The sequence below is a fragment of the Diplotaxodon limnothrissa genome, linkage group LG14 (genome assembly GCF_057381915.1).
Source record: "Diplotaxodon limnothrissa isolate DT_005_m linkage group LG14, D_limnothrissa_male_GT1.1, whole genome shotgun sequence".
Taxonomy (NCBI): domain Eukaryota; kingdom Metazoa; phylum Chordata; class Actinopteri; order Cichliformes; family Cichlidae; genus Diplotaxodon; species Diplotaxodon limnothrissa.
The window spans coordinates 9,435,395-9,506,586 of NC_140609.1; the positions used below are offsets into that span (position 1 = coordinate 9,435,395).

The 71,192-nt window shown below is 41.2% G+C and overlaps 5 protein-coding genes across 6 annotated transcripts in view; 2 read left to right on the forward strand and 3 right to left on the reverse strand.

Annotated features, from left to right (window-relative positions):
* Nucleotides 1-422: 422 nt before the first annotated feature.
* prss16 (serine protease 16) lies at nt 423-13,058 on the forward strand. The gene is made up of 13 exons (XM_085371498.1): nt 423-483; nt 1,114-1,289; nt 2,997-3,096; nt 5,325-5,454; nt 5,785-5,908; nt 7,540-7,617; nt 7,916-7,963; nt 8,060-8,179; nt 10,700-10,864; nt 11,101-11,242; nt 11,624-11,803; nt 11,963-12,117; nt 12,987-13,058. Exons 1-13 carry the CDS (start codon nt 423-425, stop codon nt 13,056-13,058), a joined length of 1,551 nt encoding a protein of 516 aa, XP_085227624.1.
* Nucleotides 13,059-22,196: 9,138 nt separating this feature from the next.
* Nucleotides 22,197-31,647, forward strand: meis3 (myeloid ecotropic viral integration site 3). Of its 2 annotated transcripts, none has more exons than XM_085370322.1 (12): nt 22,197-22,208; nt 25,480-25,619; nt 25,911-26,085; nt 26,172-26,222; nt 26,311-26,361; nt 26,618-26,767; nt 26,928-27,036; nt 28,061-28,206; nt 28,829-28,905; nt 30,229-30,287; nt 30,384-30,470; nt 31,448-31,647. In XM_085370322.1, exons 1-12 carry the CDS (start codon nt 22,197-22,199, stop codon nt 31,645-31,647), a joined length of 1,257 nt encoding a protein of 418 aa, XP_085226448.1. The 2 variants fall into 2 exon arrangements, with proteins under 2 accessions (XP_085226448.1, XP_085226447.1); XM_085370321.1 differs by lacking the exon at nt 22,197-22,208 and adding an exon at nt 22,704-22,721.
* Nucleotides 31,648-40,578: 8,931 nt separating this feature from the next.
* Nucleotides 40,579-52,891, reverse strand: rinl (Ras and Rab interactor-like). The gene is made up of 11 exons (XM_085371499.1): nt 52,836-52,891; nt 49,934-50,099; nt 45,893-46,004; nt 45,204-45,276; nt 44,969-45,057; nt 44,778-44,860; nt 44,274-44,484; nt 42,851-43,531; nt 42,382-42,699; nt 42,160-42,294; nt 40,579-41,030 (listed from the first exon to the last, which is right to left on the reverse strand). Exons 1-11 carry the CDS (start codon nt 52,889-52,891, stop codon nt 40,579-40,581), a joined length of 2,376 nt encoding a protein of 791 aa, XP_085227625.1.
* A 4,146-nt stretch (nt 52,892-57,037) lies between these two features.
* On the reverse strand, nt 57,038-64,376 carry sirt2 (sirtuin 2 (silent mating type information regulation 2, homolog) 2 (S. cerevisiae)). Its single transcript, XM_085370329.1, has 16 exons — nt 64,244-64,376; nt 64,042-64,088; nt 63,794-63,842; nt 63,345-63,455; nt 63,182-63,223; nt 62,944-63,050; nt 62,365-62,421; nt 62,187-62,255; nt 61,984-62,113; nt 61,834-61,893; nt 61,686-61,741; nt 61,489-61,565; nt 61,259-61,310; nt 61,114-61,181; nt 59,882-59,948; nt 57,038-57,980 (listed from the first exon to the last, which is right to left on the reverse strand). The coding sequence occupies exons 1-16, from the start codon at nt 64,257-64,259 to the stop codon at nt 57,840-57,842; spliced, it is 1,149 nt and encodes a 382-aa protein (XP_085226455.1). The 5' UTR covers nt 64,260-64,376; the 3' UTR covers nt 57,038-57,839.
* Nucleotides 64,377-67,310: 2,934 nt separating this feature from the next.
* The window catches only part of dmac2 (distal membrane arm assembly component 2), a 4,925-nt gene continuing 1,043 nt past the window's right edge, over nt 67,311-71,192 (reverse strand). Inside the window, exons 4-6 of the mRNA XM_085371219.1 lie at nt 69,464-69,603; nt 69,203-69,365; nt 67,311-67,818 (exon numbers count right to left, since the gene is read on the reverse strand). Coding sequence (XP_085227345.1) covers nt 67,647-67,818; nt 69,203-69,365; nt 69,464-69,603 — 475 coding nt within the window. The 3' untranslated portion in view covers nt 67,311-67,646. The remainder of the gene's footprint in view (nt 67,819-69,202; nt 69,366-69,463; nt 69,604-71,192) is intronic.

The window sequence follows — 71,192 nt, forward strand, 5'->3', positions numbered from 1 at the left end:
GATAGATAGATAGATAGATAGATAGATAGATAGATAGATAGATAGATAGATAGATAGATAGATAGATAGCTAGATAGATAGATAGATATGAACTTAGCCTCTGTGTGGACATAGGATAGTCTCTCTCACTACTCCCAATTAGGAAGCCGCAAAAAGTTGAAAACTGCCCTCTGTAACTCAACCATTCAGAAAAAAGCTGTTACAAAGCAGAGAGGTCTAATTACAGGACGAGGCTGATGCTCATTTCTGCTGAGCAGTTTTTATTAGTGCGCACGCACGCACGCACGCACGCACGCACGCACGCACACACACACACACACACACACACACACACACACACACACACAGGAGCCCTTCAGGGACTATATATGGGACCCATAGAGTGACGTCTTGTGTGTTACAGAGTGGATATAGCATTTAAGATGAATTTCTTAACATTGCGCTGTCTCCTTCCTCTGCTACTTTTAAACTTTGTTTATTCTGGTGAGTTAATGAAAATTCCACTAAATGTGATACTTTAGATCTTGATATAAAGTACTGTGCACAGGCCTTGACCAATTCCTTATTGCTTCATAATTTCCTAGGGAATTAAGAAATAACTGCTTATTAAAATGTTTAAAATGTATACAATATAGTATATAAGGCAAAAACAGGGTTTTTTACAATTCTATGAATTTATTCTTCAACACAGCTTGAACCCTCTTGGTCAAACTTTTTTGTAATTTCTTTAAATAGTCTTCAGGAATATTTCTCTAGACTTCTTGAATGTCATTCAAAGCTCTTTTTTGGATGTTTCTGCCTTTTGCTCTGTTCTCTGTCAAGATGATCCCACGCTGGGCAGTCCATGACAGACAAATTTGGATTCATTCATCATCTTCAGTCACATGAGGATCAATCAGTTGTTTAGATAAAACAAAATATGGTTCACCTGTTCATATCACTAATCTGGCCAACAGAGCTAAGACGGTGCCAAGTTCTCCATTATTTTGCATAAATTATGTTTAGCTTATGATTTAGATTACAAACTATTCAAGTTTCGATTCATTAATTTAAGCAGTTTCACAGTTGTTTTTCTGTCCTATGTTTTTTTTGTTTGTTGTTTTTTGCTAACAGGACAGATTCTGAGGATGATCAAGAGGCGTGCACGTGACAACCAGCTTCAGAAAAACAAGCAGCTTCTCCTGAAGCTCACAGTCAGTCTTCATCAGCCTCTCCACCACGTGAAGGAGGGTTGGATTGTCCAGCCCCTGAACCATTTCAACCAACAAAATAGCAACACCTTCCCTCAGGTAGAGGAACGCTGAGCAATGCTTTAATGCTTCACACCCCTGCCTGCACGTAAAGGTTATTCACTTAAAGGCAGTTAAAAGAAAAAGACTTAATGAGGTTTTTTTTTAAAAAAACAACAAAACTTTTATGTAACTGAAAAATATATAAAATAATCATATGTGGGAAAAGGAAATTTTGCTATTGCTCTAGCAAAAATAACTTCTTACAGGTGTTTTGTAATGACTTTTTTGACATCTTTGATTCCCACTTGGATTCACATCTGAGTTTTTCACTGAATTTGGCAGCGTGTTTAGAATTTTTATCATTACAAAAGGTTCAGCTCAAACCTTCAGATAAACAATCTTATTATTTTCAAGCACTTGTTGACTTGATGCAGAAGAACATTTCCACCACAGTGCTTCATAGTTGGTTCTTCTCCCAACATGCTATTTTTAGTATGCAGCAAACACATTTCCCTTCAGAGCACATCATTTCATAACGCCTGCTTTGTATGTGTAAAATTTGCATTTTTAGGTATCACCATTTGCAAGAGTTATTTGCAGGTTCTCTGATAATATTTTGTGGTTCTTGAGAATTTCTATTTCAGGTTGTCTTTTCTCGCGCTGAATTTGCTGAAGTAGCCAGTCCAAGTCCAGACCAACTTCAAGTTTTGTTTCCTTTGTTTGAAATTTAGAAATCATTTTTTATTCTCTGTTAGACTAATAAGCTCGAGCTTGTCTTTGAAGGCCTCAGAGAGCTTCTTCCAACTTTGGCATGACATTTAAACAGACAAAATAATAGAGCATGCCAGAGGTTTGATCAAAGATAGAGTCTGCCTGTCACTCCCTTAGGAGCATCTCGTCCCCTTTTTTAATATTTTGGATTTGAAATGGTGTGGTTATGTTATTAGGGATTTTTTTTTTAAAGATAATGAAGAATATTACGAAATGTTAGTTTTTGATGTTATTTCCGTATATCGTCTTATCTTATCTGTAGGCATCGCATCAAAGAGAATCAAATGTCGGCTTGGCTAAATATGGACGATATCCATTTTCTACTTTTTAAATATGACTCTAAATTTACATTTCACTTCTGGGCACAGACCTCTCCAGTGCGAGTGCATGGTGCTGATAATTAAAGGCTTGATGTTTGAGAGGTCTTTGAAAATCTATGTTAACGATAAGAGAACTCTTCCATCAGTCAGATCCTGTGAACCAAAAGGAGGCCATAATTTATTTAAAGCACTGGAGAAGATGCCATCGTGTGATATTTCTGAAGACTGCTTGGATTGCAGTGATGCTGATAAAACAGATGCCCTGTCAGCTCAAATCGCAAAATAGGCTGCGTGCAGCAGAGCAAGTGTCCCGTCCCACTGAACCCTGCTGCTTTCACTTTGTTGTGGAGATAAGAGCTAAACTGAGTTGCTGTGGTTCTTAAGAAGCAGAGAGTGAGCGGTCCATTCAGAGAAATGTAGACTAGATGAACTTTTTTCATCACTCCTGATTCAGCAGGGAGTGACAGGGTGGCGTTTCCTGACAGCATGAACTGAAATGTTCGGCCTCATTTAGCTCTTGCAGCCATTTGAGGCTGCCAATGTGCAAATTTGCCCACTCCAGCATCAAGTAAAGGATTACTCAGAGCAAGTCCTTGAATGTGCACTGCTGCCGGTTTGGGCGAGCATAAATAAAGCATGTCTTTCTTCTTGTACTTTTCTCAATGTCCTCCAGAGGTTCTTTGTGAATGAGGCATACTGGCAGCATCCTGATGGCCCGGTGTTTCTCTACATTGGGGGAGAAGGGCCCCTCGTTGAGTATGATGTTCTGACAGGTAGTGTAAAATACAGCACATATCGTCACCTGTTTGTGCCTTTCACAGATCAGACACGCATATGAAATCAGTGTTCAAAACACTCAAAGAACTGGCAACATAATGAATTAATAATCAAACTTTGGAGGTAAAGTGATGCTCATCTGCGAGTATATCTGTGTTTTGTCTTTTTTGTACCCTAAAACTTGTTTTGTAAGTACCCGTAATCCCCCAGAGAAGCGTGTATAGGAGACCTAGGAAAAAGTAGATGTTGGTACTGGGTTACAATTTTAAAACACACAGACACAGTGCTTCTATACTAAATTCACCTGTTATCATACTTTACTGCTAAAAATATACTGTGGAACAATTTTGTAATATACAGTAGATCACTAATCATTAATATTACGTAGATTGTTGTTTAACAACGACAAAACTTTAAAGAAGACCTATTATATATTAATAGAGTCATTTTGCAAGATCTTTGAACTCCTCCTCCCTTCCCCTTTTCGTCCATTTTTCCTATAAGCAACCTTTCTTCTGATTGGCTTCCCCACATAAACAGAATACTTGAAAAGCTGGTAAGCAGAGCTTCAGTACTCATATAGCCAGAAAGTGTGTTGCAGAGATCGTCATATTAATGATATCCCATGTCACTAATACTCTGCACATTGCCACTCCCTCACGTTCTCTAACATCTTCCTGATCTGCTCGCCTCACCACCATGGGCTTTCAGCCGATTGGCCCCTTGTCTTTGTAACTCTCTCCACATTTGCGACACTGGTTCTCTCCCTATCTTTAAAGCAAGCCTTAAAACAGACTTTTTTTAAACTTGCTTTTTCTGTTTAATTTTAATTTTATGAACCTCTGATGTTTAATTCAGTCAGTTTGTCAGTTTGTCCATACTGTGATTTTGTTATTTAATTGCTTTTACCACTGAGTGTCTTGAAAGGTGTATATAAATAAAATGCATACTTTTTATTATAGTTATCCCTTTTCTATGACATCATACAGATCCAATCACAGAAAAAAAAAAGTCTAATACTGAGGATTTAGATCAGTCTGAAGCCTGTGAGCTTTATCCTCACAGCGATTACTACAACTCATACACTGACCTAATTTTTATAAACACCGGCCATGTTTAATATGAGCACAGACAGCAGTCACAGTGCATTTATGACAGAAAATAAGGAAAGTGATTAATAGGTCCAGCAAGGTCAGGGAGGAGGCTGTATTTGAATGGCTATAGCTATTAGCTACATGTAGATGTTGGTTTTTATAAATCATTAGTTCATTATTTTGATAATAGTTTAGATCATTTAGGATTTTTCTAAGCACAATGCCAAAATGATGGTTGACAAGAAATTATACTTATTTTCACAGCTAATTCAACGCTATCATTTTGATATTTTCTTGTTTTTCACATTGTATGGCAGTACAGGCTCAATCATCACCGTCACCATTCATATATCAAGAAGATTATAGATGAAAAGCCTTTCTGATGGCACCACTGTCATATTTTAATGAAAAAAATATATATATCGAGAGTTCATTCATTCGTGTTTTCTGAAATTTGTCTTCAAATGTGCAAACAGTCTAGCCCCAGAGCCTCTTTCAAGAAATGACCAAAGAGAAGAAGAATCGTTAGGAGAATAGTGAACAGGAAGTGTAAAATGTCACAGCAATATGGAGAAGATCAGCATTCTCTGTAAAAGCCTGTTATCTATAAATACACTTCCACCCGAAATCAAATTAATTACAGAGCTTAAATCTTTCACGGTAAAGGTCAAAGTTTGTAAAAAAGCACAGAGCTGCAGCTATTTCAATTAATTAGAATTTCATAATTATTCATATTTTCTAGGAATCATGTTATAATCAATGCGTCTCTGTATGTCTTTTGTTAGATTTCTACATTTTGTGTCCAGTTAGTGTATATTTAACATAGTTTTGTATCTACAGTACATCGTGGTTCTATGTGATTGAATATTATAAACTTTTATTTATTAAACTGCATCATCTTGTTTGTATAAAATTGATCAATAGTGCAAATAGTCATTAGTTACCACTTAATAGTTTCCATATTTTTTGCTCAGACTGTAGCAGGACAGTGTAGCTGGACACATGACACTTTGTAACTTTTTAAAGTTACACTCACTTTTAAGCCTCTCGTGTACCGTACCTGCATCTCTAAAAAAATATTAGGGCTTGCTTCAAAATGAATCTTATCTGCTTCGAACATGTTTTCCCAGGTCACCATAGTGACATGGCTGAAGAGCACGGTGCTCTACTTCTGGCTCTGGAGCATCGTTTCTATGGTGACAGCATTAACCCTGATGGCCTCAAAACAGAGAACCTGGCAGACCTAAGCAGCCAGCAGGCGTTAGTGCTGACTCTCTACCAGTGTGTGTGTGTGTGTGTGTGTGTGTGCGTGGGTGTGTGTGTGGGTGTTCATCATGCAAATGTGTATCTTTCCCATCGCATTTCTCCTGCATATGAATGCACACCTGTCTATCTTAGGATTCATTAGGACATAGACTATCAGTAATTTTATTTGTAAGTCAGGCAAATCTAATGTAATTTTGTACATTTGATTCCAAGTATCTCTCTGTCGTTTCATCTATCTGATTACATTTGTCTTCGTGACTTTTGTGCAGACCTCTTTAGATGCATGTGCACTTTATTTTTTGTAATTTGTTTCTTTTCATTCAGACTTACTGACCTGGCTGCATTCCACCAGTACATCAGCCAAAACTTCAATCTGACGCACAGAAACACATGGATCAGCTTCGGAGGCTCATACTCTGGAGCTCTATCAGCCTGGTTCAGAGGAAAGGTACAGGACATGGTTTACATATGGAAGCATTCAAAGATGCATAAGGCTTCAAACTTTAAAATACAGCACCTCACAATCTTTAAAAACTAATCCTATAAAAGACAGAGAAAGATTTTAGAGCTTATTGACTGTTCTTCTGGAACAACACTTCTTATTCCTGATACTGTGACTGAGATATTTGTTCTATATCATTTTACAAAAACAGATCAGAGCAACATATTTGTATTTCATACTGACAGGAAAGATCTAGTTTAGGGAAAAACACAGCGTGAGTCATTTGTTTCCGAAGAACTGTAGACAGGCAATAATTCATAGATGCTCTTCTGTTTATACCCTGAGGAGATAAGAAAGTACTGAATCTCATCTTACTATATGAATGTATCACTTGCTTTTTTTTTTACTTACATTTTCAAGTCCACAAACTAAAAGAAGATGATTCTTTAAGTGAATATTTGTGGTTACTCTTGTGCAATGATTTTCTAGACAAAGAGTTAATCAGTACCCTTTCTGAGGTCATGACGTTACTATGCTACCTCTATGGTTTTGTTAGTAAATCCCATAAAAAGACTAAAATCAGCTACATTATGAAGAAGTGTTCCCCACTTTCAGATTTTTTAACATATCTTTCACATGTTGAATTGCATATTTTAGATAATCAAACTAATTTTAATATTAGCCAAATATAAGCAGAGTACATACAAAATGCAGTATTTTAAATAGTGATTTCAGGTAATAAGGGGGGGGGGGGGCACCAAAGCTTTTCTGCACTTTACCAGAAAATCCTGAAGGAGAATGTCTGGCCGTCAGGGTTTGGAGTGGCCTAGTCAAAGTCCAGAATCATGATGTTTGGCATGACCTTAAAGAGGCCGTTCATGCTCAAAAATCCTCCAGTTCCTCCAAAGTGATGTGAAAGACTCATATTATTAGTTATCAAAAACATTTGATTGCAGTTCTTGCTGCCAAAGGTGGCACAACCAGTTATTAGTTTTAGTGGGCAATTACCTTTTAAAAAGAGGATCATGTAGGTCTGGATAGCTTTTAATACACTAAAAAAACTACTTCTTAAAAGCACTTAACCAATAAATAAATATTCAAAACTGCAATTTTGTATTTACTCTGGTTATCTTTGTTTAATATTAGAATTTCTTTGATGATCTGACACTTGCAAATGTGAGAAATATGCAAAAGAAATCAGGAAGGAGCATATATTCATATATATAAAAGTACATCGATTGCTGCTTCCACTCTTCATAGCCTGCATGCAGCTCTCCATGAATTCATTCCCAAAGAAAGATGAAGTCTTTAAGTGGTGTTTGGTAAAGAAGATTTTAGGAAATACTTTTAGAACATCTGAGGATGAAGCCACTTTCAAGTATGGATTTGACTGCTGCATTAGTCCCTGTATAGCAAAAGCAAGGAGCTAAACCAAGCTCAGTCACCATATTAAGCGGAGTCATGTGTTAGGTAGTGTAACAGTGTGGAGAGGAATGTTACATGTTAAGTTTTGGATATAAAGACATGTATAGATTATCGGGTTGTTAACATTGATCCTCATGTTTTACAAAAATCATGTAAACTCAACAGAAATATATTAATTGTTTTTGTGTGTCTTCTCTCGCTCTGTACTGCAGTTTCCCAATCTGGTGTATGGAGCTGTGGCCTCCTCTGCTCCAGTCAAGGCAAAGCTGGACTTTTCTGAGTATAACAACGTAATACGACACAAACCATGGTCACAGGATTTAATATCACCATTCATTTAATTATTATTGATTTCTTTGTGTTTTCATCGCTGACTCTTATGGGCTGAATGTGTTTTTCACCATCAAAGAAGTAACTGTGATCAAGTCCAGTTTTTCCCTTCTGATGTCAGTACACCACAAAGGTTCCTCCATAACCAGAACTTGACCTTAGGTTCCTCTGTTGTACCTACATCCCTCCAAACAACTAAGGTGTCTACTGAAGTTCATTTCCTTTTGAATCACATATCTGCCCTTTCCTCTATTTCAGGTTGTTGGCTTGAGCCTGTTGAATGAGGCAGTTGGTGGCTCAGAGAAGGTGAGAAGTCTGCCACCATCTGTGCATCATGTGTCAGGGATTAGATTTTAGTCTGTTACTTTTGTCTGTTAACTTCACACCATCCACTTCCTGCAGTGTCTGTCTAAAGTGCGTGAAGCGTTTGCTGCAGTGAAAGAAGCTCTGATGAGTGGAAATATCAACCAGGTAGCCTCAGACTTTGGATGCTGTCAAATCCCCAAGGATCCTTATGATCAGGTGATGACATGCTTTGATGGACACCAAGCTCTTGTTCACGCAGTTCTGTTCATTTTTTGCTTTTTAAAAAAATTAAATATATACTTTTTTGTGATAACTTTCTTTTCCCACTGTATGCTGGTAATAAGCTGTTTGAACCTTTGCAATCATGTGAAAAAGAAAGCGCAGCTTTATTTTAAACCTGTCTACAGTCTTTCTGTGATAAACATAGGACAACTGTCAGGTATACTATTGCATTTTATTGCAAAGTTCAACTTGATGGTAAAATGCCAAAGCTGTAGTTGCGAGACCTTCACTGCAAAACATAATATGGTACTTGTCCAGAGTGTTGCTCTCTTGCTAAATATATTTAAACAAATATGGAGGTTAATTCAAAATTATTCATTTGCCTATCATGGCTGCCGGGGCGAGCCATGTGGTGAAGGAGGAAACGGACCCAAAATGCAGGCAGTGGACTGGTGATGAGAGAGACAGGTGGGCAACACACCTGGGAGAAATCGGAGCTGACGGGACAGGGGAAACGTAAATTGAACACACTCACATGAGACGGGGACCTTCAGAATAAAACAGGAAACTCAGACACAGAGAACCAGACATGACACTGAACTAAACAGACAGATTCACAAGCAGACAGTGTGACCAGGGCAGGCACAGAACAGAAACCTAACAAATCATAACAGAATACATACTCAGAATAAACAAAAGCATAAAGAAACACAAAACACTGAGTCAGCAGACTCAGGACCATGACATTGCCTGCCTAATAAAGAGCTATGGGTCACTGAGTCCAGACTTTACTGAAGAGGGTGCTCAAAATGGGAGTCATGACATGAGGTTCAAAAATGGAACTTAAAGCGTGTACTGTCAACAGTTCTTCTTGTGGACCGCCGTGTTAGCCATTAGGTGTTCTGTATGTACTAGCATGATCCTTTCTGAGGCCAGAAAACAGAAATGAAAAACAACAGCAACAACAAAAGCTAACCCCAAAAAGCAGAAGCAGTGTGTAGAGCACACGCCATGATTTATTAGCTTGTAGAACCACTTTTAGCAGCAGTAACTTGAAGTGTCTGTTTTCTGTATGTCTTTTTCAAGCTCTCACATTGTTCTGGTGGAAGTGTGGCCCACTCTTCTTTGCAATGTTGATTCAGTTGTTTGAAGTTTGCAGGCATTTATTTATGCACAGCCCGCTTAAGGTCCCACCATAGCATTTCAATTGGACCAGTGGTCCATTCCAGCACTTTGATTATTTGCTTTTTCAACTATTCTGCTGTAGATTTGCTGCTGTGCTTGGGATCACTTTCATATTTCATAACCCATTTTCAACCAAACGTTATCTGATCTGTCACACAGATAAAGAGAAAGTAGCTTTCTGAGGAAGCAGCCCTTCCAAATAATGTCCTGATAATACCCTGATGTGTAAAACCTGAACTGAAAGAGGATGCAAGCCTCCTTTACTTTTCACATTCAATATAATGTGGCCACTAAACTGCTGGCCATAGCAGTTCATGGCTTCTCCAGATCCCTGGGAAAGCTCTCTTTTTAGACCTAGCCCTGCTTTCACAGTCCAGGTCAAATGAAAGAGTTTTTTAAGTAGTAGTATACATAAAGTGGGCTTAATTATTTGCCTACTTGTATTGACTGCGTGTGGGCTGTCAAAGTGTTTAGGCTGGTTAACAAACACTGTACACAGATTCAACTTTTCATGTTAATCTCTTGTTACCATTTATTCATTACTTTTAACTTTCCATTAATATCATTCACTTTTTAGTATTTATCATCTAAAGTTAACAAGTTATTTCTGTATGTTCATTAGTTTAAGCATTAAATTTGCTCACTAAATCTATTTTGCTCTCTTATTTGAACACTGGGCTTCAAATATTAGTGTACTTTTCCACTTCTTTAAGTTACTTGAAGACGTTTCACCTCTCATCCAAGAAGCTTCTTCAGTTCTAAGGTCAAATGGTGGAGAGTCCCAGATATAAACCTAGTGGGAGTATCCCCCCACAGAGGGACAAAAGGACCCCCTGATGATCCTCTACTCGCCTGAGCCAAGGTGTGAAACTGGGTGTGGGTCCCAATCAGCCAGAGTTTCGGATGAGTTCATTGTGAAACCTGGCCCCACCTTATCATGTGAATTCCTAAGATCAGATGGCCCAGGATGTGAGTGGGCGTTAAGGCGTCTGGGAAGGGAACTCAAAACTGGATTATAGATGGCAGAGAGTTGGTGTCGTAAACCGTCTTCAAGCAATTTAAAGAAGTCCAGAAGCTTTTCTTTACAAGCTCCTTTGACTACGATGACCTGGATGACTGAGAACCTTCACAGACATACTTTTCAAATTATTTCCACGTAGTCTCCTAGTTGGCAATCGATATTTTTCCTCATTTAATCCTGTTTTCTTTCTCTTTAACTCTTTCCTTTATTTTAATCCTGTTTTCTTTCTCTTTAACTCTTTCCTTTATTTGTATCTATCTCTTTCCAGTTTTTATGCAAGTGGACAATAACATATTCCTTTACTTTAGATTGAGCTGATGGAAAGCTTGGCCGACATTTTCATGGGAGCAGTGCAGTACAATGAAGAGGGGGTACTCATGTCGATAAATGAGCTCTGTGGCATAATGGCCAACAACAGCCAGGAATATCAGGATGGGATGGAAGCCTACAACCGCCTTGTTAAACTCTCACAGGTATGGAGAACAGAGCGGGCTCCTTCTCCCCCTTTACATGTCGATATGTGGCCACCAGATGTCACTGCTGAGCCATTTTCCTGTATGTCTGCTGTCCCTCTCAGAGCTAAAAACAAGCAGTGCAAGCATTTGTGATTCCTTTATGCCTTTACCCTTATGCAACTCCCACAACATCTGTCTACTAGTTTTGTTTCTTTTCTTTTTTGTCTCTTTGCATGTGTTTCTGCACTTGACAGATTTACCGATTCACCAGTAAGGAGCCGTGTTTGGACATCTCCTATGAGAAATCAATGAAGGATCTGATGGACACGTCAGTCCATGCCGGCAGAAGAGGAGAGAGACAGTGGACCTACCAGACATGCACTGAATTTGGCTTCTGTACAACACAAACACACACAGACACTTGTTTTCATATATTAGCGTAATTAACATAATTAACATAATGCTTTCCCTAGCTGCGTACTCTAACCATCAGAAAATGAATGCCTAACCCTTAGCCTAAACCTAACCATAACCTAATTGTAACCCTGACACTAAAACAGCATTTTGAGCCTGGAAAATGCCTTCAATCTTGTGGAGATAGGCATCTTGTCCCCATAAGTGACTGTTGTCCCCCACAAGTATAGTGGCATGCCAATTTTCTGTCCTCACAAAGTCATGTAGACATGTACACACACACACACACACACACACACACACACACACACACACACTAACACTTCTTTATCATACGTGATTTTTTTCTTTTCATGTTTGTAGACCAGACTTGTGAGGACGCCACTTGTCCTTTCTCTGGGATGTTGACCCTGCAGGATCAGACTAAGCTCTGTACCACGCTGTTTGGTATTTCCCAGCATTCCCTGCCTGCTCGCATCGCCTTCACAAACACTTACTACGGAGGAGACAACCCCCACACACACAGAATCCTTTATGTTAATGGTGAGAGTGGGTTTACTACAGACAAAGTCAACACATTTACAGAGAAAATACAAAAGTAAGGCGAGACAGAGAATACCGCCTTTTCTTACATATTTAGATAACCAGCAGGGCTGCAGCACTTTCTTGACTGTTGAAGACTTTTTTTTATCACTTCCACAGGAGGAATCGACCCGTGGAAGACGCTGTCGGTGGTGCAGGACGGGACTGAGGAAGGAGAGGAGGCCCAGACAATTTTCATTAAGGACACTGCTCACTGCGCTGACATGTCGAGTAGAAGAGTCACAGACCGCAGCTCGCTCACGAAAGCCAGACAGGTACCCACGCCTCACTGAGAAGTTTTCAATCTGAAAAGCATTTTTCAGAGCAGCTTCACACACCAGTCAGTGCTGTAATCCTTTAAAGCATATTTTCCTCTCTTTCCATGTCTGTCTTAAAACAGCACAGAGGCGCGCTTGAAGAGTAAACAGATCCTATCCTGACGTTATTTCAGCCTAAGAAACAGAGGACAAAATCCACAATGCCCACATTTTAAAGTAAAATTCTAATCAGTGCATTTTACCTGAAGTTTTAGCTATTTTTGAACTTAAATTAAACTTCCAAACTTTAGAAGTAGAACATCTGATATGAGTTAACAACAAAGATGATGCACTCTCTAGTCAAATACATGCAACTGCACATTGCTGGTTAATTACATTGCAGCATTTACACCATATATTTCCAGAGCGTGCCTTGTCTCTTTTAAAGAGAAATGAGGTAATTCCAGCTTTAATAACTGTCAGAGTTGTAAAATACTGCCTCGTGATATAATAAACTATACTGTGAAAGTGTCAGTTAAATGCTGGAATGCATTTTTACACAGTATTGTGGATTTGTCCTGCATATATATAGATATATAATCTATAAATCTCAAATTAGTTGTGATTCATATATCATAGTGCACAAAACAACCACTTAAGTGCTGCTTGGTGGTGCACAATCACAAATCAAGTGCTTACTGCACTCTTGCAAATCACACATTGCAGGCTTCCCATATCAAAACCAGCCTTTTAAACCACATACTAACCCAGGAAGCACCTTTGCTTTGCGGTATAGTGTGGTAACAATCCTCAAGCAGTTGTAGCATTAGAAACATGAAAAACCTTAATGTATGTCTGCCTTTCTTTCTCATCTTTCCACCTCTCAGGAGATTGAAAAACACGTGGCTAACTGGCTAAAGACAGCTGCCCAGGAGAAGCTGGAGAAAGGAACGTCCTGATCAGATCACGTTATAACCCGATCATCCCTTATCACCCACGTCTGAAGCTGATAAGAAATAGTTAATAATCTGTCCTCCGCCTCCTCCTTCTCCTGCTCATCATCTTCCATTTCCTCCCTCCTGTTCTCTGCCCCTTTGCTGTCCATCTATAACAATCTCACAGCACAGAGGCCGATCTGTGTATTTATGTGTTGTGCTTTTCGAGATTTTCCTCTTATGTCTTTATTTTGGACTTTGTGCTGAACATTTCTGATGTTTAGGCTGATTGAGTTTTTAGAGGTTTGTGTTCTTAACAGCCATTTCTCACTGATTAATTTTTAAATGGTGCTAGTAAAATAAAATGTTTTTCGTTTTTTTTTTTTTATCTGAGTTTTGTTTTTGAAGTATTCCTCAGTTGTCATAACCATTAAGTGTCACTAGGGTGTGATATTGCTACATGATGAAACCCATTTCTTGAGGCGCTGCTATCAAAGTCCTGAGTGGCTTATTTGTTGTTTTTGATGAAATACAGTAAGCATGCGAATCTCAAGCATTTGTCTCTGATGTTTTTCTTTCTTTTTGCTTACATTTGTTAAAATCAATGAACTTCAGCGGATGTGATGAGATGGAGACTGTTTGTGACAGAAAGGTGAGGAAATTGTCCCAAGGCCATCTGTTTCCTTGTTTGTGTGTGTGTGTGTGTGTGTGTGTGTGTGTGTGTGTGTGTGCGTGTGTGTGTGTGTGTGTGTGTGTGTGTGTGTTAGTGAGAGAGAGAGAGAGAGAGAGAGAGAGAGAGAGAGAGAATATCTCAGTAGGGGGGTCAAAAGTGGGAGGTCGTGGCCTTGCTGACCCCGTGGGAGTGAAGATCATCAATCAGCTAGAGGCTGGACAGAGCAGCAGGAGGGGACAAGCGCACACACACAGACACACAAACACAGGCATACCTAGATACTGTAACAAATGCTGGGCATATAGCACAATGAAAGTGCATTTAAATGGACTAAACAAGTAATTGAATCAGACATCAAGCATTTATTTTACATTCCAGTCCCCCCTCCTCCTTCTCAGCCACACACCCACACGGCACACTGTGGCATCTATAAAGGACCGCCAGAGGTTTGCTGTTGGTAAATGTGTCTGTGTTTTCTGTATATATATATAAATATATATATATGTGTGTGTGTGTGTGTGTGTGTGTGTGTGTGTGTGTGTGTGTGTGTGTGTGTGTGTGTGTGTGTGTGTGTTTTCAGCCCAGCGCTTCTGTTTCATTCTGTTTTTAACAATCTACTTACTATAGTAAACAAACAAACACACACACATGCACGCACACTGCCACAAATTCCACTATCTGGATTATCAGCCAGCACTTGCAGGGCGACAGGGCATGCTTTTTCTATCTCCTCCTCCTCCCCCTCTTGCAGCCTGTCCTGTTGATCAATGAGGAAGTTCTTGGGCCTCAACTATTAATCAGAGCCTATCGGCTATCTGTCCGCCGGGCCAACCAATCAAAGCCCTACGACAGCTGGGCCATGAAAAATGTGGCCCAGTGGACTGAGGGGAGGCTGGAGAAGTTGGGGATGAGGGGGAGGGGTTGGTGGCAGTGGGGTCGCAGAGAAGAGGAGGGAGGTGAAGGAGCACTCTATCTGTTCCAAGTCAGATCAGGCTGCACGACTGCACTTAATGCACTTACAGTTGATTCTGTACATGCTGATGGCTGCCACACACACACACCTACACGAACATGATGAAGCACATAGCTTTCATGACACACAGAATGATTCATTTCAATCAACACACATTTTCTTCCTGATTTACATTTACTTCAGACAGAGACATTCTGCAGCCATACAGCACCCACTGTGTTACCACTTCTTGTTTTCATCTGGTGGCAGCCAGCGTGATAAAATCTGTCAAAAAGTACGACAAACACAGCGTTTTTATGGAGCCTTTGCAGCAGAAAGCTCCTCGGTGAGGCCTGTCTGTTGATCTGTTGTTTAATAACAAGGCCTCGAAGCTTCATCAACGCACTGCCATCCCTCTTCTGCATAATCACCATGCTCACACTCATCCATTCACATCTTATTGCCATGATTAGATTACATCTAATGCTATTACATCACTCCCATCTCTCTCCCTCCTCTTCACTCCACCTCTCTTCCTCATCATAGATTTCTTGCAGATCTTATTAGTGTGTGATGCGGACCAGGTCTCTACTCTTTTGGATTTATGAACCCTCAGACTTCTCTCCTTTAATCTCTCTCCTCCTCCACTCCCTTCCTGCATCTGTCCATCTATCATTCTCAGGGTTGGCTTGGGCGGAAGAGTATTAATCCCTCCATCCCATCTCTCTCTCTTCTCTGGACAGATGAGGAGGTGGAGGAGGAAGATGGGGAGAGAAGGAGGGGGAGGGGTCGAGGGAAGGAGACCTCAGATTACTTTTCATAACATTTCTGTACCATTGTGGGGGGGGGGGGGGGGAATGAAGAAGTGCTGCAGGTGATGTATGCAGATTTATTCTGTGATAGGTCATGATGTCTTCAACAGGTATGAGAAGGAGCTCAGAATGTTGGAGGGGTGAGTGTGTGTGTGGGGGGATGCTAAACAACTTAGTTTGGTACTGTGTGTGTGTATTGTGGTCACCTTTCTGCATGTTTATCACTTGAGATTTAGTGTGGATATATATGTATATGTTATGAGGTTTATGCAAAGTGTGGGTTTCGTCAAAAGGGCAATAGAATCTGCATCTCATTACCTGTTGATGCCCGCCGAACATGCACACACACTTCAAACACACACACGTGGTATGCTCAGCAGAATTGAGTGGGCTCTGGGAAATCAATTAAACTGATCGGGATATTTAATGTCCCTTTCTTGCAGGCCAAGTTCTGCAAAAAAAAAAAGAAAAAAAGAAAAAGAAATTTTGTGTTAAGAAAAAAAAAAGAAGCTTCGACCAGCTGTGGATGTAAAGCCGACTCTCTTCTTCCCTTCGGCCCCTCCTCTACCCATGCAAGCCATGCAGTGACAGGTAGATTAAGGGGTGTGATAGATGCCCCCCCTCTCTGTGGCTCCCTCCTCTCCACCACCCCCCTTTTCCCTCCCCTCCATCCATCATGGCGGCTGGTGTAATTGCGGCTGCGTGGGGCTGGCAGAGGGAGCTTCCATCCATCTCCTTAACAACAAACAGTCACGAGGACGGATGGCGCTGCTCTCCCCAGTTAATCTCCATCTATAAGGGGGTAGGGTGGGGACCAGGGGTGGGGGGGTGGAGGTGGTGGAGGAGAAGGAGGGGAAGAATGGAAGAGAAGAAAATAACTGAAGGGAATAAAGGTGGTTTTGGCCTTTAAAGACAAAAAATATGGCAAAGCAGAAGGCAGAGGGAACCAGGGAATGGAAATATGGTAAGATGGCAGCGGGGACGTGAAGGAAGATGAATGACACGGGTTGAGGGGACTGAGAGAAACTGGGGGGAAAGTTTGCAAACAGGCTGCAGGAGCAGGTCGATAAGGGCGGATTTGCTTGGCCAGCATGCCAGAAGAAAACCGGAGAGAGATGGAGGGAGGGAGGGAGGGTAAAAATTTATGTCCACACAGCCAGACAAAAAAGAAACTAGATAGGCATGGCCTCATAAAAATGCACTCTGCACCCACTAACTGCACCCCACTTTTACCTCTCTCTTGTTCCTTTCCTCATCCCCTCATTCGCAAAGCAGGCGGCAAAGGCTTACGGTTGTCTGATGTTTTGGGTGGTTCAGTGTGGTTGCCAGAGGTCATAGCAGCCATATTTTCTTAATGGTGGAGTCACTGAAGTCAACAAGGCTGGGTGGCCTTCTCAAGTCGAGTAAAACTAGAGTTTTGTTGCGAAATGGGGCAGCAGCAACAGCAGCAGTTGCTGGAGGTGGCTGATTTTCACCTTGCAGATGATGAAAAGGATGGACTGGAATTTTAAAAGTGTCAACAGCTGGCAATGTCACATTTGTTTTTGCAGCAGCAGCTGCATTTAGCTGAGAACAGGAAGAGGAAAGTGGGAGGAAATTCTGCTGGGAACTTGATGAGTTTACAGACAAACCCTCTTTCTATTTTTCCTGTGTCACACAAGAAGAACATAAAGACACATGCGCTCTCACATTCAAACAGTTCCACACACAACTCTGCCTGTTTCCTGTTTTCTAGCCCTGGGCATCACCTGCAGTGAGGCCCAGATTAGAAGAGTACCACTGACCTTCGTGTAAACCACTGAACCACTGTAAACCACTGTAAACCACCACTGACCACCTTGACAGTAACCCTCCAGCACGCAAGCAAACAAGCAAGCGAGCACACACATTTACATACACACAAACACGTATATGCATCTCTGGGTCTACTGCAAGCACGTGCACCCAACAGGCCTTGTGCAGTGGAGAGAGCGCCTGAGCCTTGACAGGGAATGACAAATAACTGCAGCAGCCCTGACATGGCGAATGGTCCCACAGTGAACCTGCCTGACTGATTTCCAGCTCTTTGGTGTAGAGAGCGAGCCCGTTCTTTACACAAGGTCCCCAACAACACAAGGCCAACACGTAAAGCTGAATTAACCTGGGAGTCAGACAAGAAGCCAATACTACGTTTTTATCAGCCACCGCGCATGCAGTCGCACTGTCTGCCAAACACGGACTGAATTACTGCACAAGTGATAGCATGTGACCTCATGTTCAGACTGGGTTTTAAATAATTATGCTGAAAATGTACACTCATCCAAACAGCATGTTATAAGAAGAACAAGGTGGGGATCCTCTAAAGGCAGCAAAAGGAAATCTAGTTTATGGCGTACGAGTAAGGCTTTTGTTTTGTTGACACGCATGTATAGAAAAACTTTTGCATAAAGATTAATATTGCTTTAATCTGATCTATGAAAAGTCTTTAATCATGTCATGATTGTCAGGAATGGAAAAACTAACAAAGTAGCGATAGTAAGTCATCTATTTTACATTAAGAAATGATTAAGCACAAACCCACAAAGACTTTTGTGCACATTTGGAAGAGGTTGTGTAAACAACCCAGTGAATCGCACATTTAGTGGGTAGAAAAAATTCAATTAAATCTTATTTATATAGAACGAAATCACAACAACAGTCACTTCAGGGCGCTTTATATTTTAAGGGAAAGACTCCACAATGTTACAGAGAAAACCCCGACAATCAGATGATCCCTTATGCACACTTGGTGACAGTGGGGAGGAAAAACTCCCTTTTAAAAGGAAGAAACCTCCAGCAGAACTAGGTTCAGGGAGGGGCGGCCACCTGCTTTGACCGGTTTGAGGTAAGGGGAGAGACACAGGACAATCTATTCTACATAGTAGAGGTGGTGCAATTTTTGTTGTTGTTTTATCAAGCTGATAAAGCAACAATATAGCAAAGATAGAATCCTAACTACAAGAGCTAATTTACTGTTTCAATGTTGTAATCTTGTTTCACGATGTGTTGTTTTAACGCACACATTTTAACTCTTTATATTAACAAACCCACGTTATAATACCTATAAGTATTTATTTATTTTTAATTATTATTAATATTATTAATTATTCCAACATGATTATCAACTGCATATTGGCTCATGGTTAGTAATTACAATGCACTTTCTAAGGCTTTTTCAGGACACACACATATTCATCAACTCAATAACACACTATAAATACAAGTGCTAAAAACTCTTGATAAATAGTGGGACATTACACTGTAGAAAACATGAATTTTACTGCTAACAAGCAAACAAGTAATCATTAATAATGCATACTTGTGAGTAGCAAGGGGGTAATTTATGTTAATGCCATCAATTTAGGGTTTATGTCTAAACTGATAGTTAATTGAATAGCTGATAATAGACAGTAAGGATAGCATTCAATTACACTTACACTACATATAATATTTATAAATACCATATTATGTATTTGTTAATGATTGAACGTTATTTCATTACTGAGCAGTGAGCCTGTCCTCACTGGTCAAAGGATGTCAGATACTGCTGCTTGCATTGTATTTCAGCCTAAATCACGATCTTTTTCTCAACCTAATCAAGACTAAACATAACCAAACAGATGGCAGCGTAAACACAAAGCAGAAATAAAAAAAATAACAGTGACTGAAGGAGGTCAATGAGCCACAGACTTCATGTTTGGAGTCTTATGATTCCACTCTACCTGCTTTCCTACACATTTTTTAACAAAAGCATTTTTAATATAACTTTACTTTACAAAATATGTTCACTCCACAGTCTTTATGAATCATTTATAGAGTTTGATAAGCAGTAGTTGGGAACTTACAATACCTATTTATATGATGTTCAATTATTAAATAATTACCAAGTATTACCAACTATTATTCCACGGTTTGGAAACAATAACTACCTGTTAGAGAGAGGTTAAATTAACATTTAATGTGCCATTTATTAATTGATATCAGAATATTTAATCTAATATTCTGTAGTTAGTAGTGTTAAATTAAGTCTGTCTGTTTCTGAAAATTCAACGAGACCTCCTTCCAATAACCAGTTTTTCACTTATTAAGCAATAACTAGGACGTTATAATGAGAAAAGTCTTACTAACTTACAATCTGGTTGTGCAGAACAAGGGAAGTGTTGTATAATGACTAATGAAGAGCTAATAAACCACTAATGAATGTTGATAAGCCACCAGCTGAAGGTGAATATAAATGCTACCCTGCAGTTTGCTCTGTGAGTTATTTTGGGGCATCTCTGTGTGCCTCCGTGAGAACATTCAGATCAGCCGTGTTACCCGTTAGCACAAACTTAATAACATATGTTGTGTTAAAACGTGTTGTTATGCTGTGAGTGAAAGGAGGTGTTACAGCTGTGATAAAAGTGATGGGTCGTTTAAGTGTTTGTGATGTAAATGGCTGTAATCTGTGTTTAGATAAACAGCCTGTTGGATAAAGTGCGAAGATTTATGGTCCAATTCAGAAAAATGCTTGAGAAAAATCCGGATCAAGATCTGATCAAGAAATCAATAACTTTTGATGGTCGTGTATGTCGTCAGCCATCCGGGTCACTGTAGTCTTAAGGGCTTGAAAAAAAAACTTTGAAAAAATTAACTTATGTTAATTCAGTAGGCTATTTGTGTTGTGGAAAGGGTTAGAGGAAAATCTAAAGCCCTGCGAAGATGAATCCATCAGATGTTACACGCTTCGGTGTTAATCCTTTCATTTAACCTGTTAAAGAGAAAACAAGCCTTGGATCGCCTTTTCCAGCCCATTGACATGGCATCGTGGCTCAGTGTAGGATGGGGCTTGAGCTCTGTGATCACCCCCGCAGGAAAGCAGCACCCTGCGGAGTTGAAAGCCCTCCCCGGCTGCAGGGACGACGCGGGGCCCTCGCAGGCGGCCCTACGGCCAAACACCGTGCCGCCCACAGAGCCGCCTGCCCCGGCCTCCTGATCCCCGCCAAGCCGCTGCTGATTGAAAAGCAGCCGCCTGTTGGCCCCTCACAGCAGGGCCCGGGGGAAAAGAACGTTTTGGATAATTATCATGTTACTTAGATGTCATTTACAACACAAGACGGCGAGTTTAGCAATGCCACTAACATCTGAAAGGTCCCCCCTCTCTCTCTCTGTTTCTCTCTTTCTGGTTAAAATGAAAGTTACGCGTAATGGTTTTATTTTCGGACGTCTTTCAATCAACAACAACAATTAAGAAAGAGGGCCAAAGGGTGGCATTTGATTTGGGTCAAAAGGCTGCCCTTGAATGGACGTCAACAAAAACAGCAAAACACTGTGAGCCTGTAAATGTCATGAGCACGCTCCAAACTTATTTATGAGGCACAGGAGGGATAGCTTCACCGAGACCAACTTTAATCCTATAATTAGTGGAGATGAACTCCGCCGAAGGCAAACCAGCGTTATTTTTCTACAGCTTTCTCTTTCTAATTCAAGTCCTAATTGTTGCACATGTGATTAAAGTGCCCATATTTCAGAAGGAGACCGTTTTGAATGAAATGTCTTTGTTGTGTGTGTGTGAAGGTGATCACACACCTTCAAAGTGTCTGGATTTTCATAGATTCTCTTAAACAGTGTGAGCTATCGCTATTCTTCTCCCCAGTTATCCTGAGATGATAACCGCGCAGCTGCAGGGGGAGGATGGAGGGGTGGAGGAGTGAAATCAGCGCGGAGATAAAAACAAAAAAGCGATCGAGGGGGTCTGCGTCTTCTTCTTCTTCTCTGGCGTTTGTGTGTGTGATAAGGATAAGGAGGAGGGGAAAAGAAGGAAAGGGAGGAGGAGGGATGAGGGGGGGCGTGGGTGGGGGGGCAAGAGACCCCGTCGTGTTTTGACCCTCCGAAACCTCCCCGCACACCGCCACCATCACCATCACCACCACTCCACCTCCTCCTTCTCTGCACCTCCTCCTCCTCCGTCTCTCCTCTGGAGGCTGAAAACACCATTGCTCATTCCCAGCCGTGACATTTTCCAGCCTGTCGCCGTATGCTGAGCGGACAGCCAAACGCGAGGAGCCAGGAAAGGAAGAAGAAGAAGAAAAAAACTGGGGGGAAAGGAGGGACGCTGTCTGTGAGTCCGTCTTCCACAGCACCGAGCATCCCGACGCTCTGCGATCCGGAGCGAGACGCGCACCAGGCGGAGGCGAGGCGCTGCAGGAAGCCGCCGCTCCCTTTCACACCGGGGGATTGTGGACTACACCGGACACGGCGTAGGACAGGATACGGCGAGCGTTTACGTCTCGGTGGGACATTTTACACCATTTATTTGAGCCTCGCATTACTCCTCCTCATCCGGCAATAGCGTTTAATGGGCTGCTGGGATTATTATAGCGTTTATTAGCTATTATCTTACTATAAAGCATTAGGTCCTCCATAGAATATCAGCCGTCCATAAAACCTCTAGTCCCGTCGTTATGTTGTTATTTAAAGCACGATGGACTCGGAGTAAACACACACACGCACACAAGGAGCAGGTCCTAAGTGTTTATATCCAATACCTCACGCTGTTGTTGAATCCCATGGGCTGTTCTTACAATTACAACTTAATTCACAATAAATATAAAAACAAATGCACTTTTATTTCCAGGACCCCGGAAGGCAGAGGAAGGGAGCAAAGCACGCTGCGCTAGCCGAGCAGCGCATCATCATCCCCGGTGTAGGACTGGCTGTCGGGTCGCATGGAGAAGAGGGTAGGGCTGCTCTTTTTTTTCTTTTTTTTAATGAGTGAGGCAGACAAGAGCCTGTCTCGGCTAACATTACAGAGAAGTAATTAGAAAACAGTCACAAAGGGAGCACATGGTAGGAAATCCTCTTGCTTGCAGGGCACATAAAAAAAAAGAAAAAATCAAGGCCCAGTGAAAGGAGAGCAGTGGATGTTTAGTAGGGGAAAGGACAGAACATTAATATCATTTCATGCTATAAAAACTCATCATAAAATATTCTGTATATAGCAGCTAAATGCTTACTTATAATCAATTTGATATTGATTCAAAGAACTTTTTGGCCCACCACTTTTAATCAACCATAATCTATTTCACGAGTTAAAATTCGGTCTAGTTTAGTTTATGCGATGCATAACTTGCAGTGTGGGAACCATAAAAGAATGTCCTTTTTTTTTTTTTTTGCGTATAGCCTAATGTCAGATAGGTTTAGAGTGGAGGTCATTAAGAGGCAGAGGAGAAGAGATGCAGCTCTGCAACTCGGTAAGTAGGTCAGTTTTTTTGCTACAGTGATTCAGAGGCTTGGTGGTGGTGGTGGTGGTGGAGGAGAAATAGGCTGACGGGCAGCAGGCGGACAGAGACCTCTGAATGGAGGAAAGCAAGTGTAGATATTCAGTGTGTATACAGAAAATCACTGCCGTGTGAAAACAGCGCAGACAGCGAGAGCAGCAGGGGCCAAACATGGACAACCACGTGTACCGGGAACTGCTTGCACACAGAGCCCATATAAAGAAACTGAAAGATTTTCAGATCGCAGAAATAAAATGGATACTTGCTGTATGGCTCATTTGTATATTGAGAGACAGAAGATTTTCACTGCTCCATTTAACGTTAAATGTTTTTATTCGGGTTCGTACAGTAATAACGCAGATTAAAAGAGAAAAGTTAAAAATTAAAATTAAACAATCAATTCAAATGGAAATCAGTGCTTTAACGTGTCTCTGCGAAAAACACGCCTATATTGTGGCGCTCCAGTCTATAACCTGCAACAGGTACGGGTATTTTACCCTCAGAAGAAATATGTAGATTTCGTTTTGGAAAGCTGTAGATAATCATTTCCATATCTTAGGCAAATTTAATAATTAATACAATTTTTAAACAGTGCATTATAGAAATATATGCTAAATCTATGTTCTTTCCTTGTGGAGGGTATCGCCCGCTGCTTGCGCTTTGCGATTTTTAAGGTTTATTGATTTTAGAAGAGCGTGGAAAATCTGAAGTTTAGCACAAAATTATCAAAAATATCCACACTTAGTTATTTTCCAGTAAAATGAAAGCAGGCTTGTACTTTTAAGCCCATAGATTAAATTGCGTGTTTCTTGTTTTAAAACACAGTTTTTAAATTTCAGTTTGAAAGAATTTATATTTACAGTTAAATTATTCTCCGCTGATAGAACATTAGCTTCTTTTGCTCAGCTTTACTTTCACATAGTGTCTGACATTTATGAAACACAGCATCTGCTCCAGGTTTCCTCTTTTAGAAAACTTTGCGTTACTGTGGCGCATATGACCATAGTCAAACAGCTCAAAGTCTCCTGTTAGGCCAGCTATAACTTCTTTTTTTAAAATATAATGAAAATGTTGTTCTGCCATCTGAATCCTGTTTACCGGCTCCGTGACTTTTCTGAAAAAAAGGGAACATTCGCGGAATTTGTCATCTCGACTTGTTCGCTTTGATCCGCCTTGACGCACGGAAACTCGATAGGGGCCGTGCGTAAAGAGAGACGCGCAATCTGATAGCGGTGATTGTGTTAATAGCCAGCCTCCATAAAAACTAGAAGGTGTCCGGGGACAGGGCCTCAGAGCAGGTGCTTTCTGTGATCCCGGTGGCCATATGTGAGGCTGAAATGCAACAATTTGATAAGGCGTTTAGGACAGTGGTTCCCAAAGTGGGGTCCGGAGACCTCCAAAGGGGTCCTAAAGAGGGGTTTTCATGGAAGGCATGTGCATGCGTGTAAAGAGGAATGATTTAATTTCTGTTTCATTCTTTTATGTAATTCCCAGAGGTTAACATTGAGGGAGAATAATTGCTTTTATACCAGGTTTCACTGTCTCACCATTTGCAGGTTATCTGCTTTTGCACTCTACAAATAAACATCACTGATGATCTGGAAGTGGACACTTCTGAGTAAAATAAATATAAAAATAATGTGGTTAATCAGAAACCTTTATTTGGAAACAGTCTGCGCAGTAAAAACCAGCCTAAGCGCATCATAACATTAATGACTGGGTTAAAATAACACTGAAGTTAAAGGTGTCCATGCTGGGGTCACTTGTCCTGTGCAGTCTGATCCCAGTGGCCCTTTGGGAGTGTAACAGGAGTCCCAGAAGCAGATCTTCTGACCTGAGCAACATCACCTTAGAGACTGAGTTTCAATAACTCAATAAAACTCACACAGAGACAGAGCAAGTTGGGGGAACCAGGGAGTCAGACATGTGGATTCATGACACGTATTTTGAGGGCTGCTGAGTGCACGATTGTCTCTGTGCATGTGTGAGTCATTGCGTCTGCAACATATGTCTGTGTATGATTCCCTCTGCAAGTGGGCCTCAGTGAGGCTGTCACACAGCAAATCATGAGAGATGTCTGCACAGCTACTGTCTTGTCTGAGCAATGCAACCAGGATACTGTATTAGCAGCTACAGGCTTGCTGTCTTTCTTCAAAGATGACATCGCCTTCTTTTGTTATCTCCTCCTCTTCTTCTTAGCTCACAGAAAGTAAACTTTTCAAGTAGTGAGGATAACTGCTTTGCAGCTCTGCTGCTGCTGCTTCTGTTTGGCTTTCATGAGTGTTTTAGGATCCTGGCATTGCTAGAATTTCCTTAAGTATCTCATCATTCTACCAAAGTGAAAAAAAAAAGCAATTTTTCATAATTAAAGTGCATCTTTCCTCCTCAGATGATCCAGGCCATTTTTCTCATGAATGTTACATCAAACTGCAGTGACACTGGTTCGACAGTTAGTTTCAGATTAGCTAGGATTACTAGTTGTAATAGCACTTACACACATACTCAAACTTACAATATCAATATGCGGTCATTTTCCATTTATATAAATGACAGCATAAACAGAAGCATACAGATATAAACCCACATCAGGTCTAGTAACTGTAACTGTATATTAGACCGTTCCACTGACAGCCCGACCACATAATAAAATCCCAGTGTGATTTGATGTCAGACAGCCACAGATGTCCAACGTGTCTCATGTTTTCTGTCTTTTCATCTAATTGTGTTTCAGTATGAAGAGCTGGTGCACTACTCAGGGTCAGAGGGCATGTCGGTGGGGGGGTACGGGGATGAAGTCCGGGGGCTTCCTCCCCCGCAGTACGGACCCACCATCCCCGACTCCCTCAAACACCACAAGGACCAGATCTACGGGTAAGCATGTGTCAAAAAATGATTTAGTAGCCTTCCAGTGGCTAGAAAAATTTTAAGTACATGCACACTCTTATGAGATTAACATAAAGTATATGTTTGTGCTGAATATGAAAATACACATGGAGTGTTTATAGCTGTGTGCAACATAAATACTGCGGTTTAAAGTTTCTCTTAACACATGAATGTCAACTGTGACTGTGTTTATGTATAGTTTGTTAACTCTGTGTGTGTGTGTGTGTGTGTGTGTGTGTGTGTGTGTGTGTGTGTGTGTGTGTGTGTGTGTGTGTACAGTCACCCACTGTTTCCACTGCTGGCCTTAGTGTTTGAGAAGTGTGAGCTGGCCACCTGCTCCCCTCGAGACTCCACCTCCCTGTCAGCAACCTCCCACCTCCCTGGCATGACCAATCACAGCGACGTCTGCTCCTCCGAATCCTTCAACGATGACATCGCCGCCTTCGCAAAGCAGGTGAGCGGTGACTGTGAGGCCCAATCAGAGAACCAGGTCTCAGCTGATGTTGTTTGCTTACAGATTTTTTTAATACCGGGTTGTAGATTCGGTCAGAGAAACCCATTTTTTCTTCCAATCCCGAGCTGGACAATTTGGTATGATGCACCAACTAACTTCACACTTAACTCAGATTTCACATTGTGGGATATGTTTTCATAACTAAAGTGCATCTTTCCTCCTCAGATGATCCAGGCCATACAGGTTCTTCGCTTTCATTTACTGGAGTTAGAGAAGGTTGGTGAGACTGCATGTTGTTGATGTTATCTTTGTTTAGCATCATATTTCTTTTTATTAAACTAAACAAGAAAGGCAATAAGTCTGTAAAATTCTTATTGTTATAGTTATAATTTCTTTAAATTTGAAATATGTGCACCTGTCCTTTAATCTGTTGGTAGGCTTAAAGCTTAAAGCTCATTATTAGGTATTATTAGTATTAATTATTAAGTAAAAATCTGTAAAAATAAATAAATAAATAAATCTTTTTCCCAAGGTGCACGACCTGTGTGATAATTTCTGCCATCGCTACATCACCTGTCTGAAGGGCAAAATGCCCACAGACCTTGTGCTGGATGAGCGAGAGGGTGGGTCCAAGTCTGACATGGAGGATTTCACCGGGTCCTGTACCAGTCTGTCGGAGCAGGTGAGACGTTGGATGTTGATCGGCATGCTTATCACACATCCATCTGTGTCCACTGAGAATCCAGAGTAGTGCCCCTAGTGTTTCTCAATTCCCTTTTATTCCGCCTGTACTAGGAATTCCTCATCTCACCTCTGTCCTCCATCTTTCCCTGTGCCTGCAGAATGCATCGTGGCTACGAGAGCCAGATGAATGTGCCACTACTCCTCTGGGAACGCCAGGAACCTGTGGCCTACCTTCACACAGCACAGCAGACACCTGTAGTGATGCAGGTACACATACGCTAGCACAGATCTTAGCTGCATAATTATAATAGCCAAAGGAAGTCGCAGCTATGATATATCTAAAACCATCAGGGAATTAAATTTAACTCTTTCCCCAATCTCTGTACCCTCAATGATGTGTTTCTCAATATATATCTATAAATACTTAGTTTGATGGCCATAAGAGCAGGCTTCAGGTTTTTCTGAGGGTAGTCCTAATAAACTGTATAGGGAGAGGTCATTCTCACTAACGTCTGATGCACAGCCAGTCCTTTTGTGCTGGAAGCATGCCTGAAACATGACAGAAACCACTCAGTTTAGAGAAGAGACATAAGGGTGTTCCCTGGCAGGTGTCCACAGGGTTAAAGAGTCAGAGTACAGAAAAGACAGGCAGATAGAGTGGAAAGTAAAAGAATCAGTCTGCGCAGAGCAGAGGACAATTTGTGCGTGAGACATGATCATATGTGTATTATTTACATGACATCAATAGTTAATGATGAACAGAGCTACTGTGTGCACCAGAAAACACTGCAGTGAGGAAGCAGACACAGGGAAAGCAGGTTACACATTCACTGTGTATAGTAAGAATATAAATAACTGTGTGTTAAAACAAGCCAGTATTATCATAACTACTGGTAGCTGCATTGATAATCAATGAATCACTTTAGGTGTTTTTAAACAAAAATGAGAAACATTCTTTGCTTTCAGCTTCTTAAAGACAAATTACTGCCTTTCTCTGTCATTCGCAATATTAAATATTTCAAGCTGGATAGAAAAAATAGTTTCAGTGCAATAACTCTAGAAAATTAACCATCTTTCAACCGTAAAATGAATGACATGCACAGCAGTTATACTAAACTGTAAAATAATAGTTATGGTGAGTTTGATTTGTGAAAGCAGAGTGTGGTTTTAAAGCTGACGCAGTTTGCCTGTCTCGGGTCAAACACATTTGCTTAGTGGGCTCGCGTGAGTTGGGACCTGATAGATGCTGGCAGTCATTTAGGATGATGATGATTCCATGGTCTCCCTGCAGGCGATGGTCTCGATGGAGGCGTGGCCTCTCCCAGCACAGGTGAGGAGGACGAGACGGACAGAGACAGGAGGAACAACAAGAAGAGGGGGATCTTCCCTAAAGTGGCCACAAATATCATGAGAGCTTGGCTCTTCCAGCACCTGTCGGTGGGTTGGCTTTTCATCTACCTTCCACATTAAAGTGAATTATTACCCTTGAAAATATTGAATTTAAACGGTAGTTAAGTCATCCTTCCACACTGGTAACCAAACAAAGGAAGTCTGCGCGCTGTAATTAGTGAAAGAGAGGATTTAGCATGGAATAAAACGTCTATGACAGGAATAGAAAGAGGGGTGAATGGAGGTATAATGGAGGTCAATTAAATTAAATGAAAAATCTGGGATTAAGTGATTATGTGAATATGCTTGCTGCTGAATAATTGTGGAAGCGACAGAAATGGAGTGAGTAATTGTTGGTGAGCTGCTTGGATTGGTAATTAGCTACTAAATGAGGCAGGTCAAATGTTGCTTCACTTCAATTATTAAAACGTGTGTGTGAGTTAGAGAGAGATACTGAGATGGAAAGCGAGAGGGGCTGATGAGGGTGAAAATGGGAGTGCAGATGTTCGCTCAGACGGAAGGTCATCGATGTTCGAGCTGAGAGCTCACACACGTCGCTTTATTCTAGATTCAGGCCTCGAGATGATTCTCAACAAAAGCTGAAAAGATCACAGCGCAGAGTCTGGAATGTTTGATTTCTCTAACCTGAGCCTCGTGTGTCCTCCTGCAGCATCCGTACCCATCTGAGGAGCAGAAGAAGCAGCTGTCACAGGATACAGGACTGACCATCTTACAGGTCAACAACTGGTAAGTGTGCTCAACATCAGTTACATTTTTAGATGTGAAGCATAACCTTTACATTTTATGTTTCTTATGCCAAGATTTATTTTTATTGTGCATGTTACTAGTTTTGTGATTTGGTGCTATATGAACAGAACTGCGTTCCAGGGTTTAAACTTTGTCCAATAGTTACGCTCCTTTAGGCTCCGCCCCTCTGACGTTCATTGTTCCTTTAATGTGTGGCAGGGAAAGGTTTTTTTTCCTTTTTCTGTAGGTTAAACCAGAAGTTAGCATCACCTTTGTTTTCTCCGCACAAAGCAGATTCTTGTTCTTTAATTATCGTGTAAAATAAAAGCTCATGGCATGTCAGCAAATTAATCTGAATGAATGCACATCTCTTTTCTGATCTTTGCAGCATAAGTGCAATTGGAAAAACTAAAATGCAGGCATTATGGTATAAACAAAACCACCTGGGTTCAGCGTAATGACGTTAATTGGCCCATTGTTAGTCAGTAGTGCTATTTTTTGTCATTATGCAAATGTGTGGGTGATTGAGCATGCATCCAGATTTCTAAAGCTTAAAGCTAGACCTTATTTCATCTTTCTAACCAAAGAGACCTGAATCCAAACGAGGGAACCAGAGGTGTAGAACTGCTATATCTCTTCTGGGTTTTAGGACTCGTTTCTCTGGTGCTCTATTGATGGAGATTTAAGATCCTCCCTGCCAGCATGCCCTGTTTTTAATGTTGTGTTGAAATTATGTTGCTGCTACTTTGCTTTGTGAACTTTTTTTGCAAGTTTTTATTCTACAAAGCCCAAAGTATTTTTTTTTAATCCAGTTAAAAAGTGCACACAAAAAAAATTGATTTGAAAATAGACATTTAATGTACTTTACTGGAGTGTGCCGTGTAACAGGAAGCATTTTTCCCAAGCTGCAGTGCCATGTAATTCACAAGCTCTGTGTTCGGAATAGTAAACCAATAATCAAATAATCAAATTATTTAGTGCTCGCATCTTTCCTATACACTCTCTGAGCACACACACACACACGCACACACACACACACACACACACACACACACACACACACACACACACACACACACACACACACACACACACACACAAATCCAATCAATGCAGATCAATCAATTATCACAGGGCTGATCGATACGTCCTTTGCCCTAACGCTGATTTACTCTGTCCTCTGAAAGGGTTAAGTGGTTGTAAAATGGAAAAGGTTAATAGTCTCCCGGTCAGCCTTTTTCTCCATTAACGGGTGTCTCTCTCTCTCTCTCTCTCTCTCTCTCTCTCTCTCTATCTATCTATCTATGTGAATGCTTCATACAGGTTCATCAATGCCAGGAGGAGAATAGTCCAGCCAATGATTGATCAGTCAAATCGCTCAGGTCAGTGTTTAGTCAGTCATTCAGTAAATCTAAATGTGTGCATATGAGTGTGTGTCTGTTGTGTATTTGTGTAAGAAGGCGTGTGTTGTCTCACAGGTCAGGGTGGTCCCTACAGCCCGGAGGGCGCGGCTCTCGGGGGCTACGGGCTTGACGGCCAGGCCCACCTCGGGCTTCGAACAGCAGGTACGGCAGAATTAAATACAGCTGAACTGCATTCGTCACTAGGAGCACAAACACTATAGTTTATTTTGACAGACACACACTGTTTGTGCTGCTGAAAATACTCATTAGCACACCAAATGTGGAGTTATCCATCTCTGAAAACACCCCCCAACAACTGCAGCACCAAGCTGAATCTGGAAATCATTATGTTATTATATTATGATATATTATATCTTCAATAGGAGCCTTTGGTTTTGGAACTAAATTAAGGAGGGAAGTTGAAATTATTAAGAAATGTTTGTTTTGGTCTTTTCAGTTTGCTGTAGAAGTTAGTATGAAGTATGAATCTATAGAAAATTACCAGCAACGCTGATTATGAAACGAAAATAAATGAAAATAAATAACATGGATTAGGTAAAATATCTATAAATATTAAATAAAATATAACTACCTGCGTGGCTACAGTTAATTAACGACCCACCAGTTTCTTTTTCATTTTCATTTCTAGTTGAAGTAGAAGTTTTAAAGTTTGTGATTTTAATATTAACAAAAAACTTTGCCCAGCACTAAACACCACTCTGAAATACCAAACCCCGTGTCCTAAAATAAAGTTGTTAAAAAACCTCTTAAAAGTCAGCAGCAGTGTTCAAGGGACTGAAATACATGCTGTACAGCAGGGCAGTGTTTAAAACCTGCATACGTTTGTTTTTAAGTCTGACAGGGATGTTTCCTGATTTATAGAATATTGCAATGAATTATAACAATTATTTGTAGCTTTAATTGAAAGCTGTTACAAATTTCAAAGGATTCAGGTGCTTAAGAGGAACTAAACAGGTGAACCTGCACTGAATACCTGTGTCAGGTTCACATAGTTTCCAGTGCAAACCTATAATCCATTAATAATGTGAAAAGACTGATTTAAGACAGAAGGGAAGGGTCTTCTGTACTTCTGCATCTTGGAGGATCCTCGTAAATATTCCACTTTCTTCTCGCACCAGGTCTCCAGGGAATGTCCTCCCTGCAGGGTGACTACCCCGGCGCTCTCCTGTCCCAACCAGGCTATCCTCCCCACCCAGGACCGTCCCTCCATTCTTATCCTGGCCCGCACCCTCACGCGGCCATGCTGCTCCACCCGCCGCCTCATGCACACCCCGCAGAGCCGCTGCTCACCCAAGGACTGGACATACACGCACATTAGTTGTGGGAGGATCTGGGGTGTATATGTGGTGTGTGTGTGTGTGTGAGAGAGAGAGAGGGGTAATTGCCGTTTGAATGTGTGTATATGTTTGGAGGGATATGTATGCGTGTGTGTGTGTGAGTGCGTGCGGCTGATTATGTGTAATGAAGGTACACTATTTAAAGAAAAAAAGACACATTTCTCCAAAAGTTTACATTCCCCACTGAAAGACACTGACCTCAATGTAGCTGTTCCACCCTAACACACATGCACACAAACACACACTCACACAAGTGGATGTGACCCTTACACACATGCGTTAGTCTGGACCCACAGGTTTAAGCCATACCTCTTTCAGAGTAGAAGTGCTTCCTCTTCTTTAAATGACTCCACTGTGTCCTGTGGGTGAGACATATGCTTTAAACTACACTTCCCATCATGCCTGCTGAACCACAGGAAGACCCAGGGATTGGATCAGACACACCGATGAATACTCATCCCGGACTTTTTGCCACAGCACGGGGCTCGGGTCCTGTGAGCACGCCTTCTTCACTCCTCCCTGTCTTCCTACACATGTTTGACTGTCAGAGACTGAGACACACACACACACACACACACTCCCCTTCACACACAAACTTTATTTAAAGCTTTGTTCTTTTGTTTTTTTGTGTTGTTATTTTTTTTGTTAGTTTTTTCTTATTCTATTTTTATATTTATGCACGCCACTCCAGGCGGCTGCAGCTTCACGTGAGTTTATTGAAATATTAGTGCTCTTCCTCAGCATGAAGCTAAACACTATGAATGACTTCCAGTCTGCCTCGCTATCGTACCACTGACCTCCTTAAGACGCCTGCAGGCGTCCGTTACCTTAGGATCTTTCCTATACACACGCACATACACACACATTGCAGTAAACACTACATTGAAAGCCATTGCAGCACGCACACGCACGCACACACAAAGTCCTCTGTAAGCATTTCTATTACAGTGTTGTCTGTCACAGCGGTGCGTGAGGGGAGCTGCAGCCAAAGGACTCTTTAAACATTCGGCTCCCTCTCCACTCTGCTTGGACTGCTGAAGTATTTCTGAATGATTATGATGATGAAGATGTTGATGGGAATACAGTTAAAGTATTAAAATCTTTTTATAAAACTTGAGGGTTTTTTGTCTTAAACCAGTAATATTATCACATGACATTTATTAGCAGGTTAAAATTAACTTTTGCAAGTGTTCCTTTATTTAAAAGCTTATCGTAACATGGTCGTAATGTCTGCATAAGCAAATTGTACGAATCATGATCAGAAAATTCATATTTGTCGTGAAGCAATGTGTTTCCCAGAAAAATTAGAAGACATCGGTTCAGTCAAGGCCACTGTAGTCAAAAGAAGACGGTTATTTCCATCTGCAGTGATTCATATTCTGGCATGGATCTGTTCTGGGATCTCTCCACTCTTGAGGAGGGGAGAGCAACACATCGCTGAGCAATAACAACAGGCCTAACACTGATTAAGTCATGCAGCATGAAAGGAGAAGCAGGTATCGGGGAGTGGATTGCAAAGCATTGCATTGCATTGGTTGAAAAGCAAATACATAAGCAAATGGTCACAACCACAGTACCATAAATGAAGCAGAAAGCACCCTAAAGATCTGCCAGCTGGACACATTGAAAGGTATCGATGATATGACATGATACTGATATAAGCTGATTTTCACCTCATTGTCTGTGAGTGTTCTCAACCTGGTCACCCCTTTAAAAATGATCTGGCACTCAAATGTGTTGTAAACTGCTTGTGTTTCTTAGATTTAAACGAGACAGTGGTTAAATCAAATGACCTTAAAATGAAATTCTTCAACTGTAAATAAAATAGTGTTGTTAAACTCCTTAAATTAAAGCTGGAAGCTCAAACTTCTAATGCTTTATGAATGCTCCATTTCACATCTACTGAGGTGATGTGAATAAAAAACGGAGAAATGTGTGCATCTGGTTTTATTTGGCACATACACAAGCCTGTGCAAAAGCTGAGTGATAATACGTCTGATGTACATAAAGGATAACCCAGACAAATGTCAAATTATGAACTCAGCTTTGCATTGCATTTCTATCGTATGCTGTAAAGAGCCATACATTCAGAGTGCAGGCTTTTTGATGAAAACACAGCCACTTATGAGTAAACACACGGCTCATTTTGCAGAAACAGTCATTTAAAAGTTTGGAGTTCCTTAAATGCATCTATTCTCCTCAACTATAAACCTTTTCTCTTATTGGTAGATATATACACATATGGCAATGGGACAGCAAAGCTAATGCAAAACAGCACCGAGAAATAAAAACAGCTCGTGAGATTTACAACAATCCGTTCCACTTAGAAAATGTGGAACTCCAGAGACATTCAAACATTCATAACAAACATCGCAGCCGCTGGCTTTTCTAAGAACCATTTTTTGAAAAATGGTGCGATCTTTCTCTATTTTCCACTCATAAGTCACGTCGGTGTCCTCTGACTATCTGTTTATCTGATGGAGGCCTCAGGCTGCAGCTGCAGTGATCTGTCACGCAGGCTGGATTATCACAGGGAGGAAAAAAGAGTCCGAATTCTTAAATGTTTTATAGCGCAGACAAGAGCTCACATTCTTCTTTCCTGTCTGTTTATGCCATATTTAGAAGCACAAACACTTAAAACTTGAGCAGCCTGTCGCCTCACTTTCCCCCCTTAAAGCCTGGTAGACACCAATCCTATTCATAACCTTCACCTCTCTTCTACTTTAGGCCCCAAACATCCACACATAATTACACCGTTTGCTGCCTTACATCCACTCACAGCACCCAAAGGACACAACAAACACGTAATACCCCATCCTCGCCCTACCCCCATTTGGCCTGCAGGAGGATGGGGACTTGCAGGGGAGGTCAGAGGCCAGAGTTCAGACAGGGGTCAACAGGAAATGGTCGTTCTCCCTTAGCACGCAGGTCCTGACCTCAGCACTCCTCCACTTTTCGTTTCTCTTTGTCCCTTCACGCACTCGCTCCTCCATGCTGGTCAGGACGGGCCCCTCACTTTTACTCTCTAATCCCCCCCACCCCCCCATGCAGCCCTGTATGCCTGGTAATCCCTTTTTTTTTTTCACAACACTGTCATGCAAATAGTTCAGCAACTTTTGTTTCAGTATGATCTGTGAAAATGTACCATTATTTTTTATACTGGTTTTGAAACTGAGCTCTGCACCAAAGTAGATACTAAAGCCTACAGCAAACACACTGTCCATCACACTGTCACTGTTTAGTCAGACCAAAAGAAGGAGGGCACAAAAGTCAAAAAGGGATAACAGGAAGTTTTTCAGTGAGACATTTTATATAATTTTATATAAATGTCTCTCCCTGGTGAAGCACAGAGTCTCTCCAGGGGATGTGGATAACCAGGGGAATGAATGAATATGGTTTGTCTATGAAAAATAACATCTTGATGGTGCCGTATCTGACATTTAGCATATCACGGAGTGAAGGGCATGGTTTTAAATATTTGAGAACCTCCAGCATCAACATGGGAAAAGATGAAGAAATGCAAAGAAATGTCTCCTTACCACTGAAGTTTAAGCCTGAGGCCTTTACATTCTCAATCCATATAACCTAAGTGTGTAAACATGTATGTTTAAACAAGAAAAAGGCTGTAATATCAATATTCACTCCTCTGACCTTTGAAACAGATGATTGGTTTTCAAATGACACGCTGTTTTTATAATCTGTACAAAAAAACACACACACATTATCATTAATTTTCCCCCTCAGCATCAGAAAATAATATTAATAATAATAACCAGAAATAATCACACCTGTCAGTGCACGGGACTTATTGACAGAAAATCTGCTGTAGCCCGTAGAGGTGTGTAGTTTGGCATTACAGTAGATTTGAGCCATACAGCGTCACAAATCAGATTTTTACTTTTATTTTCTTAATGCATTAAAGCTCACTTTGTGGGAAACATTTATTATTTATTTATTAAATTCACATAAGATCAAGCTATTCCGATTTTTATTGCAGCACTGGTGCAGTGTTGGCCCTTCATATACATATCACTACACTCCTTACATCTCCATCGTTTCAAGACTCATCTTCTTGAATTTGACGATTCAGGTTATTGAAGCAAAATGAACACGTGTGGAAATGTGCACACCTGTGTGCATAAATGTGCGTGTGTGTGTGCATAAACATTGCACAGTTCCATTTTAATATAAAGTCTGCGTGGTTGAGCAGGAGAGAGAGAAAGAGAGAGAGAGGAGGAGGGTTACTGTGGTGGTCATTAATCATTCAATTACACACCTGTCAGAGTTCAGACAAGTAGGAGAGATGGGGAGGGGGAGGGAGTAACAGAGAGAGGGGTAGAGAAAGAGAAAGGAATGGAGGAATGCGGGGGGGGGGACTGAATGACAAGGGAGAATGTAAAATCTCCACGAGGGTTAAAAAGAGAAAAGGAGAAAGTTTTATTGTGGGCGTGTGAATGAGCTGTGACAGAGGAAAGCTGTTGTACGGTGATGGTTAGTCAGAGGCTGCAGTAAAGACAAAGGACCCTCACGCGCATCATAGAGGGACAAGAGACATGTGAGGACAAGGAAGAGCACGGCAGTAAAGATGCTCTGCTGTTCAACGGGATTGCTTTGGTCAAAGTGAGACATTACAAGGTGCACTGTGGGAGTTATGAAAAGCAAAGGAGGGGGAAAGAAGTATATCGTTATTAATAATTCAATTCAATTTTATTTATACAGCACCAAATCGCAGCAACAGTCACCTCAAGGCGCTTTATACTGCAAGGTAGACAGAGCAAATCCCAACAATCATATGACCCCCTATGAGCGAGCACTTTGGCGACAGTGGGAAGGAAAAACTCCCCTTTTGACAGGAAGAAACCTCCAGCAGAACCAGACTCAGGGAGGGGCGGCCATCTGCTGCAACCAGCTGGGGTAAGACGGTGAATTATTTTTATTTACTGTCTGCACTCCCTGTCTATGTAATGTATCACATTAAATCAACTTACTGTACTACTATCGTGTTAATATAGTGAAGAAAAACTACAATATTTAACTGAGTAACTGAGTTACTAAGTAGTTGTGTGAAGTAATATATAATGCAGATATTTGAGGGAACATTAATAAATCAAACTTTGTTTTCCCGTCCTTGTTTCTTTATATGTGAGCATGTGTGTGTGTGTGTGTGTGTGTGTGTGTGTGTGTGTGTGTGTGTGTGTGTGTGTGTGTGTGTGTGTGTGTGTGTGTTGCAGTTTCCGTGTTTAGCTGCAGTATCTCAAACGCCTCAGGCCACAGCCATCTGTGCCCCCTCCCACATCCCTGCCTTACGCTCTTTATTTCACACACACACACACACACACACACACACACACACACACACACACACACACACACACACACACACACACAAACACACCACCACCACCACCACCTCTGCCACTGCCATATATCTAATTTATGGCAGTGGTGAGTGAGTTACACACACTCATGTATGCATAATATATCACATATGTGAAAGGACTATGTGTGGGAGAATGACACGTACTGGCCATGTATGGTTTGGACCACAACTCTATCTTCAGCACTTCTTAAAATATTGCCCATGTGTGTACGTGTATGTATGCATGTGTGTGTGATATAGAGAATCACTACAAATGTGATTCAGTGTGTATCGCAGCATTTCTTGCTCTGTCCACCAACTATCACATACTGATAGTATGTGTAAAGAAAAAGTGTGTGTGTGTGTGTGTGTGTGTGTGTGTGTGTGTGTGTGTGTGTGTGTGTGTGTGTGTGTGTGTGTGTGTGTGTGTGTGTGTGTAAAGGCCCAGCTGTTTCTGGGCTTGCCATCCACATGCAGGCAGAATGCCAGATGTCTCATTAGGCAAATTTGATTGGCTCGGTCATTTAGAATGCAGCAATGAGAGGGTTCCATATGTGCATGTACATGGAGCTGTGTGTGTACATTTACATGAGAGGCCCTCTGCATAACTATTCACATGTGTACACGCTCAATGTATGTGCATTTATTAAGTATTGTGGTAACATTTGAATTTACAAGCTGTTAATTATATTATAACAACAAAAATAGCAATGTAATAGCATAAATGTATCATGAATCATAGGAAAATGTACAAGAACAATAGCTACAGACTGTAGATTAAATTACAATAATGAATTTAAATTCTACTTCAGTTCTTACAAGAATTCAACTGTCTTTTCCACCTTTTTTTTTTTGATTTAGCATTTTTATTAAGTTTTATTTATACAGCATCAATTCAAAGCACTTTATATTGTAAAGTTCCTACAATAACTGAAAGAAACCACAACCATCACATGACCCCCTATAAGCAAGCACTTGGCAACAGTGGGAAAGAAAAACTTCCTTTTAACAGGAACAAACCTGCAGGAGACTCGGGCTCAGGGAGGTGCAGCCATTAGCCGCAACCAGTTCGTGGTAAGGGGAACAAGAAGAGAGCAGAGGAAGACAGGATGAAAGGTAAACTATGGGAGAAAAAGCCAGAGTTTAATAATAACTAATGATTAAATACAGAGTGGTGTATAAACATAGAAAGCAAAAAAAGATGAGCGAAGAAGAAATCATGGGAAACCCCTAGGAGCCGAGGCCTCCTGAGCCGATGACTCCTTTTATTTTAATTTTTAACTGTGCTATTTTTCCACTAAGTCTACTTTAAGTGAGATGCTTCAGCCTTAATTTTTAGTTTATTAATAGCCACTTCTTAAAGTCTTAACCAATTGACAACCCCGAAGACTAAAAAATAGCTGATGTACCAAAAACTAGATTTTTGAATGACCACTTGAGGGTGGCTCCAAAAGTGAACCACAAACTGCCATGTGAAATGCCAAACTTTATACAGCAGATTTAATGTGTTTTCAGCTGTATGGGTTTCAGAAGCTGCATTTTAGAAGTAGACTGTAGAGGCTCTAACTTACTTACTTACTTACTTTAAATTGTGCGATATTAGGCCTGTGGCCACTTCCTGACTGGGCTCACCTCAACTTATTTAAGTCAATAAAGTCTTTGCACTTTTCAGTGCAACAGTTTAACAAATGAATTGACTTTAACAGCAGTGACGCAAATTTGGTAAATTTGGTTCTAGTATCTTATGTGTATACGTCTTAGCACTCACGAGCAGTTTCTGTGTAATGCATTAATCCTGTCTATGGATGCACCTTACAAACCAAGTTAGCATTAGCTGACAGCTTACCCCCAACCCCCCATGCCCAGTGCTGAACCGTCACCTGTCACTCTGTTTTTACAGGTGCTTTAACTTGACTTACACATTTAATGTCAATGACTAGCCTAACGTACCTCCTTTTGCAAGTATCTTTTCATTATCACTTCAACTGCAACTTTTACAGACATGCCATCTCCCTTACATATATGCAAATTTGGTTTTGACTCCTTCCTTTCAGTCTTGTAATTTCAGTTGTCATTTTCAGCTTTGTCTCATGACCAATGATTTATTCCTTACTTACCTGTTTGGTGCTATAGCTTCTGCTTCTGCTAAAGATTATACTGTGCCAAAAGAGGCACACTATCACTAGTACTAGTAGTGGTAGCACAGTGATTTTAACTTATGTAACTTAGTTTAGTTTCAGCTTCCTCTTCAAGAAAGCTCCAAAGCCACCCACCAATCAAGGGGCTAAAAGCTGTTCATAACAGAGAAGGTTGAATGCTGCCCTCTAGTGGCCCAAACTGCGGATGAACTTTACTGTAGTGTAGAGATAAGTGATAATGGTGCTACTGTAATTGCTTTTTGTGGGGAGTCTGTGGATTTAAAGTGTTTGTGCATTACTGTGGAGACCAGAAACAACATAGCACATGCCTTTGCAGCAAAATGCTGTTAGAAAAGAGCCTGAGACAGAATTGAGAAAATCAAATGATTCAGTTTTATTTATTGATTAGTTTAATTTATTGCCACTTTAGGACGAAAGGAAAAGACATGCCCATAGCATTGTCAAAATGTTACTGTTAACACCATTTAACGCTATTAACAAAATTAATAAAGTTAGCAACAAGTCCAAGTAGATTTTAGCATTTCATCCTGGAGCAAGCTTCTGCAATAATAATAATAATAATAATAATAATAATAATAATAATAAACTCTACGAGCAACACAAAGTGGGACTGCATTTACCTGAAAATAGCCGTCTGTTGTAGGCGGTGCTAAAAAGAGCAGAATAAACTGTACAACCTAAGCAGACTTTTTTAGACCTTAATGACTTCACTCTTTTGGCAGGCTACTGCTTTAATATGACCACATTTAAAAATGTCGAATGATACAAGTTTAAATTAATCAGCATGAAGGATTCCAACCCAGGGCACAGCTTACAAAATGCAACCGCTTCCTGGTCAGGGGGGTTTAGGAAATGTGATAAAGCAACTGTATCAAATACATCGCTTATGTTTAATATATACTGTTAATTGATCAATGTGATCAATTACTAGATCTATGTCACACATTTACACTGATGATGGTGGCCAAATAAGCTCCCATTAAGCAAGTCTCTAGTAACAAGTGTTGTCTTTACAGCTCACTTATGACATTGAACTTGTTGTCATTTAGACCAGTGCTTTGAATCTTTTTGGAGTGTGACAAGAGAGCGGTATCCATGTGTGACACCCCTTGTTACACTTTAGAAGAAAACAGCTCAAATTTAAGAAATGTCACTTTAGTATCTCATTCATCCTCTCAACTTGTGACCCTCCAGCTTTATAATGAGACCCAAGAGGAGCCCCAATCCTCAGGCTGAGTCAGGCACACGTTCACCTTAACTGACACCATGGTATTAGTGACACATGCTAAAAGGTTAATTTACCTCTTTGCAAGAATTTCAACAGGTGTGAAATAGCTTTGACCAGTAAGAACATTTTGAGGGTCTTTGACCTTCTCCTGATGACGTGCATCTCATTATAATGCTCTGTGGTCCTCCTCTTTTCCTTCACCAGAAGTCTGGCTATCTTCCTGTTTGCTTGCTGTTTCCTCTTCCTGTGTCACAGGTTGAGAGTCTGAAGTTGGACTAGTAGGCTGTGATTGGTCATTGGCTCCTTGTTCCCTCCCTGTCTCCTCGCTCAGTGTCTGCAGAGCCTCTGTGTTGCGTTCTTTCTGTTCTTGTGACCCCTCCATACTAACAGATGCATTTTCATTTTTGCTTTCATCTTTACTCCCGTCCCGACAAACCTGCCTCCGAATAGTCCGTCTGTGCTTGCTGCGACGCGACTGGTTACAGTGCAGTGTGCGTCTGCGATGCCACTGATTGAGAGACTGTTGGGCTTCCACACTGAGCTGACGGGCAGCCAGTCGTGGGCGGAAACTGCTGATGTAGTAGAGAGAGGCATATAGAGTTGTAAGGTAGTAGCCACCTGTTGATATGGGGATATAGAAAAAGGTGACATTGAGTGAGACAACCTATAAGCAGGGGGGAAACTACAAAACTACAACTACAAAGTGTCATCATAAAGTTCCACACATGTAGGGGGACTGATTAAACCCAAAGCTTAGCCCTTGGGAGTACACTAAATGCTCATATTTGTTTGTTCTTTGCGCTGTGTGACATCCCAGGCATACAGCTCTGAGGCTGCGAGAACAGAAACACCATCCACTTGCTGTTTCCTGTGTGCGAGGGGCAGCCAATCAAAAGAAAGATCACTAAAACAAAGGGGAGCTAAAACTGTTTTTTTCAGACAGCTGAAAAACTAAAGGGCTGCACCAAGGACAAAATTAAGAAAACGTAAGGATTATTTTAAGTATGCAATGCCATATTAGTAGTGCAAGAATAAAATTATAAGGGTAAGGCCCTCTATAGTCTATAGTCATCTTTAGACTTTAAAAGGCCATACTTTTTAAGTTCATGTACATCCAATCATGTGCAGTCAGGATCTTGGAGGACTACACAAGAGCCACTCCTCCATCAAAATTTAAACCGGTATGCAGATGAACACATTTGCAGGACTATAAAAAAGGCTTCACTTAAAAGAATAAGCCCTTAGTCACGTGGGCCTGGAGACCAGTGAGCAGCCATCATTAGGGAAAAATGTGCAAAGCCATTACTAGCAGATTGTTAGAGTTCCATGAAAAATGCGGACCTGTGTGCAAACATTTGCTGTTCACTCCCTGAGTAAACACATTTTAGCCGAGTTTCTTACTTTGCACAGTTTATTTACATTTATCGAGGAGTAAACACACTTGTAAACTACTGGTGACTGCAGCAATCTGCTAGCCACCAAAGCAATCCCTTTGACCAATTCATCCTAGCAACTTCCAGCATCCACTCACAACCAGTCGGGGAATACACACTTTCCTCTCACAACTGATGATTTCCAGATAGTTGTTGACCAGGCAAACATAGGCATTACTGTCAGAGTGTGTTAGCAAGTCACTTACTAAGTTTCTGAGTAAAGTCAGAAAAACTTCTATTTAGTTTCAAACATGATTTACTCAAATGGAGCATCACACTTCCTCTACATTGTCCTTGAATTATAACTGGCTTACCCTCTCCTTGTAGCTGTGTGGGATCCAGCAGTTCCATCATGTAATCTGTGTCTACCTGCAAGGTGACCAGGTTGCTACGGAGCAGCACCCACGTCAGGCAGGGCAGGAAATCATCTGCTCCATACACTTTACCTGCTGTGAGGAGAACATGACTTTAAGTGGATATAGCAACCAAGCGACTCAAAGTAGAAGAGTGGTATTTACGAAACACTGCCAGGCTACCTGAGCTAGCATTGGCACTCATGCTGTGATAGATGCTCTTGCAGACTTTGAGCATGATCTCCACTTTCTTGTTTGGAGAGTAGACATCGTGCATATTATTCCATTTCTGCTGGATACGATCAAGCGTGACGGAGTCAGGAACTCCAACTCCTGCTGAACCTCCTAGTTCAGTCACCTCGTTCTTTTCCAGCAAGCGCAGGTTGCTCTGGAGACGCTCGAAGGTGCCATCATTGGTTCGGGAGGTTTCTATGCAGGAGTAGAGGTGGCTGGAGACAGGCTTCAGAGCCACTTTGTGGATGGAGAGCTCCACCAGGGTGTCTACACCAGGATCAAAAGATAGCAGAGGGATAATTATTGGAGCACTAAGCGTTCAACCACAAGGTTTTAAGAATGCAAAATATATATTCTGTCATTTATGCTGACAACAAAAACCTAAAATCATTTCTGTGTTATGTCACAGCCCACTCACCAATCTCTGAGTCGTTTAAGTCAGTTATGCTTTCCAGTAACATCTGGATTTCTGCATATTCCAGCAGTGTCTCCCTCAGTGATGTGAGTGATAATCTCACTTCCTGTAAGAACTCCGACCCTGTGACACCGCTAGAATCAGTCCCTCTCTTCGATGTCATCTCCACAAATCCCTTCACAGCCTCTGCAAATGCAGCACCTTTCTTCTCACTCAGCTCTTGCACACGATTGGACAGTCTTTTTCTCTGGCTTACCAGCCCACCCAGCGCCTGGCCCACGGCAGAAAGGCGATGTAGGACCTTATCAGCCAAACGGTGTGCTGAAGCGTGGTGATGTGACGAGCTTAGCATCTGGGGCTCCATCTCTTCCTCTATGCTGCTGATTGAAAGCGAGTCAAGCTCGAGTGATGGAGGCTGGAGCAAGGAAGAAGGCCTGGGTGGAGGCAGCCAGACGCCATCCTCAATCCAGGACACCCTGTGAGGAGACTGAGGCACGGGGCTGCTGTGGCGCTGCAACTCAGGTGTTCCATTTCTGGGGGTGGAGGAAGTGGATGAAGGTAGGCTCCCCGTGCTCACCCTCTGAGGCTGGGCGATTACTAAATCCCGACTGGGCCGCCGGAGGACCACCCCTGCTGGTGTTTGCTCAGTTGGTGCAGAATCAGCGGAACAGGCTCTGATTAAACCTGAATAACATCACAGTTTTTTGCAATGAATTTAACTGATCCCACTTACTGATATCACAAGTGACATAAACAGAAAGACAGGACTGGCATTTTAACTATTTCTGAAATATGATGTACCTCTGACAGTCTCAAAAACAACCATAGGAATTAGTTTTGTCCACTTGCTACGCAGGGCTAACTTGTCAGAGCTAGCAATTAACAGTGTGGTCAAGCCATGTGCAAGTGTGGAGCAAGACGACAGAACAGCTGACAATGATTAAAGTATTTTAATAAGTGCTAACCCACATGAATGCTTTTTGTGGTGATATTTCCATTTAGTTTTAAAAGCTCGCACAAAGCCACTTCCTGTTTGCACCAGACACAGTGGATTTTTTTCTCCCCCTGACCTGCAGGAACAGCATACTCTCTGTGGCCCAGGACTTCCTGATTTAGAAACTCCTGTGTTTTTGCCTCTCACACACTTCAGCAGAACTGACCAGGACTGCATGTACAAAATGTATGGAAAACACAGTTACGAGTTTATTGGTAGGCTTATTTTTTATAAAGGGAAGAAAAGGTTTTTAGGGGTTTAAACAGTGCAAGGAGAGGAACTTTAAGTTCAAAGCATCTCCTGATCTGGATAGATAGAAGCATTGTTTTCCAAAACTGTGAGGGGAAATGAAACTACACTGTCTAACATTGCTGTTCAGAACTGAGGAAGCTTTTTTTTATATTGGGTGAAATCTGAAGTTGGTGCACTGACCTGAGCTCTCTGTATTGGGAGCAGGGGTTTCTTGCTCCAAAGAGATGGCTCGTTTACTTTGTAACCCTGCGCCTGCCCATTGCCGGGTGGTGCTGAGGCGTCTGAAATTTGACGGCTGTGCGGCAGCTGGCCTGTGGGTCAGCCACTCGTCTCCGTGTTCACGGAGGTAGAGGGGATTGATGATACACAGGGCCCCGTTTGTGGACGTCAGCTAGTGAAAAAAAAACACATACATACAGTGTTAACAGGATAGAACGCAACATTGGTTACATAATAGACACATATAACCACTTTAGAAAGTTAAATTATTCTTAATTTAAATATTCTTGTGGGCACCTGAACATTATTTTGGAGTGGTGCTTCTGGTTGCATGATGAATGTTCTGTTTCTGAGACAATTACCAGGCTATTGATTTACCCACTGAAGGAAGTAAAGACACCATTTCCCCTTAAGTCCCTCCCCCTCCCTCACAAAAATCTACACACACGTAGATAAGCAACATACCTGTATGGAGCACATCATGCTGCTTGGTTCCCTTTGGGACATTTGATCAGTCTGTTGATCAGGCGGTGTGGAAAGCCAAGTTTCTGCAACAGAGATATCAGTGAAATTAGCTGACAAGGCTCCTCAACACAGTTTTGTATTGTTTTGTTGAAGATTATGAAAGGCAAAAGCTCAGGAAGGCCCGGACGCACTAGGTTCAAGCTGTGAAAGACGCTCTTTTTTTGTGTCTGTTACGCTGTAGATCCAGCGAGGAATGTGGAGACAAACATCCAGCACATCCCTGAAACACAGAGGGAGAGAGATCCAAGAGATAAACAGACAGGATTTGGTTAAACACAGGTTCGAACAGTCTTTCACAATGTCCACAGTTCCACCAATAACCAAGCATGGAGAGTTTTTTATGTAGCTGAGACAGGAGATTCTTACCTGGTCAGAGAGTAGAAGAGCACCAGCTGAGTCAAGTCAGAGAAAGACAGATGAGACTCAGACAGTTGGAAAACTGTCAGAGAGAAACAGAAAGAGTGGGCAGCTTTAGTCTCATTCTGAAATGCTCTGGTGAAAAATACTTTCCTGGAAATGCACCAAAGTTTATACCAGAAAAAAACTAAAAGGGAACTTAAGATAAGCCAGCGTTAGGGTTTCACATATTTCCACAGTAGCTTTACAGCTTGATTATTTCCTGGCAGTGTGTGGTTTATAAAGCCTGAAGAGGGTGTTGCAGGCTAGAGGAGTCAGATGACCCTTTAGTGTTTGATTTTTTTTTATCTTTTAGATACATCATGTAGATCAGTAAGTGGAAAAGTTTGGTAAATAAATAAAATAGGACCAGAGTTTTATGTTTTAATCTGCATCAATCTACAATAACTGCCATGTCTGCAGGTACACAAACCTGAGAAGAGAAAGTGCAACCATGACGTTACTAGGTTATTTTCTATTTATCGGTTCAGTTTGACATGTTTGACAGAAGTACTGACTCATAAAATAACCACTAAAAATGACGCAGGGAAATTGGTAGCTTGGTCACACAGACACACACACAAGCACAAGCACATACATGCACGCCCGAGCGCACACACACACACACGCACAGATGTTTGCATGTGGCGGGATCCTACCTGCTCCTGTGCATTTGATATTATAATCAAAGACTTCCTCATTCTGCGCTCCGGCAGACACACACAGCAGGCTTGGCTGAGACGTCACAGAGTCCCGCACAACCAGGAAACTCTGCAGGGAAACACACGTGTGACTCATTTAAAGATTTCAACTGTCACAGAAACCTGTTAAGCAGGAGAACGTTTACTTTTAACCCTCTCAGGCTCAAATTAAACTTTTTGTTGCTAATGCACAACCAAGTCCTGCAGTGGTACTTCTGAGTAAAAAAAACTCATAAAATATGTATGTGGGGTAATCAGGTTGTTAGTTTTTAACTGTTGCAAATCGGCAACGCCTGCCTCGAGAGGGTTAAATGTTCACGCTGGCAGGCTACAAGGCGTGGCCAGATGGTAAGCAGGCAGCAGTAAGAGAACAACTGAGTGATGGATGGACACAGAGAGAAAAAAAACTATTTTAGCGTGTGGTTTACAAAGAAATGTGTCAGAATTTCTGTGACAAGAGTCAATTGATTTGATCTCGACGTGACAGAGCGTCATGCACACTGCAAATGTCTAAGGGCTCATGCATTAAGTGCTGATAAGTGTTTGTTTGCCCACTCAGAGATGCTGATATGAATCTGTAGATGATGGTTAACTCTGAGTGACGAACCAGTGTGGCTTAGGACCGCTCACATCACATGATTTTCTTTAACCATGTTCTATTCTTCATGTTTTATTTTGCGCATGCATCAAAACTAAAACCTGAAACTGAGCCCCACAACACTGTTAGTGCGCAAATCCATCTTCATTAAAACCAATCAAATCCTATACAAGAAAACCTTGAAAACCGAGGGTTTCAAAGAGTGGCCCACAGGCCGGTGGCAGGACTCGTTCATATTTCATGCAGCCCTTGAGTCTGACAAGAAGAGAGAGCTCTCTACTGTGCATTTTATTCACTCACAGTTCACACCACATGTGTGATACAGCAGCACACACCACGACCCCAAAGATGTTGTTTCTTTTCTAGCTTCTGTTTTAGCCATCAGAGCCGACTAAACTGTCTTAACTCATGGTGGAAAAACTATAAACCAGTACAAGAGTGGACTAAAGTAAATAAACACAAATGCTAACACAAAATGCCACCATCTTCCGAACAACCATAATCATAACGATAACTAAAAGAGTTTTACGTGTGTAGTTTCCTGCCCAGCTTTCAACCATGTGCTGACTCCTTAAACTGGCACTCAGGGATACCTGCAGCAAAGAAATATGTCGTGCAGAAATAGACTGTAAGTTCAGGGTAATTTATTACTGTAGAAGTACAGGGTTATTATACAGTAATAGGGATTATTAACAAGTAGAGATCATTTATGACAGTCTTCTCCGGTGTGGCATCCTATTAAATTCACCTGAAGACCGTGCAATGCTCAGAGAAACTGCAGAAAACCCAAGAGCTACATCTAATACCGACACCTCAGTTAGCACTAAATGATACAGTACGATTATAAAAGGACTGAATGGCTTGTATGGAACAGTTGCCAGGAGAAACCAGAGCTTAATTTTGCAAAGTTGGATGTGAACAAACCACAAGACTTCTGGAACAATGTTCTCTGGACAGATGAGACCAAAGTGAAGGTGATTGGCCGTAATGCACATCGCCACGTTTGGCAAAAACCAAACACAGCTTTTTTAGTACAGAAACCTCATACCAGCTGTCAGGCACGCTGGAGGAAGGGTGATGATTCGGGCTTGAGAACTGGATACTTTGCATTACTGAACTCCTCTGCAAGTATTTTAGAGTCAAATGTGAGGCCATCTGTCTGACAACTAAAGCTTGACCCAGAGTGGGTCATGCAACAGGACAATGATCCCAAACACAGCAGTGAATCTATGACAGAATGGCTGAAAAAGAAGAAAATGAAGGCATCGGAATGGCCCAGTCAAACTGCCCACTCTCTGTGTGACTTTATTAGTTTGAAGAAATACTTCTGCTAAAGGTGGGTTTACAAGCTAATGAATCAGAGGATGTACTTTCTACTTGATGTTATAGAGCTGATAAACAATGACAGTATGACATTTGTTGTCGTTCATGTGAGGTTGCATTTGAATAATTTGAAGACCTTCTAAAGAGCAGATGATCTTTATATGTGCTGACATGCAAAACCTTAGCAGTGAAAGTGGCTGCACTTTCTTTTTCGCATTACTGTGAATAGGGTCTTGCAGTTAGGGCATTTATTTTTAGGTTCTTACTCTCAGATCATATCAAACTCATTCTGTCTTTAAACGTGCCTTGTGACTAGCTTTTGTAAAGGCCTCATTGAATCAGGCACTGCTGTAACTCGAGCGGGCTAACGTGATTCATGTATTTTAACTTAGATGGCATAAAAATGTACAAGAAACAGGATCAGTTACAGTCAGTGATGAGGCTAAAACGTTGTACTGCTGACTCTAGCCTCGTCAGTGATGGTAAAAGACTAATCTTGTTCCTGGTATTTGTCCACTTTAGAAAAAAATGTGAAGTGTTTCTGTTTCTGGTGTGAATATCTCAAGAGGCCCTTTCACTTCTTCATGTCTCCTTTTATACACAGAGCTTTGCTTTGTCTGCACAGAGACTTGCATCGATCACGACACCTTTTTTGGAAGCAAAGACAATAAAACGGCCAGTTGAGACACAATTAACTTGAGTAAAGCAAAACGCATGTAATCCCAGGCAACGGCTCTGTCAAGTAGTTACATCATCACAGCCAAATTCAAAGGTGCTCTTTAGACCAGCACACATTTACAAACATGTACAGAGGAAGTGGTTTTCAGGCTCTGTGTGTACAAAAATAAAGACTGACAAGCTTACTTGAAGTCACCAAACTCTGAGCACAGAAACACACCGAAAGACAGCAAAAACGGCGGCAATTAGGAAAAATATATCTTCCACTGATTCATAACAGCCATCTTACTGTTTGCCATTCATAAAAACAAGAAGAAATGAGTCAATCAACCCTCCCTTCCAACATCTGATTGAACAAAAGTCGACTACAACCTCCACAGCATTCTGCTTATCACATTATGCCAGTAAACTTGTCTCTTAACACTTAATACAAAACAAAAAAAGCACACTCCTCCTCCATAACACATTTGTCACGGTTCAACGACTTGTTGCTGCCAGTCAGAGTTTTGCATTTCAGTGTAATTGTCTCCATGTCACGCTTTATAATAACCGAGAACAATGAATACGTAAAGCATCATACGTTGTTACTTTGTTACTTACATTCCCTGCGAGTGCAGCAGCCAAACCCACCATGAAATGTCATTTCCCTGACATGAACTCGCTTTTATTCAGCACTACTTCTGCATTTAAAACCGTTCGTTGTGTTATCAGACCTCAAATAGAAAAAAAAGAAGGAACTACATTTAAGTGACGAGTGCATGTCAACATTCAGACCCACAAAAAACACTTGGTTGCTAGAGAAAATTTAAATGATGCCCGCGACTTCGAGCTTGGGAACGCAAAAAGCAGCGAAACTGGGAGAGGAAGCAGAAGAGAGGACACACTGGGAAGTGGGAGACACTGGCGGGAAACTGAGAAAAAAATAAAGAACTAAGATTTCTTTTTTTAAAAATAGTCTAAAAGTAAATGCAAAGTAAGTAAGTCATTAAATGTAAAGTTGTTTTATTGCATAAGAGTTGTCAAAATTGAATCGACTGAGTAGCAGTTGATTAAACTGGTCAAATTCTAATAAAATATGACTATCAAGTGGGCTGTTATAGCAAATGCCGTAATGGTCCAATTGGGAAAGTGAATCTGTTGGGCGTTTTTTGGCCGTCGGACAACGATTCTGATCGCCACACTGCCAAATAGGACAAGGGGAAAGAAAAAAAACTGAGTAGCAGGCAATGACTAAGATCAAGGACGTGTGAGGAAACAGAGTCATTATTTAGTGTTAGTGGGAAGCTTTACAGGGAGATCCTTGAATGATTTGATCAATCATCTGGACTTCATTTGACACACACTGGACGCTTGATGTCACATAATAACAGCGAGAGTCATTCAGTGATGTCTGCTCCTACCCCAGCAGGTGTCCCACAGATAGCAGCGTGAGCCCCCTCTCTGTCCCAGGCTCCCCCAGGGCACCAGGCCTCCTGGCAGCCTTTCAGCTGATCCAGCAGTGACAGTTTCCTCCTGCTGCTCCTCCATGGGATGGCTGTTGTCCCATTAACTGAACTGTGAACAGCCCTGGACACAAACACATTGACATATTTTTGTCTACATCTATGGACATCAGCTGTAGATAAAACAGAAGGTCCATTCAGTAAAAAAGACAATCTGGGTAGTTAACAGTGCATAATTCAGCAAAAAAAAGTATACAAAACTAAGAAAGTTTCCTCTAAGATTTGGCTTCTGGGACAATCATTTTTAATAACTAGACATCAAACTCAAGACAATGTTAGACAGAGAATTAAACACAAGCACATTAGTGGTATAGAAATAGCTGATACTCACATGTGTCAGGCTGGCTCGGTTAGTTGGCGTATCTTCCCTCCTTTACACTGTTAGCAGTTTCTACACATATTGCAATCTTCCCACTCTTGAACTCTTTCTTTCTGCGCAGTGCAAAGTGTTGCTTAAGAGTTCAGAATAGCTGAAATAGGAAGCTGTCATCTTTCTCACTAACACGTCGTCAAAAGGTTTCGCGGCAAAATTTTCTTAAGTTTCTCAAATTCAGGTATTTGATGTACGGCTCTCATGCTCGCCTGCTTCTGCCTCCTGCTCACGCTGGCATTTAATGTAGTTTCAATTTTCATGTGAATGTTCACGACACCTTCTTCACCCTTCCCTCCCCCCTCCAAGTCTGCCTGTGGTTAACCCAGCTCTGACTACAGCGTGGAGAGAGAGAAAACACTGCATGTTCTCTAAAGAGCTATGTGCCTATTTTCTTACTCTCTCTGCAGCACCTTTCTTCTGATCTGATTCTGAACTGTAAAACCATCAAAGCTAAGAACAGCCAATGGTCTGAGAATGCTTCACCATGTCTTCATCTCTGTGATAATTATAGACAAACATCATCTGATTAAAGTAAGATCACACGGATGGTTTTACTTTTCATGTGTGAGAACTCGCTCACAGCGGAGGATGGACAAAGTCATTGAGATTCAGTTCCAACAACTGGTGAGAAATGCTGAGTGTGGGAAGAGTAAATGGATAAATAAATAAAAGCATGCACAGTGAAATTATTGAAAAAGTCTGAAAGATTGATTAGTGATATAAACCTTTTTTTTGGGGGTTTTTTTAAAGACCAGATTATAACAAATATACAATAAGAAAAATGTACACAAATGAATTTAAAGCTACTCTACTTCTTGTCAGAGTGCGGCCTTTAAAGCCTGATTTTCTTGGAGTTCCTGGGCTGGCTGATCCCTCTGGATCCACCCCTGGATGAAGTTTCACCTGGTTTCCTCCTTCCTACCTGTTTAAGATTATTAATCATTATTATATCTGCGCCAATTCTTTGCCAGGTCGTCATTGCCAATATGGTGAACTTTAGGTCACTTTTGTAACTATTATTGTTGTTTATGATCATCTGTCTGTAGTAATCCTGTCTCTCTCCCTGCTCCCAGCTCTCTTGGAAATCTTGCCTCCTTGGAAACACACTTGTCAGCTGCCTGTGGAAACCTCCAGCTCATCACCCACTCTCTGTAACGTGTGAAGAAGAAGGAGGACTCACCTGATCACCAGCCTGCCCACCCTCTGCCTGTTGCTAGCTTTTGGCTTGCCACCTGCCACCCACAGACGCCCTCCATGACTCCATTCATGTACAGTACAAGTGTTGTAGCTACATTTACATTTTACAAATTCTCTGTCAATACTATGCCTCTTCTGAACTGCTGTTAACTCTGTATTTCCTCTCTGGCAGAGCTCCTCTCCACTAGTTCTTCACAGTGATCACAACAAGAGCGCAACAAGCTACCCTAAAACAATCCAATGGTAAAAGCAATACACCTGCAAATATCAGGTGAAGGATAAAATGCTGTACAAAAATTACCGACGTGTCTGAATGTTCCACCGCAGCTACGGGACGCTGTTCTGTGGGTAGACGAGCGATAAGGAACGCTGTGTTCAGAGGAAGATAGCACAGCACACCAACATGAAAACCTCACTCTAGCTGTGAAGCACGGTGGAGGGAGCATCATGGTTTGTGGCTGCTTTGTTGCCCCAGGTTGATGGAAATCGTGCATTCATCGAGGCAACAATGAATTTTAATTGCATTAAGAATTCTTCAGAAGAATGTGAACAAAGTATGAAGCTGTGGAGAGTTTTGGTGACAATAACCCAAAGCATGAAAAGTGGACCAACCACAGTATGGCTGATAAAGAAAAAAAGTGTTTTGGCATTTCCAGCACAGACCTGACCTCAGCCCAGCGGTTCTCAAAGTTTGTCTGGCGTGCCCTACTTTAGACACTGAAAATAGTTCACTCGCCACACACACTAACCCCACAGTATTTTATAAACCATTATCAATTAAATTAAATTCCAAAACGTTGATTTTGTTCATTTGGTACGTCCAGATCAACAGAATCTTTTGGGATTTCCTTACCTGAATGATTGAGTATACATTTGTGGTTAATATTTCCTCTTCACCTCTTTGTGGGTCACATAAGCATCTACAAGACACATCCGATGGAGGTTTTGCTGCTAAAGGAGGTGCAAGTAAGCAAACCTAGTGTAGTTTACTCACTTTTGCCAGCCTGTTACGTGAGTGATTATATAACATGTTCAAGATCTGAATGGATTAATTTAGTCACTTTGTCCATATTTGCACCTTACGGCTAATTGCATTTTAAATAACCAGTGTATAAATACTGGTAATTCAAAATCAGTTGCACTTTTTCTTGCAACTTTATTTAGAAAAATAGAAGTATTGGAAGTAAAGACTGGGCTGAACATGTCTGAGGCTATTTTCTGTCATGGTACCTCATCTCAGCCTTACGAAGAAACCACAGACTGAGGTGTTGCTGTTTGGTCACCATTTCCGTGGCAAGCAGACTTCTAGTTTTAGTTTTAGAAGCAGCATTGCATATCCTGCCAACATCATGACACTGTAACCATCAGTTTAAAACCAGGTTAAAACTTCCTCCCCATTGTCGATGTTGCTTAGTTTGTAAAAAACTACAGAACCAGAGATTATGCACATTCTGATACTTTCAGATCAATGCATGCAATCATAAATAAAAGCGACTTTGGGAGATCCTTGATGTTTATCTACTGCTGTCATCGGGTCTGAAATGGGTCATGCAAAAGTATTTTGTTCTTATTGAATGCTTGCATGTTAACACATCTACAAGGCTAAAAATAAACTGCACACGTTAGCTTGTGTTAGTATTCACCTGAAAATACCAGTGTGCAAAGTAAAGCCTTGAAAGCACGGTAGCAGAATTTCATTCAGTTTACATCATAACAAACTATATCTGGCAATACATTGGGGTAATTTAATGTGCACTGACATGAGGCCACCTTAAAAATAGACCTATAATGATAATTTCCAGTTCCATATTTTATTCTCAGACTCTAAAAAAGGTTTCCATGAATCTTTATTAATCTTACAACCGTATGCAAATGTTTAAGTATTATTTAACCTGGTCATGCTTTGGGCAAATTCATATACTTAATGACAAATTGGTATGAATGATTTCTTTCACTTTAATATGCACCCATATAGTAAATTAACTTTCATTATATTGCATATTTACGTGCCTTTGCGATTTACCTGTATGACAGTACATGACAACAACATACACTTGACAAAAATGCGGGGGCATTAAGAGACAATTTTTCAGGCTTGAGTTAAATGTGTTAAGTATATTTATACAGCATTATGAAGCATAGAGGTAGCTTCCGGCTCAAAAACATGAAGGTGTGGAAGTGACTTAAACCTGCGTCCCATCTGAAGGCCACTCGATAGCAACAGCTGTGGTTGCAAAAAGACTTTCAGTCCTGTAGAGGTGTGTGGTAAAACAGCGTTCTGACTTGACCTCTGTGAACACTTTATTGGTGAGTTTATGGGCTCAGTCGCTTGTTTTGTTGTCTTTGTCATACATTATTTAAAAATGTAGAATTATCTATGATCATAACATGGTAGCTACAGTCACCTTGTGTACTGTCTATGGCAGGGGTGTCAGATATTACGCCCTAAGCTGAAACATAAGACTTACACTTTTCATAGGTTTTACATCTTTGCCTCTTAGTGAAGAGGTCCCCCAGGACCATTCACACTACACCAATGTAGTTAACTACTATAGAAATTTGTTTTATTATTACAGGACAGTCTGGGCAATTATATATTAAGATATTCCAGGGATTAAATATGCCATTACACTTCTTTACACCGAGACTGAATGTGGCCTATACTGTAAAATGAGTTTGACATCCCTGGTCTATGATCTGCTTTGGCTCCTCCTCTTCCTTTAAACCCACCTTTCTTGTCATTGACTTCTTCGTGTAAACAGGAGGCTTAAGCAATATGAAGGTGGACCTTCGATGTTCACAGCCAACGCTGTGTGCCTGATGTGACCCTAATAAGCTCCTTTCTCTGACATCATACAGAGCCAGGAAAAAACTGTTAGAAAACACCCATCACTGTAGTAGTGACAGAAACAGGGCAAGACCATATATTTCATGTTTATATAATGTGTGCACTTTTTTTAAAGTTTCTCAACAAGATTTTTTAATATTTTGAAGCATGACAAAATTAGGCACATGAGGCAGACTGTATCTTACCACGTTACCTAGGTTACTCTGTGTGGTGTATTTGGTGTAAATATACAGTGGGGCAAAAAAGTATTTAGTCAGCCACCGATTGTGCAAGTTCCCCCACTTAAAATGATGACAGAGGTCAGTAATTTGCACCAGAGGTACACTTCAACTGTGAGAGACAGAATGTGAAAAAAAAATCCATGAATTCACATGGTAGGATTTGTAAAGAATTTATTCGTAAATTAGGGTGGAAAATAAGTATTTGGTCACCTCAAACAAGGAAAATCTCTGGCTCTCACAGACCTGTAACGTCTTCTGTAAGAAGCTTTTCTGTCCCCCACTCGTTACCTGTATGAATGGCACCTGTTTGAACTCATCATCTGTATAAAAGACACCTGTCCACAGCCTCAAACAGTCAGACTCCAAACTCCGCCATGGCCAAGACCAAAGAGCTTTCGAAGGACACCAGGAAAAGTATTGTAGACCTGCACCAGACTGGGAAGAGTGAATCTACAATAGGCAAGCAGCTTGGTGTGAAAAAATCAACTGTGGGAGCAATCATCAGAAAATGGAAGACATACAAGACCACTGATAATCTCCCTCGATCTGGGGCTCCACGCAAGATCTCATCCCGTGGGGTCAAAATGATCATGAGAACGGTGAGCAAAGATCCCAGAACCACACGGGGGGACCTGGTGAATGACCTGCAGAGAGCTGGGACCAAAGTAACAAAGGTCACCATCAGTAACACACTACAACGGCAGGGAATCAAATCCCGCAGTGCCAGACGTGTTCCGCTGCTGAAGCCAGTGCATGTCCAGGCCCGTCTGAAGTTTGCCAGAGAGCACATGGATGATACAGCAGAGGATTGGGAGAATGTCATGTGGTCAGATGAAACCAAAGTAGAACTTTTTGGTATAAACTCAACTCGTCGTGTTTGGAGGAAGAAGAATACTGAGTTGCATCCCAAGAACACCATACCTACTGTGAAGCATGGGGGTGGAAACATCATGCTATGGGGCTGTTTTTCTGCCAAGGGGACAGGACGACTGATCCGTGTTAAGGACAGAATGAATGGGGCCATGTATCGTGAGATTTTGAGCCAAAACCTCCTTCCATCAGTGAGAACTTTGAAGATGAAACGAGGCTGGGTCTTCCAACATGACAATGATCCAAAACACACCGCCCGGGCAACAAAGGAGTGGCTCCGTAAGAAGCATTTGAAAGTCCTGGAGTGGCCTAGCCAGTCTCCAGACCTCAACCCCATAGAAAATCTGTGGCGGGAGTTGAAAGTCCGTGTTGCTCGGCGACAGCCCCAAAACATCACTGCTCTCGAGAAGATCTGCATGGAGGAATGGGCCAAAATACCAGCTACTGTGTGTGCAAACCTGGTAAAGACCTATAGTAAACGTTTGACCTCTGTTATTGCCAACAAAGGTTATGTTACAAAGTATTGAGTTGTATTTTTGTTATTGACCAAATACTTATTTTCCACCCTGATTTACGAATAAATTCTTTACAAATCCTACCATGTGGATTCATGGATTTTTTTTTCACATTCTGTCTCTCACAGTTGAAGTGTACCTGTGGTGCAAATTACTGACCTCTGTCATCATTTTAAGTGGGGGAACTTGCACAATCGGTGGCTGACTAAATACTTTTTTGCCCCACTGTAGTGTTTCTGAGCTCTCCTGTAAAATCTGTTTCCTTCTAATTAATCTAAGTTCATTCATTTGCTATAATGAAATGCCTGCAGAGCCTGCGAGAAGTTGGAAAATGTTGAAAAATAACAGCCTTTTTGGGGAAAACAGCATTCATTCTTATGCAGATTTATGCAGGTAGATGCTCCAAAAAACAATCTACACCATATGGGGTAGACTGAGGCTGCAGGGCTAAAGCGATATTTTCCTGTGTGACAAGGGCAGCAGTGGAGAGAGAGAAACCTCAAGGCCCTGGAAGGATGCTGTCATCAGGATGAAGTTTAGGAGATCCATTACACTGAGGTGTGATACATTGTTATAGCAGAACACATAATAAAGAAACAATATTAGCATTGATTGGTCTCATTGGTACCGGCGTACAAAGTTAAGCCACAAACATTCGCGACAGAAAGAGTCGTTCTAAAAATCTCACTTAATTCAAGAGTGCCACGGTAACGATTTAGGAATCACAGCAACTCAGGTATGAAGTATACAAAGCGGTGTTGCCGAGGTGAGGTGATGGTGTGTAAAAGTCACCAAGACCCAACATCTGCAGACCCCCCCTGGCTTTAACGTAAGCAGGAGCGTCATGGCAGTGGTTTCTGAGCAGCTCCTGTAGGTGTGTTGTGCATGTGGTCCTATACTTTGTCCATGTAGCATACATAACCACAGTGTAACCAACTCCTCTATGAAAGACTTAACAGAAGTGAAAATGATCAGCTTTGAAAAGGTAAAATTTATTGCAGGGGGTTGCACTGGTTCCTGTGACATTGTACAGATGTTAATGTTATTGCATCCACCCGAGTATTTTTAAACCCACAAATCAATTCATGATCACACAAGTTTACAATAAAACTAGATCTTCTCATGTCCCCCATGCCCCAAATCAACTTAGGTGTAGACTTTCTTTTGCATTTTTTACATTGCTTTTTTTTTTTTTTAAACATCATTAAAAAAAATTAAACATGAGAGGAACATGAAAAACACGGTAAATTACAAATTGAGACATTTTAGAAGAGCCATGTGCCCAACTGCAGTCACCTATCAGGAAGTTAATTTTGTTAGTAGGAAAGTTATCAGCACAGCAGGTTTTGGCTTGAGGGAAATAACACAGCACCTAAAATAGCCCGATTATCTTCACAGAAAAGATCATTTTTGATTAAACAAAATATCACATGTTCAATTGCTGGTTTGCATATTCGTCTGAGCCGCTGTGAAGTGCAATGGCGCCTGTTTTAGAGACATTAACCACAACACACATGGGCACGCTATGTGCTACTGCAATACAGATAAATGAACAATAGGTTCTGTTGCAACATAAAATCTGCCGAGCCACAGAGAAAGTGATAAACAGTTTAGACTGAGTTAAAAAAAAAAAAAAAAAAAAAAAAAAAAAATGCAAATGACTGATATAAACAGATGTCAGAAAGTCCACCACAGCCTCGCTTCCAGGTAACCCCCCGATGCCACTTCAATCTGTGACATCACCACAGGACCTTCATTTAATCAGGGAGCTTTTTATTGGTTACTCCTCAGCTTTGGGTTCTGGTGGCGCTGATGCAGAGCTCGCCTTGGCTGTCGCTCCTTTGTTTTCACTGGCCTTCTCTTTTGCATCCTGACTGTCGATCTTGGCGTGCTCCTTCTTCACCAGCTCTTCCAGCTCTGCCTGGAGAGACGTAACAAACAAGAGCTTTAATGCAGCTGAGTCACTGAGATATGGAGCCCAAAGTGGTGGCAACAAGAAAAGCTACAAGACAAACAGCTCAAGCTTTTTTTTTTGTTTTGTACTGCGACACCTCTTCCATCAGGAAAACCACAACTTCACAACGATCTACAATAGGCTACCTTGACACTAGGATGTTTTTGCTGCTCAAAAACAAACAAAATAAATAAGAGCAGTTAAAAATCTTTAGACACATTGTTTTTTTCCTAAACAAAATCATCAAAGTAATCAACACGTTGTGGGCTACATAATCGCACAAAAAATCTAAAGTTCAAAATTTAAATCCGATCAGCTCAGTAATGTTTATGGCCTCCACATGCATGTACACAACATTCTAAAGGCCTCATGAGATGGTGAATGATGTCCAACAGGGTCTCCCTGCTGCTGTTTGGCTGCTTCAGATGCACCGATATAGGATGTCCCAAAGGTTCTCAGTTGGATTCAGTTTTGGGGCATGTGAGGACCAGTTAATGCCATCAATGCCAGCATCATCTAAGAACAGCCTATGCACTCTGGCCACATGAGCACGGCTACTGTGCACGGCGACCATGGCTCAGGGGGTTGGGAAGCGTATCTGTAACCGGAAGGTCGCCGGTTCGATCCCCGGGCTCTCTGTCCTGGTCGTTGTGTCCTTGGGCAAGACACTTTACCCTACCGCCTACTGGTGTTGGCCAGAGGGGCCGATGGCGCGATATGGCAGCCTCGCTTCTGTCAGTCTGCCCCAGGGCAGCTGTGGCTACAACTGTAGCTTGCCTCCACCACCACCAGTGTGTTAATGTGAGAGTGAATGAATAGTGGCATTGTAAAGCGCTTTGGGTGCCTTGAAAAGCGCTATATAAATCCAATCCATTATTATTATTACTGTCCTACACCAGGAGGAACACAGGATCTTCGCTGGCATAATGAAACTTTCATCTCAGTACCTAACAGTAGTAAGCACTGTTGGCTAACACTGTCTAAGGATATGCCTCCACAGAACATCATTGATCCTCTGCCAAGCTGGTCATATCACATATCATTCACCACAACGTCTCCAGACTCTTTCATGCCTGTCACATGTGATCCGTCTGATCCTGCTCTCATCTGCAAGGAAAATGGGTCACCACTAATATAAGACATCCCAGAGGTTCTCAGCTAGCAGGTCTGGAGTGACAGACCCACCACTTCCTCTCTTGCAAAGGTTAATCGAGCTGCATGGTGCTGCACTATCAGCAAAGGTCCCACTGAAGGACATGAGGCCCTCGTGCTACCCTAATGTAGTCTGATTCTGACAGTTGTGTTAAATATGTATGAGTATGCGCTCTTGTTCCTCCTCCCACAAAGAAGCAGACACTGACCCTCCTGCTAGGCCGGCTTCTACTGCTTCTACTGCCCTGTGCTGCGAGGCACAGCAAACATCTGTGTGACAGCACTTATGGCTGTGCCTATGAGCTGAACTATCTGTACAATCTGAATTGACTGCAGGCACTGTGTCATCCTAACAGCAGTGACAAGGACACCAGCAAAATGCAGAACTAGATCAAAAAAAGTTAACAGCCAAAAAAAGAAAAGGGAAAAAAAAAAAAAAAGGTAAGAAATGGTCCACACGCAAAAAATTTTTTTAGTGGTTGTCACCTCTACAGTACAACTGTTGTCACTCTCATTTGCACCAAAGCAGGTGAAATGGACTCACAGTGGTTTCTGCTTCCCAACCAGACAGACTGATACCCTGAAGTTTGATGATCAAGTGTTCCCATCACTTTCTGAGCAGTGTTTACTTGTTTTAACCTTACACATGATAGGCCTAAAAACATAGCAAAAACATAACATAGGACAGCATCCTTGAAAGGGGACATGTAACTTACCTTCCATCCCAGAAGATCAGCTAGAGCCAAACATCCATCATCACAAGTACTAATGTGAGCTACATCTCTGGAGAGAGAGGCAAATAAATAGCAACGTGTTAGTGCAAAACAACTTTTTATTTCACTGACAACACCAGCACCGCTTATCTTTTACAGCATAAACTGAACTGCAAATAAGGCAGCAATGGACACCTTACTGAAGAAAGCAGTTTAAAAATAACCATCATTTTAATTAATTTGCTTTTTGTTTGTTTTGGCACAAGATGCTAATAAATTAAACTCACTGCTTCCACTAAAGCTTTCTTGGTCATTTAAGGCAGCGGTCCCCAACCCCCGGGCCGGTACCAGTCTGTGAGGCGTTTAGTACCGGGCTGCAAGATTTGAGGCTCGGGTGTGAAATTGATGGTTTCAGGGTTTTTATTGTTAACTTGGTTTCCCTAGGTCTTTTCCCGTGTTGTAGTTGTGCGTCTTATTTTGAAAGAAATATTTACATGTTACCATAGCGACCAGAAAGCTAAGGGGCAGAGAGAAGGCTGTTAATCTCATGTTGTTGGCGGATTTTAGGAGGACGCTGCTAATAAAGTTACACAACTACACAGTGAATACGCGTTTATTATTATATTTACAAAATATCACAGTTTTTGTCTTGGTCGTGAAATCTTATTTTGTTGTATTTATCCGCAAAACCGCAGAGGCCGATCCGTGAAATTATTGTCTGACATTAAACCGGTCTGTGGCGCAAAAAAAGTTGGGGACCGCTGATTTAAAGGGAATCTGATAACTTTCGATGACTTTTCAGTTTCATAGAAACTTTTTAGCAAGTCAGATACTGAGCAACGTAGTTATAAATTAGTTCAATCATTAATGTAGTGAGTAGTATGAAAAAAAATGTAGTATATTCAAAGTATCTACCAATTCCATTTGGGACAGATAGATAAGTCTTTGGTGCCCTCTGGTTGTAAAATGGTGGCCTGCGTGATGTGTGTTCATTACTCTGTGCATCAGTCTGAACTTACAGCATACATTTCACATAAAAATAACTAAATCATAAAACAAAAAACCTTTTCCTGAGTATCTGTTAAACTGTATTTGACACATATATTGTGCAGCTTAATGTAAAGGTACGGCTACAGTACACTGCACTCATTAAGATCTTTTGTTTATATTAGTTTGTAGTAAACGGCAAATGCAGAGTAAAGCTATGGAGAGGAGTAGCTGTGTCTCATTATCACCTGTAAGCCTTGTCTGAGTCAAAGTCCATCCCTTCGCCGAAACCAAACAAACTCATCATGGGCTTAACCTGCACAGAGACGCACATCAACACAAGCCTGCACAAAGAATCCAAGAAAGAAGGAAAAGGAAGTGGTGAGTGCTTACCTGCCCTGATTTCTCCATGTTAATGAGCAGTCTGGGGCAATTTTTTGAAACCCTAAATGAAAAAGAAACACACAAAATAAAGTTTTCACCAGATCTACATGAAATTATAAAATGTGGTTGAGTGCAAAAGCTCTCAAACAAACTCTCCTGCAGGTCTGTGGTCTACTACCAGACAATTACTGTGGCGGTCTCTGTGCTCAGACAGGAATGTGAAAGTTGAGCTGCAGTACCTGCTGACTAGACTCGCAAATGGTTGAACCTGAAGGGATGTCCCCATAACAATGAGAAGGTCGCAACGAGGAAAATCCTGAAAGGTTTACCAAAAAAAAAAACCAAACCCAAAAACAACGTTTACTGTTACTAAGTAGCTGCATCACATTTCCTCAAAATATTCCAGAATGTTCACAAGCCGCTGGTGTCCACTCACCATCTTCATTGAAGTGAAGAATCGGGCAGGTAGGTTCTCTCCAAAGAAGACAATATCTGTGTAAGAAAAAGCAGAAGAGAGAGACTTTCTAAAAGTCATGGTTGAAACTCAACATTACTAACATTTAAACAAATGAACATCTACTGACCTGGTTTAACCAAACTGCTGCACTTGTCACATTTGGGAATGTCGTCAGAAAAGATTTTCTCTACAAGACAGCAGGAGAAAGTTAAGATTCCAAGTGTCTCTTAATCAGACTAAAGCAACAATCCAAAGCAAGAAAACAAAAACACCACACCTTTCATCCACTCCAGGCTGTACTCTTTGCGGCAGCAGAAGCTGACACAGTGTGACGTGTAGAACGTCCCGTGAGCTTCGATTAGGTCGTCTCCTTCGAGCCCGGCTACTCGCTCCAGCGTGTCGATATTCTGAATGAACACAGGCGGGAATGTAAATGCAGCAATAGTGACTTCATTTGTGAAAAGCGAGTGTTCCTCCTACCTGTGTGTAGCAGCGTCTCAGGATGCCCTTGTCTTTCAACATCTTCATGAAATAGTGACAGATTGTTGGCTAAACACCCGCAAAGGTCCAACATGAGAGAATGAACACAGTGTGAGGCCATTTGTAGTTTTCTATATAACAACACGTGACAAATAATCCGCAAGTGTGCGTGTTGTACCTTAAATTGTCCCGGGTAAAGCTCCCTTGCCAAGGCAAAGAATGGCTCTGGATGTTTCTGAAATACGAGACGGAGAAAAAGATAATTTTTTTTCTAAAATAACAATTTCAAAAAAGTTACAAGATAAATGTAGATGAGTTAAAGCCAAAGCCTTGAAGTTGACCTTTTATGTGTTTACTTACTTTATCCTGTTACAATGGTGCGTGTTCATACTAAACATGGCCAAAGCCATTCACAAGAAACATGGTTTAAAGGGAGGGCAAAGAAAGCTACAAGAGATATGTTTCAGATAGTGGATGATCTGAGGGGTTTATTTTGAGCTGTGAATCATGGGAACCTACTCTGGGAGAGTCCAAGAATAAAACAAATTGAGCTGAAAATGAACATAAAAAAGTAGTTTTTTGACTGAAATATGAGTTATGGTTTAATGTGTTGAATTCGAGGCCGACAGTAATTAATATGTTGTTTTTTGTGTCAATATTAGCGAATACAAAGTTGTTTAAGAAGTGAGTAATAAATGGGCAAAGTTTTATAGCCACTATCTCCCCTCAAGCATGTCCAAAACAATCTCTCACAAACCTTAAAGTAATCTATCTGGAAAATAGCCTCTGGGTAAGGCAAGTTGTATTTTTGCAGGTTTGCATACAGGCCAGTTTCTGGAGAGCGAAAATCTGGGATTCCAGCAGCTGTAGAGAGAAATGATGTTCAGTTACTCATTAAGAATAATAATGATTATTATAATAATAGTAATTAATAAAAGAGGTGATCTTTAAGCAGTTTAAGTGCTTATTCTGTGATATAAAAGAGAGATACTCACATGTGGATATTCCTGCTCCAACCATGCAGATGATGTTTTTACCTGCATGAAAGCAGAGAAGCTTGCGGCTCAATCAATAATAACTGCATTGTGGAAACAGGCTCGTAAGCGGTAAATCGATCCACTCCGGTGGGGGGCAGAGTGAAGGCGGGCAAAGACTCACATTTGCCGCTGTTTATGTATCGTGCCACTCCATCCAGAGTCAGCTCATCCAGGACTTTCTCAGCTGAACTGAGGCCCAGCGCGCTGGAGAAGAGGTTGCGCATGAAATCCACTGATGGGAACACAGGGAAAATCAGATAAAGGCAGAAATCGATACATTCAGCCAAGTCAAGAGGCAGCTCCTAGTCTGATAAAACATGTCTCAGCACAGCCACTGCATTAGCAGGAAAATGCAGAGGACACTGACACTGTTTAGTCACAAGTAGTAAAGTATATCTTGGGATTTAGCTACTAAGAAGTACATTATACTGCTGGGTTGGCACAATGGTCAAACTAACAGCAGAAATATACACAACTGGGAACCAGTCCAATCACTGGATGTAAGCAGTAAAGTAAGAGTGAAAATGAAAATACAGAAGTTATAAATCCCGTGTCTATGTGTTCACGTACTGTCTGCGTCTCCTGCAGCCTCGTCTTCACTGCTGTCGTCGGATTGTTCCTGCATAGGAAACAATACTAACATTTACAAGCATATCACATTTATCTACACTGCACTGAAATATTGCTGAACAGCTTTATCACCTCTTCCTGTCTCAGACACTGACAAATGAGGGTTTTGTTTGGATTATGTCAATCTGACGGATTTAACCACACCTCGCTGCTAGCATTCACTGCTTCACACACACTACTATTCTCACCTCTGGTTCGGGAGTGACCTCCTCCTCTTTTTCTGATTTAGGAAGTTCTACAAATGTAAAAATAAAACAGCACGTCAAACTCACCGCACAGTTTCACGTAAAACGAATGCACCTAGCTTTGAAGCTAGCTACACTAGCACGCAGAAACAGCGACACATTCTCGAAGTTTAACCGAAATTTAACTATCATACATCCGTCCTACCTGACGAATCAGACATTTATCCGTCTGCTGAGGATCTTACACCACAAGGGTTCTGATGACAATCGATTTAAATGCCGAATTTTAAGAAGTTATGAGAGGTATCTAAAACACAGCTAGCTGTTCTGTTGTTGTCCGTCACAAACGCGGTCCGTGCTTACTCTTTTGTTCAGCTTCACAAGAAAAGTCTGTTCCTACCTTCAGTTTGGGACTTTCGATAAGACTATTTGACTCCAGTTACTCCGAAACACTGCTCGGTGGTGTGGTTCCAACCAAAGCACCCACATCATGTGGCCAATGCTAATTTACAGTTTGATGTGTTTCACACAAGTTTCGACAGGTGGGTAGTGCTGTACCATGCTGCAAAGTTACGTATTGATGTAACACCAAGTAAAGACGCGGTCAGTATTGCCCATACCAATACCGATACTGAGACCTTTACTCCATAAAGCCAGCTTATGTAGCGGGAGCAGTGTGTTATGACTTGTGAGATGAATCATAATCAATTTCGAAATTCTGAACACATTTTAATGACCAATAAATCACTGTCATTTTTGCTTTCCACAATAATTAATGAACACAACAAAACACACCTTTCAACTTTTTATTTTGAAACTGTTTTTTTTTCTTCTTTTAATGTAAATGTGGCTGTCTTTAAGGTTTTATTGATCAACTTCTGTTGTTTAAATGTGCTATTAGCTATAAAAAAAAATGTTTAGTTTTTTTAATAATTAAAAAAATAAGATACCAAAGTCAAACATAAAGGCTCAGACATTTTTCAGAGTGCATTTTTGATGTTCTTCTTCTTGTTCTTCACTTCCAAAAATGCAGTGGACTACATACTGAACTTCGAGGACAGAAACAAAGTATCATCAATCCTGTCATGCTAGCATCTATCCAATGCCAATACCAGCATTTGGAAAGTTCTTAACTGCTGCTTCTTGGTTTTAACCCTAAAACAGCTTTAAAATTAATTTATATTATTATATAATTATGATATATTTTTGAATACAAAAATTGCCTCCAGGTAAATAATAATAATAATAATACATTTTGATATTTACTTACAGTCTATACCACAAAATACCTTTTCCCGCATTCCTTGGGTGATGTAATCATTTAGAGTGTAATTTCTAGTTTCTCATCTCAGATCTCAGGCTGACAGATCACGTGCTCCTTTTTTCTTTCATATCAGATTTTGTTTTTTTGTTTTTTTTTACTTAATTCACCGTGAGTGTGATGTCCACTGGAGAATTTGTTTGAAATAAATAAATAAATAAATAAATAAATATATATATATATATATATATATATATATATATATATATATATATATACATATATATATATATATATATACATATATCGAGAGGATGTGGAGGGTGAAGGTAACGGTGGTCCCCGTGGTAATCGGAGCACTAGGTGCGGTGACTCCCAAGCTAGGCGAGTGGCTCCAGCAGATCCCGGGAACAACATCGGAGATCTCTGTCCAGAAGAGCGCAGTCCTGGGAACAGCTAAGATACTGCGCAGGACCCTCAAGCTCCCAGGCCTCTGGTAGAGGACCCGAGCTTGAAGGATAAACCGCCCGCAGGGGCGTGCTGGGTGTTTTTTTTTTTTTATATAATTATTATTCAAATTTTTAATGGTCACTGTTCGACTGGTCACTCCCATGGAAACACGAACAGACATCCCTTATCAGTGAATCTGATTTACTAACACACAATTTAAGGTCAGAAAACTGGCCATAAATGTGACAATTACTTTGCTCGCAAACTAAAACCTCAAACAATCCTCAGGGTAAGGAAGTTTCCACCCACAAATTACTAATTGAGGACCATTTCGACTTTCTCTTATTTATTTTCATGTCCCATGAAATAATTAGCTGCATTCATTCACACTTCATTCTACCATAGACGAATCATGTTCCACAAAATCCATTGGTTTACACTGAGCTCACCTACAAAGTGGACGACATTCAAATCCTCACAACCTGTGTGGATATTACAATAAACACAGCAGCCTTTTCTCCATATATTTTGTTTTATAAATTAATTTGTTTTGGTGTTGCTTCACAAAATAGCATTTTCAATACATGTGATAATAGGAAAAAGTGGCCAGTAGGTGTCAGTAGAAGGCTGCGGGTGTCAGATTGGTTCAAAACCTCATTTTAATTCTGGCACAACTCCTTCCAGCGTTTCAGTCTCTCACAAAGCCTCGCTGTGCCCATCACTACAGCTGATCCCAATACTTGATATTATATTAAATATCACCAAAAATGCATGTAGTCAGTAAACTGTTACTTAACATTTGAAATTATTATACATTTTGTACTTTAATATAGCTTCCAGTACTATCCAACATAACAAAATAAATGCTACCAAATGACTTGAGATGGTATATTTACATACAAAAGTAGCAGCAGTTTCTTCACCCACATTCACTCTTCTCTCATAGGTGTCTTCATCAGTCCATTGACACTGCTGCAGAACAAGGCTCACACTGGATTATGGGCTTTAGTTTCCTCACATAAGCTCCTGCAGTGCAGATTACAAATACATACAGACACGCTGTGATGTGTGACGACATCGCTTGCACTATCTTTAAAACATGTGACAAGAGTAAATGGTAAATGGCCTGTATTTGTACAGCACTTTATTTAGTCCCTAAGGACCCCAAAGCGCTTTACACTACTGGTGATGGCAAGCTACATTGTAGCCACAGATGCCCTGGGGCGCACTGACAGAGGCAAGGCTGCTGGACACTGGCGCCACCGGGCCCTCTGACCACCACCAGTAGGCAACGGGTGAAGTGTGTTGCCCAAGGACACAACGACCGAGACTGTCCGAGCCAGTGCTCAAACCGGCAACCTTCCGGTTACAAGACGAACTGCCAACTCAGAGTTGGCAGTAAAGCTAACAATAATTGTCACACTCTTTATTCTTTGTCAGTCTTTATTATATTTACACTTATATTTACATTCAGCAACAATTGAGACAGAAACGGTTTAGGTGGCATATAAATTTACATCACATATGTGTACATACCTATAAACTGATTCTGGTTTAAAGCAACCCAGTTTGTTGGGTTTGTGATTGTTTAATCACATTTGACTTCATAAACTATAAGTCTGATATTGAGGTCAATGGAAAGGCCTAAAGGCCTAAAGACCAGTCAGCGACCCCCGGCAACCACCTGTTTCTAAGGAAAAATGTGTATTCTGGGATTTGTGAACTGCTGCATAAGTCAGATATATTGGCTCTGCTAATTTTTTCTTGCTGTTGTATCTGCTGCCCTTCTCCATGCTGCATTTCTCTGATGTCTCACAGGCTGTATCGAGTGAGATGGCACATGAACAGACAGAAAAGATTGCCCGTTTCCTCTCTGATTTCCATCCCAATCCACATGCTACCTCTGTCTTTGCATTTGCTCCTCTTCTTCTTCTTCCACCTTCCTCAGATTGTGGTCGTAGCCATTAGCTGTGATCTGGCACTGTGGTAGCATTTCCTCCAGCAGGATGATGACCAGGCCAGGATTTGAAATCCCAGGTAGGGATGAGACATTCAGATGCTTCAGTCCCCTGCAGCAGGCAGAGACAGTAAAAGAAATAAAGAAGTACTTACAGTTTTTTCTGAATGCTTAAACCCTAACTGTGATTCCTGTAGCACAATCTTTAAAACTATTCAGACTTATAGCAAAACCACTCACTGAGTTTGCAAAACTAAAAGCACAAAAACTGCTTTGCACTCAGTTTGCAATTTTGTAACACACACTTTGCAAAGCTGTAGGCACAATTCACTGCACAACACTCAATTACCAAATTTCCAACACACTCCTAGCAAAAGTATACACATGTATGGCTATCATTAACACTAATTTGCCAACTGTCTGGCACACTTTCACATGTGAAAACTTTTTTAGATAATTAGTTCACTTTGCAATCAGCCTAAGCACTACAATACAGGTAAGCTGTGTGTGCGGAGTACAATGGAGGGAGCAGAAAGAGTGAGAAGTAGAGGAGGCCGAGGAAGAGGACGTGGAGGTGAAGAAGTAGGATGAAGAGGACGACAAGGACAAGGAGGAGCAAGAGGAAGACGAGGAGGGGGGAGAGGAAGATGAGGAGGGGGGAGAGGAAGGGTAGGAAGAGTAAGAAATAGAATTGCTGATGACATCAGAGCTACAATAGTGGACCATGTCATCAACCGTGGAATGACCCTGAGGGTAGCTGGCCAACGGGTCCAGCCTAACTCGAGCCACTACACTGTAGCAAGTACCATAAGGACATCTTGAAATGAGAATCGGTTAGTACAGTCACTTCGCACAAAGATTTGTAGCACTGCCATATGCCAATGAGAAACACACCAATACCATTGATGTAAAAATACTGAAATTGTTACTTTACAGAATTGCTAGATGACCAGATGCTGGGGGCAGAGGAAGCATGTTCACTGCAGACCAAGTAACCCATATAGTCATTATGGCGATTGCAAATAATCCTATACTTGGAAATAAACACTTGTGTTTGTTTTGATGTGTTTGAATAAACACCAGTACTTGAAGTTTGGATCCCTCTATGCTTATGGATCTATGACAGAAGTATGAGCTCAAACTGACATAGCCTACCTTGTGCACAGAGAAAGCAAAAGCCAGATGTGTTTTGTATTCATACCATCAGTGTGCAGTTGGCGCATTGTGTGCTTAGTAGATGATGGCTTGTGTGTACTGTTTGATACGGAAACACCATTTTTACGAAGGTGTGAAGAGTTAATCTAGCTGTGTTTGCTTTTGCAAGAGAACTACAATGTTTTGATGATTGGGTGACAGGTTTTCTTATTTGTGTGAAGAGTTTTGCAAAATTAGCCAATAGTTACAAAAAATGTGCTTAAGCAATCAGAAAAAACTGTATTATAACAAATATCACTAGTGATATTAACTAGTATTTTGATGCATTTTGGCTCATTTACTTGAGATTCCTGAGCGCAGCCAGGCCGCCTGTGGTGATGCGTGGACAATGTGAGATGTCTAGCTCCTCCAGAGAGTCCTGGAACAAATGGAGCCTGGCCAGGAACCAGTCGTCCACTTCAGGACAGCCTTTTAATTTTAGAGTCCGCAAAGATCGCTGCCTCTCTGTGGTGACATAAATCAGATCAGAAACTAGACTTGCTTGCTGAATATTAAAGAAATTAATTATCAGCAAGTGAAAAAATTAAGTTTGAACTCAGTACCCAAATTTTCCAGTCCTGTGTAGTTGATGATGGTATAGCTCATGTCTGCTTCTTCTATAGGCGTGTTTTTGTGATTTAAGAAGTCCCAGCTGAATTTGCCCCTCTGGTTTGTACGAAACCACTCAGACTGGCCGACATACCTGAGAATCATGGATCACAGCAGCACAAAGACAAGAACTTAACTCAAACACTTCACACACACACGTATACACACACACACACACACACACACACACACACACACACATATATATATATATATATATATATATACACACATACATACATATATATATATACACATCCCCGAAACAGCAATAGCAAGAGAAAAGAAAAAACTAAAAAGTTTAAAAGTATCCAACTCTAGTGCTTTTGTCATGAGACTCATCTGCTCATCATCTTTATTCTTCAGCACAGCCTGAACTCTCTTGGTCAAGCTTTCTTCAGGAATAGTGCTCCAGGCTTCTTAAAAGTTCTTCTTTCGATGTTTTGCATTTTGTTCTGTTCTTTGTCTCACTGATCTGCTTAACTAATGTTGAGGTCTGGGCTCTGGAGAGGCCAATCCATAACACTATCAGTGTTTCACTGTGAGTTTTTACTGCATTGCCAGTGTTTTGGGATCATTCTTATGCTGAAAAATGAAGCTGTTGCCAATCAGACACTTTCAACATGGTATTGCATGTTGAATCAAAATCTGATGCAGCCAATCAGCTTTGACCCAACACCACTGGGAATGCAGCCACAAACCATGACAGAGCCTCCACTATGTTTTACTGTTGGCTGTAGACACTCACTGTGATCCCCATCTCACAGTGAAGATGTTTGTGTTCAATAATTTGAACCACAAATTTCAAATTTGGATTAATTACTCCATAAGAGCCTCGGGCTGTGGGTGGACAACAAACTGGACTGGTCATGCAACACAGAGCACCTGTATAAAAAAGCCCAAAGCCGACTGTACTTCCTCAGGAGGCTGAGGTCTTTTAACATCTGCAGGAAGTTCCTGAGGATGTTTTACCAGTCGGTGGTTGCTGGAGTACTTTTCTATGCTGTGGTGTGCTGGGGGAGCAGCACAGCAAAGAGGGACTCATCCAGGCTGGAGAAACTGATCAGGAAGGCTAGCTCTGTGGTCGGCATGAAGCTGGACACTCTGGTGACAGTGGCAGAGAAAAGGACACTAAAAAAAACTGCTGGACATTATGAACAATGCTGGGCATCCTCTGCACACGGCCATAAACAATCAGAAGAGTCTGTTCAGTGACAGGTTGCTTCTCCCCAAGACAAGAACTAACAGACTTAAAAACTCCTTTGTCCCACACGCCATCAGACTGTTTAACTCCTCTCTGGAGGGGAGAGGGAGGGGAAACAGGAGGACAAAGGAGGGGGGAACAACTAAGCTGTAGTGCCTCTTCACCTCACTGTGCAATACCTTGTGCAATACTTTTTGTAAATAGTCAACAGTGCAATAGACTCAATACTTGAAATGTGCAATTCACTTGTATTTTTATTTTTTATTCCTATTTATTCTATTTATCCCCTTTGTATATTTTATTTATATTTGTCTCTGTATTTATATGTGTGTGTGTGTGTGTGTGTGTGTGTGTGTGTGTGTGTATATATATAACAATTCTGTAACTGTAACTTCGGTCGTTGCTGTGCTTTTTTTGGAAGTCGAATTTCCCAGAGGAACCCACCCGAGGGATTAATAAAGTTCTATCTTATCTTATCT

Bases quoted from the DNA above. Each gene is read 5' to 3' on its own strand.
- meis3 (XM_085370321.1), top strand. The intron at 27,037-28,060 runs GTACACATACGC...GTCTCCCTGCAG, and splicing joins AGACACCTGTAGTGATGCAG to GCGATGGTCTCGATGGAGGC. The intron at 30,471-31,447 runs GTACGGCAGAAT...TTCTCGCACCAG, and splicing joins CCTCGGGCTTCGAACAGCAG to GTCTCCAGGGAATGTCCTCC.
- prss16 (XM_085371498.1), top strand. From the start codon at position 423: ATGAATTTCTTAACATTGCGCTGTCTCCTTCCTCTGCTACTTTTAAAC. The intron at 3,097-5,324 runs GTAGTGTAAAAT...ATGTTTTCCCAG, and splicing joins TGAGTATGATGTTCTGACAG to GTCACCATAGTGACATGGCT. The intron at 11,243-11,623 runs GTACAACACAAA...TCATGTTTGTAG, and splicing joins ATGCACTGAATTTGGCTTCT to ACCAGACTTGTGAGGACGCC.
- rinl (XM_085371499.1), bottom strand. From the start codon at position 52,891: ATGGTGACCAAACAGCAACACCTCAGTCTGTGGTTTCTTCGTAAGGCT. The intron at 45,058-45,203 runs GTAAGAATCTCC...TCTGTGTTTCAG, and splicing joins CTCTTCTACTCTCTGACCAG to GGATGTGCTGGATGTTTGTC. The intron at 44,861-44,968 runs GTGCGTCCGGGC...TCTCTGTTGCAG, and splicing joins TCTTTCACAGCTTGAACCTA to AAACTTGGCTTTCCACACCG.
- sirt2 (XM_085370329.1), bottom strand. The intron at 62,256-62,364 runs GTACAACACGCA...GCGGGTGTTTAG, and splicing joins TTTACCCGGGACAATTTAAG to CCAACAATCTGTCACTATTT. The intron at 61,566-61,685 runs GTGAGTGGACAC...TAAACCTTTCAG, and splicing joins TCTTCACTTCAATGAAGATG to GATTTTCCTCGTTGCGACCT.